This window comes from Siphateles boraxobius, unplaced genomic scaffold (assembly GCF_051911475.1).
Source record: "Siphateles boraxobius isolate OS27281-9 unplaced genomic scaffold, OSU_SipBor_1 13, whole genome shotgun sequence".
In the NCBI taxonomy this organism is placed as follows: domain Eukaryota; kingdom Metazoa; phylum Chordata; class Actinopteri; order Cypriniformes; family Leuciscidae; genus Siphateles; species Siphateles boraxobius.
The window spans coordinates 11,731,746-11,802,986 of record NW_027508733.1 but is presented as its reverse complement, the minus strand read 5'-3'; the positions used below and the strand labels follow the sequence as shown (position 1 = coordinate 11,802,986).

The window sequence follows — 71,241 nt, the reverse complement described above, 5'->3', positions numbered from 1 at the left end:
TTGTTATTTTATGTCCTATTGTGCTGAATATTATAAATGATTCTCTTTGCACTGGTGTAGTGCCAGAAACATTTAAAACTGCTGCTTTGACTCCTGTACCAAAAAAAAAAGACACAAACGTTGACAATCTAAATAATTTCCGTCCCATTTCCAATCTTCCCTTTCTTGCCAAAATTTTAGAGCGAATTGTTGCTATTCAATTGCACTCCCATTTAGCTGCAAATAATCTCTATGAGCCCCTTCAATCAGGATTCCGTAAACTACACAGCACTGAGACAGCATTAGTTAAGGTTACTAATGACTTGTTAATCGCTTCTGATTCCGGCAGTCTCTCTATTTTTATTCTTCTTGATCTTAGTGCCGCTTTCGACACTGTTGATCATAATATTTTACTTGCTCGGTTAGAATCTGTTTTTGGTGTTTCTGATACTGCACTAAGCTGGTTTAAGTCCTATCTTTCTAATAGAAAGCAGTTTGTTGCTATGGGTGGTTTCAGGTCTGCTATTGGTGTAGTGCATTCTGGTGTCCCTCAAGGTTCTATCCTGGGCCCTATACTTTTTAACATATACGTTTATCCTCTTGGTCAACTTTTAAAATCACTTGGACTCAGTTTTCACTTTTATGCAGATGATACCCAGGTTTATATACATTCAAAACCTGATGTAAGTGTGGCTGTGTCTCATCTTTCCTTTTGTATTTCTGAGATAAAAGAATGGATGTCTAGAAATTTTTTATGTCTAAACAGTGACAAGACGGAAGTAATGCTCATTGGTTCACCTCACCAGCTACGGAAGGCTGGTTCCCCCACTTTTAGTGTAGAAGGTTCTACACTTAAATTTCAGACTAAATTAAAAAATCTGGGGGTGATATTTGATAATAATTTGACTTTTGTTCCTCATGTTCAGAGTACTGTCAGGACATCATTTTTTCATCTCAAAAATATAGCCAGATTACGTCCCATGTTGTCACTCCCTGTGGCTGAAAAGCTAATTAACATTTTTGTATTTTCTCGTATCGATTACTGTAATGCTTTGTTGGCTGGGGTTTCAAAAGCTACCCTTAACAAACTTCAGTTGGTACAAAATTCTGCCGCTCGAATTCTGTCTGGAAACAGGTCAAGGGATCATATTACTCCGGTACTTGAATCTTTACACTGGCTCCCTGTCAGATTCCGTGTTGATTTTAAAATCTTAATGCTTACTTATAAGGCCTTGCATGGACTGACACCTCATTATCTAACTGAACTTTTAACACCCTACACACCAGCACGTGATCTCCGTTCTTTGGAAGCTGGCCTTTTAATTGTTCCGCATACCCGACTAAAATCCATGGGTGATAGGGCCTTTTCGTCGAATGCTCCAAAACTCTGGAATTCCCTGCCTATTGAGATTAGGCAAGCAGAAACTCTTAGTGTTTTTAAATCATCACTTAAAACTTATTTGTTTAGGGTAGCTTTTACATAATTGTTGAAAATTGTTGTATTATTATTATTACTCCTATATTTCATAATGTTTTTATTTTGTATTTTATTAAGTTTTTCTGTCAGTAATGCATTGTTTAATTGTTTGTTTTATTATGTTCTTGTGAAGCGCTTTGAGATACTTTTTAAAGGCGCTATATAAAATAAAGTTAAAAAAATATATATATATATATATATGAAGCGTCCGTAACGGTCACGTCCGTAACGCATTATTATGGTTGTTCAGAGCAAAGTAGTGAGATGAATTGTCTATCCTAATAAGCATAAACATAATTTAGCTTTGTAAATAAAGTTTCAAGTTATTTGCATTTATAATTGTCATATTAAATAAACTAAACCTTTAAAACGTTATGGACGTGACAGTGCACTGAAGCGTCAAGACCCCTTTATTATAGCCCTTATAAATTCAACAGGCAGTGCTATTATGACCAAATTAGTATATTTATTTCTCAGGCATGCCTCCATCTTTCTGCAAAATGCTTACTGTTAAAATAAAGTTTAAAAAGGGGGGTCTTTGATACCTTTTTTTGAAAGCATGAAATATGGCTGGTTGAAAATGTAATTTAAGCATTGTTGCTCAACTCATATCTGGTGGATAAACAAGGCAATTTTCTTAAAATTTTTGTTAAAGCACATTAATACAGTATATTACAGACCTAAATGGACAACTTAAAAAGGGTTTTGTTCTTTTGGTTAAAACTTTATTTTTTCATGGTAAAGATGACCTTTGCATGGAATTGCCCTGATGCAACAATTGTGACCGTCAGAGAGGAAAAGGGAACGATCGCATCCAGAAACGCACAGGTGGAATGACATCTTGAAAAAGACGCAAACGCACCCGTGTTGCTCTTTCAGAAAATAGGACCGTCACCAGTGCCGGAGCACACAGGGGAATGACCGCGGGTCCGCGGCAACACTGAACAGAGAACTGAAACAGTGAAGCACTCACTCTTCCGCCCTCTAACCAGCCGTCAACACACACAAACATTTAGAAATTTGTTGCTGTTAAAACAGCAGTTGAGAGCTCAAAGCTCGCGATCACCGCTGCACTCGCGCTGTAGAACACCAGCACTGGGAGAGTCTTCCTGAAGAACACCGACACACTCGCTAGTTGTAGACAACAGCACTCTCAGAGACATCAAACGATCGGCTCCGAAGCGAAAGGCAACTAGTGCGTGCATCCACTTCTGTATTTATACCCGCGCCGCGGGGGCGGAGTGTGTGATGCGAATCACGCACGCCAATTACATTGGCTCGTTCAATAGTAGCCTACTCGAAGAGGGTAGGCTCTCTGACGCAATCCCCATTCAGTCGACCGTCGACTACGTCTGGCGTTATCGACTGAAAGAGAACATGACGATGAGTAAAAGTCAGAATTTTACATTTAGCGATAGGCCTATATGACATGTCTGTGCAGAAACAGATTTGTTAATTAGTTATGTACTTCAGATTCATACATTTCGGTTTTGTTTATTATTATCTAAATTACCAATTTAAAAAGAGGCTGTTTCCTTTGTTTAAAGGGGTCATGACATGAGAAACCAAATTTGCCTTGATCTTTTGGTATATAAGAGATCTATGTACTATTAAAACTTCCTGCAAGTTTCATAGCTTAAGACGACCTCCCCATTATAAACGAAGCATTTATTTAATCAAGCTCTAAATACAGCTCGTTCTAGATCCATGGTATGAAGTGACGTCACGGTGCGAAGTGACGTACCAGTCGTTTGCATATGACCGCCTCCAGCGCAAGACAACTACGCCTCATTTCGCATCATCGCATGCGTTGTCGTGCAGCGAGCGAGTGGGTCTGTTTACAAGATGACTGCGATGCTACGCAGATGTGCTGTTCCTGTTTGAGTCTTTGAATACGCTGCCGAACGATCCAGACGTCAGGGAAAACAGTCGGATGCAGTTTATTTGCAGCATATGCAGCCCGCCAAAGCTTAATTTGAACGGTGAGTGATCAGATGAGTGTGACAGGGCATGTTACTGAAGAACGAGCAGAGAGAGAGAGAGAGAGAGAGAGCCCCGGCCGCGCGCGCGCCTTCAAACTCTCTCTCTCTCTCTCTCTCTCTCTCTCTCTCTCTCTCTCTCTCTCTCTCTCCCTCCCTCGCTTATTTGAATCAAAATCAATTGAGAATTGACACGATGGTAAAAGATCGCAAGACCGAAGTTTCACGTGGTGGAGCATTGTGTAGTCTACGTGTGATACAAAATGATAAAATGCATAAGCAGCACTGACGTTAGCCAATCATAACAGTGGGCGTTAACACTGAACTCTTAAAGGGGAAACACCTCCAAAACAGACTGTTTGAATCAGAGGTGAGAAACGGGGTGGGAAAAGGTCATAAATCACTATATTTTTAAAGTTTTTTTGTACAAAAAACCATAGTAATACTATAATTGCACCTAAGGGAACATAATAAAACAAAACAAAAAACCATGTCATGACCCCTTTAAAACATGATTTTTTTTTTAATGGTATTGTTGTCATATCTATTGAATTACGACTACCCATAACAAATATTGAAAATATATAAATTAACATTAGCCATCAATGCTTTGGAAGTTAAATCACGTTAATGAAAGATGCAACTTTAACACATGCAACGTTATTGCAAATTGTTACAGATCTTCTCAGTCCTTCATTGTCTCTGACGTGTTCATTATAATCTCCTCATTTCCTATATCTATGTGCAGCTGTGACAGATGAAGGCAAGATCTCTGAAGAACTTCTAAAATGTAAGTATTGCAGCTGTTAAGCAGCAGGAGAAAAATAATCTTTACTGTGTGACAATGGAGTATGAAAAATTATATGATTTTTCATAATAAATATGTATACATTATTTTACCAGAAGTGCTGCTTGTGCTCACATTAATGTTAACTTTAATGTTGTTAACACATTACTAAAAATTGTTACAGATCTGATTTGAACTAATTATTAGAAGGACATGTAAAGAATGTCAATATCTTCTCATTATGCCTGACATGCTCATCTTCATCATGTGAATCTGTTCATTCACTTATTCTCCTCATTTCTTTTTCTGTGTGTTGCTATTACATAAAGCGGAGATCTCTGAAAAATTAAGTCAAATATGTAAGTATTGCAGCTGTTACAGAAAGAGTAAAATGAGCTTTACTGTGCTACAGTACATCTTTTTGTTCATTAAGATGCATGACATTATACTGATAAATTAATTTCTGTCTGTTTAAAACAGTTTTGTTGTTGTTGTTGTTGTTGTTGTTGTTGTTAACCAAAACTCATTTTCAGTAAGTGAAATGAGCTGAAATAAAATATAAATTTTAGATGGAAAAACTGAAATGACAATTAGAAATGCTGCCTTGACGATTAACTTAACTGAAATAAGTTCAAGTACTAAAACTAAAAGAAAAGTTAATTAAATTAGAAATGTTTAAATTACTACTAATTAAGTTCCAATTAAAATCATAATTTTCACCAAAATAAAAAGGGGGTCAAGTATCAATCATATGTAGGTGCATGTAGTGTTTATTCATGTCATGTTGTTCTTTTGCTATTGGAACAGTAACCAGACAATGCTTTAATCATGCGATGAAGTATCTCAGACCAATCACAGAGAAAAAACAATTACAGTCTTTAATATAGGATAGGTATATGAGCAAAAAATAACATGATTTGATTATAATTAGTCTCTAATAATTGGTTCTTCATTTATGCAATAAATCAAGTTAAATGACAGTCTTATTTGAAGAGAAATATTAGAGGCCAAGTCCTGACTGTGGTCGAGAGGTGGAGCTGGGGATGGAGGAGGGTAATTAGTTAGTTATGAGTTCAAAAAGTAAATATTCAGTAGGAGTGAGTTATTTTTGGTTTCCAATGAAGGATCCAGCACATTATAGGCCATGGATAAAGGCTGCAATGAATCGTAAATAGGGCTAGGCGATTTATTGAATATAACATTTACCTTTATTAATTTAGCTGACGCTTTTATCCAAAGCGACTTACAATTGCTATATATATCAGAGGTCACACGCCTCTGGAGCAACTAGGGTTAAGTGTCTTGCTCAGGGACACATTGGTGTCTCACAGTGGATTCAAACCCGGGTCTCTCACACCACAGGCATGTGTCTTATCCATTGCGCCATCACCACCACCACTAAGTAATATCTCATCACTCAGCAGTGAAAAAAATTACCTGTGATATGCTGATCTAATGGCAACATTTACTGTGTTTTTCTTTGTTCAAAGTACAGACAGATGATGAGATCCTGTGGATGTTTGGAGCTCGAGAGACTCATATCGCTGAAATCAGAGAAGGAGTCAGAGAGATATAATGGTGATGATGGGAGATTCAGAGACAGACTGGAGCTGGACGAGAAGACTGGATCTCTGACCATCACAAACATCACAGCTGAACACATCGGAGTCTATAAACTACTGACCAGCAGCAGCAGAGGAACCTTGTATCAAAGATTCATTGTTACTGTCAGACGTAAGTATATCAGGTCTTTCAACAATGAAAATTAAAGTTCTTCTTAATTTTTCTACAGGTAATTCAACTCAAAGTGGTTAATGTTCAGACTCCAGTCAGAGTTAGTTCTGTAGATCCATTTTGTTTCAGCATCCTGTCTGTTGTTGAGTTTTATTTGTTTCCCTTTTCCTGTGTTGAGAGGAGACAATATCAAAGATGGAGGAAGAATCTGTCACTTTATACCCTGATACTGAAGTACAGAAAGATGATCTGATCCTGTGGATGTTTGGAAATCAAGACAATCTCATCGCACAAATGATAGGAAAGACCAGAGAGAAACATGACGTTGCTGATGGGAGATTCAGAGACAGACTGAAGCTGGACGAGAGGACTGGATCTCTGACCATCAGGAACACCAGGGGCCTCATTTATAACCATTGCGTACGCACAAAACAGGCCCTGAAAGAGGCGTACGCCACTTACGGCGCACAAGTTGTGATTTATAAAAACAAACTTGACGGGAAAATTTGCGCACCTGCACGCAAACTCAGACCCATGCGTACGAACATTTTGGAGATGGAGCAGTTTGGCGACACCGATGGTGAGCTGGAGTTAAATGTCTTTTTGGTCACTTTTAGACAGAAAATCTAAAGAAAATTATATACAGAAAGATAATACAAATATAATTTCACAAACCAAGCCTATCACATGAAGCAAACATCCATCTCTTCTTAAATGTCCGCGCCAGTGAGCGCGCTGGGCCGTTTAGTGAAACTGACGCATAGCATAACGCATCTAAATCCGTAATTCTTCATTATAAGTCCTAATCATAAATACAGTTCATGCTCACAATAACAGTTTAAATAAAACAATGATTTAAACTTTGTTTTACTTCTGTTGTAAAGATTTAGATTAAATATGCCATTCTGATTAATGCAGTTAAACACTTAAATTACATGAAATCATTACTGAGAAGTTACAACATTTTTTATATTCAATAAATAGAAATATTTGTTGTGGATGCAATGCTTTCGAACACTTTTCCTCTTGCATGCTGTGTTTTAATGTTTTAACTAAAGAGACAATTGCTTATCATGATAATAGCAGATTGTCTGAGAAAATGGTTTCGTGCAAATAATGCACAACAAGGTCTATCTGTTTCCATTAAAAACATAAATCAATTAAAAATACTCTTTGGCCAGTGGAAAAGATTAAGAAAAACTTTCTCCGAAATGTATTCTATGCTATTTGATTTATTTATTCAAAAACAAGGCAAGGATAGGCTACTAGTTTTTATTAATGTAACTAATGTGACAGCACAGCCGCATTTCATATTTTCCTAATGTCTTGTACCGTTAAACATGTTATCACGTGGATGAATAATCATATGCAAATGATATGCAGATGAGGATATGCATAGTAAAACTAGGCGCTATAAGCTCCATATATGGTTGTTTCGGGGAGGAGACGCATGTGCGCACAATCTTCTGCTGACTGGGATTTATAAAGTGAATTATGCGCAGGTTCTGGCGTACGCACGGTTTTATAAGTCTGAATATTTTTTTGAGTACGCCATTTTTAGCTTTCTGTCGCACGTACACTTTTAGTAAGGATCCTACGCACAGTTTTATAAATGAGGCCCCTGAACTGAACACTCTGGACCTTATAAACTACAGATCAGCAGCTGCAGAGGGACGGCATATAAGAAATTCAAAGTTGTAATCCATGGTGAGTAGGAGATCCTTTCATCACTCCAAACCTCGACAATGTTTTTTCATAGTTATTAGATATATTTTTTACCACAAGTCTGTGATTGATTTAGTGTGATAATTAATTAAGTTGCTGATTGGCTAAAATTGAGCTGCATGACATTACTATAATGATGAATCAATTAGTCTTTTTAACCGCGTTGTTAATGTTGACTAAAACAAAACTAAAAAAAAAAAGGTTTTGGTCATTGAAAATAAAGCTGAAATAAAATCAGATAAATATTTGATTCGAATCTAAAATTTGAAATGTTGCCATGGCAACTTAAGTTTGTTTAACCACTAAAATTGATTTACTCAAAAAATAATTTTAATAGTTAACACTGAATGTAGTAGTGTGTAATTGTAATTTGTCCTCAATTTATCCAATAGAGGGAATGCATTAACGTCACTTTCCCGCCGGAACACGCCCCCTCAGCCGGACTGAGTGGCAGAAGAGCAGCTGCGTGACTGGATTTAATAGGGGGAAACTGCGAAAACGCAAGTAAAACAAACGATTATCAGTTTAAACTAAAGATTGGACTCAATATAGTGTTCCTTACTACTTACTAAAGATCCAGTGATCCATGGATATTAACATGCAGCCAGGAATCGTGTTTCCTGACATTTATATGTGCCTGATTTTGACACCAGGGAAATACATACAGCAAATTTGCCTGTGAACGCTTTATATAAATACAATATAGGCAGGTCTAAATCCAGGTGATCACTTATATCAATGTTATATATCATCATATCGTCTAGACTTAAAACTTGTATAGTTTTTTGTCAGTGTTTATTTAAAAATGTCAAATTCAGAATATACAGTGGTAAATATTTGATTGATGAGTTGTCACTGCAATATATAACAATAAAATATATAGAGAATGATTTTACCACTAAATTCAGCATATTGACACAAAAATGATAACTGCAAATCCACCTTTCGCTGCCTGGAGTCCAGTTGTTTCTATGAATTGCAGCGATCTATTTGCTTCTCTGTTCTGTAGCTTTAGGTAGTCTGTAAAAATATTCCTCATATTTCTTGTCAAATCTAGTTGTACAGTCAGTCTCAAAGCTCTTTCCCGTTTTAGACGCGTTTTGTGTGTTTTTCGGCAGCATTCACGCTGAAAACCAATGCTGCCGCTCAGTCTTTTTGCCACTTGTGGGCGTAACCGCAGTCACTCCGGCCAACGGTGACGTCACGTGCATACCCTCTATATTATGCAGGACATTACTGCACAGAATCATAAATAATGTACATGTATAGTAGAAATATTGTATTTGTAAAAACTTAGCTTTACTGATTGTTATAATCTACTAATTTCTATGTGTTACTGTGACATGAAGTGAAGAAAGTGTCAGCGCTGGAGGGAGATGATGTCACCCTCAAGACTGATGATGAAAAACAGAAAAACTATCAGATACTGTTGATGTTTGAAGATGAAGACTCTCTCATAGCTGAACTCAGTGGAGGGACCAGAGAGATCATTACATATGATGTTGCTGATGGGAGATTCAGAGACAGATTGAAGCTGGACAAGAAGACTGGATCTCTGACCATCACAAACATCACAGCTGATCTTGCTGGACTTTATAAACTGAAGATTAACCACGGTAAAGAGGCCATAATCAAGAGATTCTTCATTTCTGTCAGAGGTGAGATGCTCTGGTCAAAGTAAGAATAATCACAGTTGTACCTCATCCATTCTGTTTCTGGAGATTATTCAGATCAATCTTCTTATCACCAACTGCTCAATGTGCAAACGTACAGCTTATTGTTAGTTAATGCATAACTTACATTAATTAATGGGATCTTACTAAGTGTTACCTGTCAAAAAACTTCATATGGATTACTTTTAAAATCTTATTTCTGTACGTTTTAATGCATGAAGGTTTTGCTTGTCTAGATTTTCAATGGATGGATAAAAATGAAGAGAGAATTTAAGAAATATCAGTAACACTTTACAATAAGATTCCATTAGTTAACATAAATTAAACACTTGTTTACATGAACTATGAATGAACAATACTTCTACAGCAGTTCATTTATTAATCTTAGTTAATGTTCATTTCAACATTTACTAATACGTTATTAAAAACATAAAGTTGTATTTGTTAACAATATTTAATGCACTATGAACCATCATGAACAATGAATCACTGTATTTTTATTAACTAATAAAGCCTAAACTAATACGTTATTAAAAACATAAAGTTGTATTTGTTAACAATATTTAATGCACTATGAACCATCATGAACAATGAATCACTGTATTTTTATTAACTAATAAAGCCTAATCAATTCTGTAACATATGCATTCTTCATTGTTAGTTAATATATGAACTAAAGTTAACATAGTGACCTTAATGGTTTCCAAAATATATTTTATACATAAATATAATTTGTGTTTTGATGATGAATGATGAGTGTGATGATTGATGACAGAATATTTATTTTTGGGGTGAACAAACCCTTTAATGTACAGACTACAGTCTTAAGATAATTTCAGTTTGTAGAAATCTATGATTGAAGATTAAAAATCTTTCACAGAAGTATATATTGAAATGTTCTGTTTGCTATTCCCTACAGCTTTAATTTAGATCCACACTGATTAAATAAAGCTAAATGTTACATGATTCAGCAAACTGAAACAGTAATATGAAGTTTCTGTGTAATTTGAAGATAAAATGTCCTTGTCAAACTGATAAATTGCCATCTGAATGATCTTTGTTGCAATTTCAAATCCAGATGTTTAAATTCACACAATTGTTCTAATGAAAACTCTCTTTGTGTTTCTCATGTTATATGTTGTGCTGTCACAAATGAAGCGAGGATGATTTTAGGGAAGGAGGAAAAGAATGTGACTCTAAATCCTGATACTGAAGTACAGAGAGATGATCTGATCCTGTGGATGTTTGGAGATCAAGACAATCTCATCGCTCGACCTGAGAGACCGGAGAGACGACATATGCATCAGACGAGAGATTCAGAGACAAACTGAAGCTGAACAAGAACACTGGATCTCTGAGCATCATGACATCACATCTGGACCTTATGATCTACAGATCATCAGCAGCAAGAGGACGTCATTCAGGAAATTCACAGTTTTCAAGCCTTGTGAGTCTTTCCGTTTCATTTGCTAATATAGATGAGGTCAATTCGCAATAATTCAGCATTGTCCCATCAGCCATTTTGACAGATTTGTGTGTTAAATAAATGCAAAAAGCATAGGTCCCGAGACAGTGTCAGTGATGGCGGGAGAATGTTTCGTTTTAATCACTGATTTTAAGGTAGAAAGAGATGAGAAAGTGGAGTGGAGATTTAAAGGTAAAATTCTCACAACTGGAATGAATGGAGACATCAGTAAGACTTTTTACGGTGGTGATGTGAGATTCAGAGGCAGACTGGATGGGGCAAGGGTGTAGAGTTACATTCAAGCTATTTTAAGGCATGAATAATTTTTTTCAAGGAAAAAACATTTAAATATGTAATTTTGATGATCAAAGATGAGTTTTAAGGGATACAATTATTGAATACACGGGGTCTTTAAGTTTGCATGTTCTGGAAGGTATGTGACTGAGTTCACAAATGTAATATATGTTCTTTTCTTACAAATGAACACGAAAAGTATCCAAATAAGGCTGAACCTGGTAATTGGTAATTTAATGGAACTTTGTTGACATTGCTTCAGACGTCTCTCTTTTTAATTTCTCTAATTGTCTCTGTTTTTCAGATTCCACTGGAAACGGACTGAATGAATCAGCAAGTATAGTGATGCCACAGATTCCTGAAGGAGAACACACACACACACACACACTCAAAAAATTAACTTTTGCCTCTTGTTAAATTTAATTAATTGAAATAAGCAAGAGTAACACAATTGTTTAATATTGTCACAACTTAATTTAATTGTGTTCAATCAACCTAATATATTTAAAACTGAAGTTTACTTAATTAATTTGTGAGAAAACTACATGAATCATTTTTGTTGACAACTAACTGGGCAGTGGATCTGTAGTTCCCAGCATGCTTTGCAAGGGACTGCATTAGGAGGGTAAATTTAGGGATTAAAGTGTAATTTTATGTGTTTTTCTGTAAATGGAAAGATGTTGTTAGTTAATGTTAATGTTTAATATTCAGTAATGTTAGAAACTTAGAAGACTTTCTGTAATGTTTTTGAATTTTGTGGTTATACCATTATACAGAAGAGTGGTGACTGTGTTTAGTTTAGGGCTGTGGGCGATCAATATACTCTATACATGCATTAAACCTCTTTTGCAGACCTGCATATGTAATATTTAATATTACTCTGTAAAAAAGTGGTTTTAATTAAACTGAAATTAAATTAGCCAAAATTATAATGTTGGTGATTATAGGCAGGGAAAAAATTAAATATAGTCAACCTGACAAAACTTTATCTAGCAGGAATGACTAAATTAATTTAAGTTCATATAACAAGATTACAACAAATAATTTCAAACAAATTAGATTTTGTTGGAAAAATCTAATTCATTTTCGTGGAAAAGCTTTCCTTAATTTAATTAAGTTCGTTCAACAGCTTATTTTTTTGAGTGCACACACACACACACACACACACACACACACACACACACACACACACACACACACACACACACACACACACACACACACACACACACACACACACACACACACACACACCCCTGTGTCAATCACTCTGACATCATCAACAATTGAGCTGCATCTTTTTTATCAGCCTTTAGAATCTGTCCATTGAAAGTGAGAAATGACCCATATGTGCTGTTGTTAAAAAGTGACGCCGAGGGGTCCTGACCAAGTGCCAATATGTGACGAGTTGGGAGTGAGAACGTGTTGGATTGTAAGTGGAAATGCTCTTGCTTTATATAATATCTTAGGTGCATGTCGGTTGTCGCATGTCATTTTTTATCAAGGAAAAATGGTTTGTTTCTTGTCAAAGCCTTCAGAACATTTGGAATATATGCAACGCGACCAATGAGATTATTGTATGGCATGTTTTCAGTCTTTTTTTAAAGACCCCCTTGTGGTGAAAATCCAGCTATTAATGTTGTTTATATGTCTATGTAGTGTTTTTTAATATGCTTTAAGATAAACCATGTGCAAATTCATAAGTGAAAAAAAGACAGTCTCAAAAACGCAGTTTGAAATCACCGTTTTTTCTGACGTCACAAACTAAATTATACAGTAAGCAATCAGGTCAACATGACGGCGGGATCTAGCAGGTTATCCTGGTATATTTTTCTGTTGAACCCTAACCCTACATTTACCAATATAGTGGGTGAATTATGTATACAATGTATAATTCACTCTTCCACTTCTTCTGAATCAGTTTCTGGTTCAAACATATATGCCTGAATTAAACCAGTATTTTCACTTGTCATTGTGCAGCGTTTACTACAGTAAAGTTGAGCGAGTGGATCTCAGTAAGTGGTATTCACTGTATAGAGTCAAATGACATCCAGCGATCTGAGCTGGTGTGAGTGAGTGGAGGCGGGGATAATTAGCATATTCATGAATCTGCATATACTAAATGAAGCAAGGGTGTAATTACATTCAAGCTATTTTAAGGCATGAGTTCATTTTTTTCACATGAAAAAAACATTGTATATGTCATTTTGGGGATCAACGATAAGTTTTGAGGGATAAAATGATTGACTACAGGGGGACTTTAAAGCTTGAAGAAGTTCATCTCAATTTAAATGGACAAAGGGACATTTTTTTTTATTTCTCCTTTTGTGTTCCGAAAAAAGAATGTAATATTTAGAACAACATCAGAGTGAGTAAATCACTGAATGTTCATTTTTGTGTGAACTATCCCATAGACAGTCACATAAAATAAGTTGTGAAGGAGTAAATAAAGTCCAAGTGAATGAAAGCTGTCATATGTAAATAATTATGAAATATGGCAGTGTTTTACATGAGTATTAGTTCATTTTATGTTTTTGAAATCATCTGAGTTTTCATGAATGTACACAGCAAAATCCCCAGTGTTAAATTAACACTGCTCAGTGTTTATATGAGTCCACACTCTCAGAGTGTTATAGTAACACTGAACCAGTGTTGAAGTTAATGAGATAATTAAGTGCTTAATTGAGTGATGATTGAGCATTATTGAAGACAATGATGTTAACAAGCAGAATCACTGAAGGAGAAAATTAATGTAAAATGGTCACCATTATGGTGATTGGTGTTTAGTTTAGTTGGCCTCTTGACCCTAACATTATTAACTTTAGATTTTGCTTGGCTGTTGTAATTCAGTTATAACAGCCAGATAAACAAAAAAGGTGTTCTGATGGTGTTGGTTGTGTTTTAGCATAATCATAATTTGACCTGAATCACTGAGAGCATAATTTCTGAGTTAAGTTTACCTTATGGATTATAGCAGCACTGTCGTTGTTGCGCGTACCATTTATAGCTTTTTCAAATCCAAAGGATCAAATCAGTTACAAAAAAAAAAAAACCTTCTTAAAAAATATTTCAGGTAGGCACACACAGATATCAAGAATTAGCGTATGAATCTCAGCAATGGTGACAAACAGATATTACCTCTGAACATAAGCTTATTATTTATTCATGCAACAATGCATGATGGGAGCCATGAATGAGTTTTGATTGGTGGCACCCAGAATGCACTGCAACATGCTTTATAATTGCCACCATTGTTGAGATTCACAGGCTGATTCTTGATGTCTGTCAATTTTTTTTATATATATATATATATATATATATGTGAACAACTTGAAGATATTATTTGGATTATGTTGTAAAAGTTAAAAATATTATGCTATACAAAGACAGAGCTGATATAATTAATAAAGTAAATCTTACTCAGAAATTGGGCTCTACATGAGTTCAGTGAATCAGGTCAAATGATTGTGAAATAATGATTATGTTAAAACACAACCAACACCATCATATCACATTTTCTCTATCTGACTGTTATAACTTGGGTACATCAGTCAAACAAAATCTAAACTTAATGACTTATGGGTCAAGAGCCCAACTAAAGCAAACACTGATCACCATAATGGTAACATAACAATTATCATTTTTTTCCTTCAGTGATTCTGCTTGTAAACATCAAGTATCTTCAATAATGCTCAATCACCACTCAATTAAGCACTTAATTATCTCATTAACTTCAACACTGGTTCAGTGTTACTATAACACTCTGAGAGTGTGGACTCATATAAACACTGAGCAGTGTTAATTTAACACTGGGGATTTTGCTGTGTAGCACAACTTTTTTATTCTCATTAAAGAAGCTGCCTTGTGGGATTGGATGATGTTATCTGAACTTTGAATTGACACCATTAGCCAACACAATTATTTTATCGTGTTTATTGGACTCACTGGAACACAGACCCATCTCCAAGCACAATTACAGTAATGTAAGGATTTTGTCTGCTATTCACTATTATGTTCTCAGTAGTAAAGATAAACAGTCCAGATGTTTCTCCTAATACAGACACTGTTGTGGCGCCATCTTGTGGCTGCCAGAATCCCATTGAACAACACTCACTGACCCCAATGTAACTGATGGAGCTGAACACGATTGCTGGAGTGTAGAGGATCAGATGAGGCTGCTGTCTCCCATCCTGGTCACAGCTGGTTTAGCAGACTGGTTTTAGAAAGGTTTTGAACTATTTTTTTTTTTTTTGCAACCAGCTGAACACCAGCTTAGCCAGACTGGAAACAAACCAAAACCTGCCAACCATCCCATACAGAAATGTAATATATGTCAATATATGTAAATTACATATATAATGTCAGTGCCCATGTATGTGCAGAATATATACATAATATATATATAAAACACATAGACATATATGAAACATATATTTCAAAATATAGCAAAAATGGCCGTTTTCATGTAAGTGCCATATATTTTCCCATATATGCACATAAATGTTAAAGGGACACTATGTAGTTTTTCAACCTTCATAATATATTTCCAAGACCCTTGAGATGGTACATCGACTTACAATATGTTGAATGACACGTCTGCCGTAGCCTGACAGTGTCTGTATCGCTTTTACTGGCACTATGTAACTTCGGGTAGGAACCCGAGCACAAAAAGAACTACAAAATTCGACTGCTTTACGGCATACGTCACTTCCCCCACTTCCTCAAATTCTGACGTGAGAGCCCAACTAGCGTTTGATACCCGTCTTGTGTTGTTGTCATGGACGAAGCAACAACTAAAAGGAAGAAGACAAAGTTTTGTCAGAGGAGACTAAAAGAAGAAAAAGGGAGAGTGAATAATTAAAAGGCCGGACGAGGATCAACGAGGGAGAGCAAGACAGTTTGAAGACGGTGAGAGGCTCTCTCTCTCTCTAACTTATCCTCGTTCTTTCGGTAACATGCACCCTGTCACAAGCGCAGCAGTCAGTCATCTATAAAGTGTTTATAAATTTATAAATAAATCAGGGAGTCAGGGAGCTGACTACCGCGCGAAAAGTAAAAGGCTGAATAACATGGCCTGGCCATGTTACGGAACCTATCTGGTCCTCCATTTATCTTCATGAATCAAGTAATGCTAGTAGAGTAGCGAATTATCAATCTGGTAGCTAGTAACGTTAAACACTAACATGCTAGTTTACGATGGTTATAATAAATAATCTTTTAGGTTAACTATCCTAATGTCTGCAGGCTGATAGTCATGTTTGTTTATTTATTTTTCTGGTGAAAGTGTCTTACCTCAGGCTATAATGCAAATCGATTTTCAAAATTGCAATAATCATGTCTAACGACATCATAACGGACATTGTTACGAAATAATGCGACGTAGGCCTACATGTAACTTTATTGATGTAATCTGGCATTTTGCAATGTTTACATTACACTCAAAATACACAAATGAAATTATACAGTAGGCCTAGGCTATTTGCTTCTGCGTACAGTAAATGCCCAACATTAAATGAAGAAATCAGTAAAGTCCAATGTGCAATCATGCGTCTTGACTGCAGTGTTTGCTCAGAGCGCTCATCATCAGTCTTTGCTAGTCTTGGTTCTTGCAGAAGAATAATACAGTCATCTGTATTAATATGTGTTCTACTGTTCTCTCTTCTAGTTGTCCAGCTGCTCTCCCAGTTAGCAGCAGTGAACTCTATTCTCTGTGTGCACGGTAGGGTTTTTCCTCATAGCCTATAAAAGAAGATCATGCAACAATGTAAACAGAAAGAATACAAATACATACATATTAAGATCACAAGCAATATTGACATTGAAAACTTTCAAAATTAGCCAGCCTAATTAGTAATCAGAAATTATGTAAAGACTAATTTATTGAAAGTATAAATATGATACCTTGTTATGAGTATCTTTTTTGTTTCTGTAATTTAAAACATATACTTAATCCATATTAATAACACAACTAGAGGCTAAATTATGTGAACAAACGTTGATGTTGGCTTGAGAAGCCTGAACCTCGAACCAGGACTGGAACTCAGGTCGCCGTGAGCACAGCTCCAGCATGGCACAGCGCTGCCCACGAGGCTATTGCTCTGACTTAACAGCGCTTATATTGTCTATGGATCGTTACATTTCTTACAGATTTCTGCTTGTTTTAAATCAGATACAGATAAAGTAACACTGCATTTGAATGTATTGGCGATAGAACTATTTCTAGAGTGAATTAATCATACCTGTAAGTGCAGCATCTCTTTGCTATTAGTGAAGCTGTACGTTTTAGTTACTTCAAAAGCAGAAAGAAATATATGCTAAGCTAGTTATTTTAAAGCTAGTTATTTTAGTCAATAAAGTTTTAAATATGGATATTTTTCTTACACAAACGCATCGCTTCGCTTTAGTGCTGGGCGGTTTGACCAAAAATTTATATCACGTTTTTTTTTCAAAATGATGCCAGTTTTCCGGTTTATGACGGTTTTTTTTTCTCATGCATAATCAGGTGTTCAAAGCATTTTCTACTGGTTGAGAGAGGAATTACTGCAGTAAATTGACTTAGGATGGTCTATTTTACTGTCATTAGTGAATATTGTAGAATAGAATAGCGCCCAGTATAACCTAAAATTGTTATTTCTTAACGTTCTAACAACGTTCTTGTAACCAGGAAATAACGTTAATACAACGTTTATATAACGGGAGAATTGAACGTTCTTATAATGTTTTGAATAAAGTTCTTATAATAACCAAGAAATAACGTTAATACAACGTCTAAAAAACTGGACGTTTTGAATGTTCCTATAACATTCAGAAATAACGTTTTTATAACTTAATGGGAACGTTATGAAAACTTTCTTATAACCTAAAATTGTCAGCTGGGGAAGAGGAGAGATTCGCAATTGCACTGAACACGTTTTAAGTGCAGGATTCTCTGAGCGAGTCCAGAGAAAATAGACCTATTCTAAAGTATGGTACACACCGGGACGAATATCGGCTCGCGTTATTCGTCAGCGTTTTTCAACGCGTTTTTTGTGTTCACACCCAAGCGATTTTCGCTGACGATGAGCCGAGTGAACATGCAAATTTATTCCCTGACATTAGATGACGCTTAATGTAAAACAGAAATACCCCGGTCCACAAAGTGCTTCTGACACACGCTTGTCACTCAGAAGAAGAGAGCAAGTTTGTCGCGTTTGTCATATAGTTCTTTATTCTCGTTGGTGTCTCTTTATAAAGACACCAACAAGACCAGCAGCTCTACATTCATCTGGCCTTGCATCTTCCTCGTCTTATTTCTTCCCGGCAGAGTGTAGTCAGAGAATGTCTAATAAGTCTAATAAATAATAATAATGTCTAATAAGAGAATGTCCGTAGACGGGCTTTGGTCATTAGACATTCTCTGCTTTGGTGTAGTAGACGCTGTATATCTTCTTCGCCATTACGTATGTGTGCTCAGCAAGACCGTTTTGTGTTTGAGCGCCCCCAAGTTGTGTTTTACTGTAACTTCAGAAGCTCCAGACACGTGAGCAAAAGCGCCAATCTCATTGGTCGGATAGTTTTTGACGCGGCGCGTCAAACCAAAAAAACGAACCCGAGGCGTTTTAAAAAAAATGACGCTTTTACGTGTGGCGTTTTACGCGTCGGTGTGCACACTCACATTGGCGCCCATTGTTTAGTCACGAGGCGTTAAACGCTGCCGAATATCGCACGCGAAATTCATCCCGGTGTGAACAGGCCTTTACGTGAGCAGCGTGTATCTGAGAGCGCGGCACATTATATTCCGCGCGTGAGCAGAGAGATTCGCGCTCGCGCATTATATTAATGTACTTTTGCGCTACAATAATGCGCTCTCGACATTTGACAGGAAAATAACGCCATAGTTCTGCAGCATCCATCTTCCCTGTAACGTAACACCAGAGCACTGCTGTTTACTCTCGCCTCGCAGTCGCTGCTTAGAAGTGCAACATTGTAAAGCGTCCGTCTGAAACAGTGTCGCGTGGCGTAATGTCGTTCCGAACGTTGTGTAATTAAATACATCGGTATGGCGGTATATTAAAAATTAATATCATAACAAAAATATACACCGGTTTTCGGTATGAACCGGTATACCGCCCAGCACTACTTCGCTTCAAAAGGCCTTTATAACCCCGCCAGAGCCGTGTGGATTACTTTTATCATGGATGGATGCACTTTTATAGACTTAAACAGAAACGGCCATTCACTGCCATTATAAAGCTCGGAAGAGCCAGGACATTTTTTAATATAACTCCGATTGTATTCGTCTGAAAGAAGAATGTCATATGCACCAAGGATGACTTGAGGGTGAGTAAATCATGGGCTAATTCTCATTTTTGGATGTCTTTTGGATGAGATCATTTATGGTCTGTGTTAGGTGCTTTTAGCACTAAAGCTCTAGGAGTTAAGAGTTGAAAATTTTTGTCTCAGAAAAATAATAATAATAATAATATTTAGTTCAAATAGGTTAACAATATGTTGGCTTTCTTAAACCAACATAATTATTTCCTAACATTTGAACAAGATTACTATAATCTGTATTATAATATAAAGGTAATTCTGTGAAGATTTACAACAAGTTACAAAACCACCTACCAGTTACAAGTCTCTTTAGCTCCCATATCCATTCACCTCTGCAGGTTTATGTTTGACAGATTGTGTCATTTACATTGACCATCAGCCCCAGAGTAATTACCTGAAATATTTTAAAACATGGTCTGTCAACATACAACGATATTACAAGCACATACAATATTTGCTAGAAACACAAAAGACTGAAAACGTTTTAGACTGAATGCTTTTTCCAATTTTCCCATTACCTCTTTATGAATTACTGAAATATTATTAACTTTTACTTTCAAAAGACAATAAGATTAACACTTTTAAGTTGCAAAAATAGAGTATTCATATACACAGAACACAATATTATAGTAGGCTACCTTTGTTGTAAATGGAGACTTTATTGCGTCATCGGTTTTATATTCATCTTCAAACAGGCAGTTTGGAGTCTGGATTAAAACATATCTAGCTGTTATTCAAAAGTAACATATACTCAGATTTAATGCGACTGTCATACAATTCTAAGAAAGTAAAATCTAACACTGAAAGACATATATCAAGGATAAGAGAAAGCTATATGTAAACTGAAAAATACACAAAAAAAAAACTTACAGTTGTGAAAGAGCTCTTCCGTTGACCAGGAGTTCTGTTGTTTGGCAATTTGTCAATTTAGACAACGGGCATTTTGCGCCGATTTCTTCAACAAAAACGTTACTTTTTTTGCGCTGTTTGTCGATTTCAAATGTTCTTACGTCATGAGAAAATCACGCTGTGATTGGTAGTTTTAAACGTCGATCCACAGTGACCCCCAATCAGCTTCTCGTCTCTTCTAAACACATTTCGCGCAACAGTTCAAACAGTTCAGAGTAATATCCTCAAAACACTTTACAAATGCTGTTTTGATAATCTCCTCTTTTAATATGGAACATTATGCCAATATTTTATAGGTTAAAATAATTCTACAATCTGTTACCTAAACAGCTTCCCTAAAATATCCTTAAAATGTTATGAGCTTTTGTTACTCATCATATTATGAGATTTTGTCATCTCAGGCCAATAATGTCCTCAAAACATTTGATGAATGTTGCTTTGATAATGTTCCTCCTTTGTTATTGTGCTAATTATTTATAAAAGATAACAACATCCCTAAAAAAATCCTCAAAATGTTTCATGCAAAATGTTAAAAAGTAAATTGAAAGGAATGTTTTATTAAAAACATTTTATCATCTCAGGACTAAATAATATCGTCAAAACATTTTACGAACGTTGATTTGATAATGTTCCTCTTTCATTATGGAACATTGTACCAATGTTTTATTGAGAACATTGTCTTATCTGTTATCTCAACAACATTCCCAAAACATCCTCAAAATGTTACAGTTGTAATGTTCTTGCTTTGTTAACACGTCACATTACAAGAACGTTTTATAAAAAACACTCCGTCATCTCAGGCCTCAATGATATCCTCAAAACATTTTGCGAACGTTGATATGATAATGTTCCTCCTCTGTTATTATGGAACATTGTACCAATGTTTTATTGAGAACATTGTATTATCTGTTATCTCAACAACATTCCCAAAACATCCTCAAAATTTTACAGTTATAATGTTCTTGCTTTGTTAACACTTACAATTACAAGAACGTTTTATAAAAAACACTGTCATCTCAGGCCTCATTGATATCCTCAAAACATTTTACGAACGTTAATTTGATAATGTTCCTCCTCTGTTATTATGGGACATTGTGTCAATGTTTTATAAAAGATGATTCTACAAACTTTTACCTCAACAACATCCTGAAAATGTTACATATAAAATGTTCTTGCTTTGTTAACACGTCACATTACAAGAACGTTTTATAAAAAACACTCCGTCATCTCAGGCCTCAATGATATCCTCAAAACATTTTGCGAACGTTGATATGATAATGTTCCTCCTCTGTTATTATGGAACATTGTATTATCTGTTATCTCAACAACATTCCCAAAACAACCTCAAAATTTTACATTTAAAACGTTCTTGCTTTGCTAACACATCACATTACAAGAACGTTTTATAAAAAACACTGTCATCTCAGGCCTCAATGATATCCTCAAAACATTTTGCGAACGTTGATAAGATAATGTTCCTCTCCTATTATTATGGAACATTGTGCCAATGTTTTATTGAGAACATTGTCTTATCTGTTATCTCAACAACATTCCCAAAACATCCTGAAAATGTTACAGTTATAATGTTCTTGCTTTGTTAACACATCACATTACAAGAACGTTTTATTAAAAACACTGTCATCTCAGGCCTCAGTGATATCCTCAAAACATTTTGCGAACGTTGATATGATAATGTTCCTCTCCTGTTATTATGGAACATTGTGCCAATGTTTTATTTTGAACATTGTATTATCTGTTATCTCAACAACATTCCCAAAACATCCTCAAAATGTTACATTTAAAACGTTCTTGCTTTGCTAACACATCACATTACAAGAACGTTTTATTAAAAACACTGTCATCTCAGGCCTCAATGATATCCTCAAAACATTTTGCGAACGTTGATAAGATAATGTTCCTCTCCTATTATTATGGAACATTGTGCCAATGTTTTATTGAGAACATTGTCTTATCTGTTATCTCAACAACATTACCAAAACATCCTCAAAATGTTACAGTTAAAACGTTATATCTTAGTTTACATTTAACCTTATAGGAACATTATTTGAAATGATAAAACATCCATAAAACATTCTTAGAACATTACATTCAAATGTTTTCTTTAAAACATTAACCAAACTTGTAGGGAATGTTAGCCAAAGTTCTGAGAACGTTCCCTGCTAGCTGGGTAGTCTTTGCATCTGTTTATTTGTGGTGTTTTTTCTCAGCTTTTGATTTTTGACACAATAAACACAATAATGATATTGGTCTATTAGAAGATATGCTTTCAAAGCTAGCCTGCTATTTCTAGCCTCTCCTATAGCCTACTCTACCTTTAACCAGACCACTTTATATACATATTTTTCATATGAATTAAAAAACTTCAAAATGACTCACTGGAACACAGACCCATTTCCAAGCACAATTACAGTAATGCAAGGATTTTGTCTCCTATTCACTATTATGTTGTCAGTAGTAAAGATAAACAGTCCAGATGTTTCTCCTAATACAGACACTGTTGTGGCGCCATCTTGTGGAATAACACTCACTGACCCCAATGTAACTGATGGAGCTGAACACGATTGCTGGAGTGTGGAGGATCAGATGAGGCTGCTGTCTCCCATCCTGATCACAGCTGGTTTAGCAGACTGGTTTTAGAAAGGTTTTGAACTTTTTTTTATTTTTTTATTTTTTATTTTTTTGCAATCAGCTGAACACCGGCTTAGCCAGACTGGAAACAAACCAAGACCTGCCAACCATCTTAAGCTGGTTTTAGCGTTTTGTTTTGTGTGTGTTTTTGTCCACAGCAAGATACTGATAAATAATTTCACTCACATCACTTGAAGAAATGCATCCTGTATTAAATATCCGTGTTAAAAGAGTGCATTAAAATGATTGCTGTAGGCCTATGTGCAACTTAACCATCTTAACAAGCTGTACTAATAGTTGCTTGAAATATAATACAGGCCTATTGAAATATTTGCAGTTTTATATGTTGCTAAAAAATACTTTTATTTTATCAGATTACACGTCTGAATGGCCTTCAAAGAAGGAAGATGCTTTGTGTTCCCATAAGTGTAGTTACAATATCTACCAGCAGGGGCGAACAGGCCGTTCTATACTAACCAGAAGAGAAAACAATACACACCATGAGCCACTTGTTTTGTGTGTTTCATATACTATGAAAATTCTCAAAAATGTTAAAAGTGTTATGAATATACTTGTAATTTAAAAGCACATTGTCACTGTGAGGAGACCATTTCACGAATCTCTGGAAACAAAAAGGATTGCAATCACCTTCAATATGATAAACATTAAAAACATTTAATCTAGAGTTCAGTGAGGAAATTGAGCTGCTGTATAATAAAGTTTGTTGATATTTCCTGATTAAACACACTGAAGATCACTGAATAATATACAGACAGTTTTTACAGGAGCTTCTAGTGATGATGATCAGATTGAATCTGAATTAATATCAGAAACAGGATTAGGCAATGATCACATATTGTAACATAAACATGTTGAATAGTGAAGGTACACTTTCAAAAAAACCTAAAGTTTCCATATCAGTTTTAAGGCCTTTAACACTGTAAAATAACATGTTGTTTTCCATGTTCAGTCACTAGTTGGTGCTCCAGCAGGGTCTTTAGGAGAGACGTACTGTCTGTACATCATTAAACTGAGTTCAAATGACTGAATCTGAAGTTTAAAAATGATTCTGTCTCATGTATATTGGTCATAACTGATGATAAATATGAAATGTCCCATGATGATCAGCTCTCTCTGTGATGTTTTTAGTCTAATTAGCCTTTAGTCTAAATCACTCACACAGTGACATCCAGGATCACAATAAACACAGCTATGTTCTATATTATTTAATGTTTTATATGTCAACATACTGTATTATGACTATGATATATTAAACAGATCTGAATGTAAATGTTCAGAATTAAAAACAAAGTTTCCACTGCACTGGTCAGTTTCTGCTGTTGTTTTCACACTTCATCTCTCACTCATACGTTCACATGCACAAAAGCAGAAGTGACGGCATTTTTTTAACACTTTTAGCTCCTGACAGCTTCAGTTTCATGTGACTCTGTTTATTAATGTTTGTTTTATCAGAAACGCTTTTAACCACAGCGTTTACGGTTAAAGTGTCTCTACACGTCACCTTTATTTATATAGTGCTTTTTACAATACAGATTGTTTCAAAGCAGCTTTGAAACAATAAAATAACAGGGGTATTTTAAAATCCCTATAATAATATAAACAATAATTCAACAGAGATAACAGTTAAATTATTAATACAATAACAGAGTTAATAATAATAATAATAATAATGATAAAATAACATTATTACAACAAATAATGTTGGGGGGGGGTGCTATGAATATGATTTAGGCAGCATTATAGATCAGATTGGATCAGAACTTACCCAATATTAGTCCAGTTCATCTGGTTGGGATCGGAGCCATCACGCCGGTATGGAGACGGGTTTGTTGAGGTGTCCATGAGGCCTTCACAGTGTTGATGAGGCTGGCACTTCAGGGATACGTTGTCGTCGTGTCCATGCGATGGTCCTTCATCAGATCTGGATACGGCCTGGATACGGCGGACTGCAGTAAACCTCGGGATAAACAGAGAGACTAATATTAGCGTAGACGCCATCCTTCTTATGATGTACCAAGTACATCAGGATTTATGGAAATTCACGAGTTCACACTTACGAATGATAAGAGAGTAAATGGTTATGCGTATTTGGCGTGCTGTCCGGGGGGAGGGCTCCGAGCTCGGAAATTGGGCCCGAGCCCAGAGTACTCCCCTCGTATCTCCGGTTAGGAATTGTTGAGGAAAACTGAAAACTGTCGAGGAATATGGGTCGACTGCGTATATTTATAGGCTTTACTCATGCTGATTGAGTGGACCTGTTGATTACTGATTGCTGACAGCTGGTTGGAATGACTGATTGTTTGATCATTAAAACGTGTTCCTCCCGAACCTTGTTAATAATACATCATGTGTTCCCGGTTCCGGCTGATATAAACTTTGCAGCCTAACATTGAATTATAGAAGTCTATAATGTGTTATGTGTATGCTAAGCCAAAGAGATGTGTTTTTAGTCTAGATTTGAACTGACAGACTGTGTCTGCTTCCCGGACAATGTTAGGAAGATTGTTCCAAAGTTTTGGTGCTAAATAGGAAAAGGATCTACCGCCAGCAGTCGATTTTGATATTCCAGGTATTATCAACTGGCCGGAACTTTGAGATCGCAATAGACGTGACGGGACTATAATGAGTTAAAGGGATCGTTCACCCACAAATGAAAATTCTGTCAGTAACTACTGACCCTCATGTTGTTCCAACCCCGTAAGACCTTCGTTCATCTTCGGAACACGAATTAAGATATTTTTGACTAAACATGACCAGCGTCGGCCAATAGTGAGCCTACGTGTGACGTACAACACAGAAGCGCTACACTATTACACTACTTGAACTCACTCGAGGCCCACAGAGAAGCAAACTAATAGTTGAAATAAAGTTGTTATTTTTGTGTTTTTTTTTTTTAATTTAATTAAAAATATCTTAATTCGTGTTCCGAAGATAAATGAAGGTCTTATGGGGTTTGGAACAACATGAGGGTGAGTAAATACTCACAGAATTTTCATTTTTGGTGAACTAACCCTTAAAGAGCTCACTCAAGTACTGGGGAGCTAAACCATTTAGTGCTTTGTAAGAAATCAGCAATATTTTAAAGTTTTTACATGTTTAATAGGGAGCCTATGTAATGTTGACAGAACCGGGCTAATATGGTCATACTTCCTGGTTCTGGTAAGAACTCTAGCGGCTGCGTTTTGTACTAGCTGTAGTTTGTTTATTAAGCGTGCAGGGCAACCACCCAGTAGAGCATTACAATAATCTAGCCTTGATGTCATAAACGCATTAACTTATTTGTTCTGCATTTTTTAATTGAGAGCATATGATGTAATTTATATATATTTTTTAAGATGAAAAAATGCAATTTTACAGATACTAGACACATTACTTTCAAATGAAAGATTGGTAACAAAGAGCACACCCAGTTTCCTAACCGATGATGAAGACTTAACAGAGCAGCCATCAAGTGTTAGACATTGGTATATTACGTGAGGAAGTTTTTTGTCCAATAATTAGAATCTCTGGGTTTTTTTTTCCAGAATTAAGTAGTAGGAAATTACTAGTCATCCAGTTTTTTTATATCAGCTATGCATTCCGTTAATTTTGTGAATTGCTAAATTTCGTTAGGGCGTGAAAAAATATAGAGCTGAGTATCATCGTTATAACAGTGAAAACTAACACACCTGCAGTTCTTATCTCTCATTTGCTATCAGTTGGTCACTTGCTTTTATATTTGCACAGAAACGCATGTTTTGTTGATGTAAATCATTTGAAATGCTGTATTGAGCTCATCTGATTCACTGTAAAGCTGTGGTGAGTCAGTTGGCGATGCAGCTGATGCCCGGGGTTTAGTTGAGTGTGGTTTGTGTGGACAGATCTCAACCCAAAGACACAACTGAATCTGATTCTAACAGCTGATGAAAAGACTGTGGAGACACTTGATCAGGCCAAACATCTGTGGATCGGGGTTCAACAGACGTGTGCCAAAATGTGCTAAAATAGTGATGATGAGAGATAAAGATCAAGCTAAGAGCAGAGTGGAAAATAAACTGAAGGTCTGACTAATGTTCACACTTCTCTTTTTTTGCGACCATGCGATTGTGGTCAGATTTTTTCTTCTTCTCAGCTTCATAGCTTCACACTCGTTGTTTTTTCCACTTCAGTGGTCAACATCTTCGTAGAACTGTTTCACATGGTGTTTTCAACAGAAACACACGCAGCCATGATGAGATTAATGTTTGTCACCTTTTAAAAGACATAAAGTTTAATATGAATTCACTGAATATTACACTCATTATTTTTTATTGAATAGTTTTTCTTAATTGCATTGTTATTTTAAGTTTCTGAATGAATAAATGTAAATAAATGCAGAATCCAGAATAAATATGAAGTGATCATGTTTTATAACATTGATGTTATTGTCAGTGGGATATTGTTATAGATCTGCTATTCTCAATTGTTATAGTCTTGTTTGGAGCTCATGGGAAAGCTACATAAAGACACATGATCTCAATCAGGTTTTGACAGTTTTTACATGTATTTATATTTCAAGACTAACAGAATAAAGATGTATAATCAATTAAACAAAGAGTTGAGCTGCATTTGTTGTGATGTCTGCAAAGTTCAAGAATGAGGCCGAAGAATTTAAAGGATATATTAAAGCATGTTTATTTAATATCGTACAAAAGGAGGCATACAGTTATAACAAATATGAAATATAGATATATCCTTTTATGTGTTTGTGGAATTTTTCACTATAAAACGTGACACTGAGAGAGAGCTGTTGGTGAAATAACATGTTCATCCAGCAGGAGGAGCTTCAGCAGAGTCACTGTATCAGCAAAGACACACAGGACTGACAGTAATATTGAAAACAATACAAACAAATAAAACTAAAACACTGCTCAACAGCTATGACATTAAATCCATTAATGTCACTTAATATTTAATATAATAAACTAATTATGTAACGTGGTATTAACAATCACACAAAGAGGATCAGGAAACAGGATATTATAATAATCAGAACTCAGGAACCACAAAAACACACTATACATCAACGAGAACGGATGAAGAATGAGGGAGAACACAGGGTATAAATACAAGGGCAAACAAAGGAACATAATGAAGTGATTAACAGGACACAGGTGAATGAAATGATTGATTTAACAGACTGGGGAAAACTAGGTCACAGGACATAAACCAAAACCACAGTGAAGGGGGAAACACACATACATGTAACACTAATGTTATAAGTTCAAAGTAGAATTTTAGTCCCAGTCCAGCCCTGTCTACACTCTTAAAAATAAAGATTATTTGGCATCGATGGTTCCATGAAGAATATTTAACATCCATGGAATCTTTCCATTTCACGAAAGGTTCTTTATAATGGAAAAATGTTCTGTACAATATTAAAATGTTCTACAAAATAAGAAAAATGGTTATTTTAAGAACTGTTTACAGAGGTTTGGGTCACCAAAAACGTTTCTTCTCTCTCAGGTTTCCTTAAATCCGGCCTTTGAGGCCCACTGCCCTGCAGAGTTTAGATCAAACACACCTAAGCAAGCAAATCAAGGTTTTCAGAGTTACTAGAAAATTCCAGATATATGAGTTTGATCAGGGTTGAAGCTAAACTGACATTGTCCCTCCAGGACCGGATTTGAGGAGCCCTGTTCTGTAGTATGACTGAGAAAAAAACCCTTTTGAAACCTTTATTTTTAAGGGTGTATGTATAACTATACCATGAGATTCAATGTGCGCATACATATATATATATATATATATATATATATGTGTGTATTCACATGTAAATCCTTCTCCTGCGCTGTAATTCAAGAGTTGATCAACGTCTCGTGACTCCTGCGTACACCACAGCATCAGTCTCTGTAGCTCTCTGAAAGAAAACACAAGTACATGGTCCAACGTATTTATCAAGAACTTTCTTTACGCTTTTTTTTTTCTAAAATCCATCTTTTCCCTATAATATGGTATTTTCACATTTTGGGGAGATAAAAGCATATCTGATGACATATAAGAGTTTGGGACAATAATGTAATGGGGGAGAGCGAGGCACAACCTAAGGCGGGCTAGTTGTAACACTGTTGTTTTTTAAAATACTTCCACACATGCTAGCATAATGAAATTTTGTACATTTACTAGTTGCCATATCAACACTATATAGAGAAAAAATTGTGCCAAAATGAAAAAATCTTTGGAAGATAGAGGAACACGGGGCACAACCTAACGCGGGGTTAAATGTAACATGGACCTTTTACATAGTTAGTCAGGATCAAGCAGGTTGTGTTTCCGCTCTTTTTCTCTCGCTGCCAAGACTCCCGCAGATTTGTGGAAAGTTTTGATAAGATTTCGTGAAGATTCTGGACAAAGACTGTTTTGACACCATGTGTCAGGGTGCGTGCAGGCAGAAGATGACAAGGAAGGCTGAAGGTTCAAATCCAAAACTATTTTAATCACAATTACTCACAGAGACATAAGCAGGCAGGTCACACAACAACGTTACACCGACGAGAACAGACCAAGACTTCTTCTTCTTCTTCTTTTCAATTTTACGGCGGTTGGCATCCAGCTTTTTGGTGCATTACCGCCCCCTCTACTCCGGAGTGTGGATCAGATACAATAATTACAAAACATCATTGTCCATTCTCTTTCCTACTCTTACATAACCTTAATTCTCTTCATATAAACACTCACATACACAACAAACTTTATTTATCAATTAAATCCTATTGAAAACTCCCGCCTCCCTTAAAAAAGACATCAATATTCTATTCTGCGTCCCATTTACTGCTCTTAATAACCCTTTTAATGTAATCTCTTGCACCCCAATCTGCCTCGACTTATTCTTCATCACCTGCCTCTGCATTTCATATCTCCTACACCTCATAATTATGTGCTCCACTGTCTCATCTTCTTGACATCCCTCACACAACCCTGTCGGGTGCTTCCCTATCATCTTTAGTGTTTTATTCAGCGAACAGTGTCCCAACCTTAACCTCGTCATCACAGCCTCTTCTCTCCTATTCCCACTTCCCACCCTATCCTCTTTAACATTTCTCTGAATTTGGTATAAGTGCCTCCCTTTCTTCTCTCTATCCCACCTCTCTTGCCACCTTTTATTTATTTTCTCCCAAATTATGCTTTTAACCTCTGCTTTACTAATATTAACCTGCATTTCTACATTCCCTTTTGTTAGCGCCCTTTTAGCCAGCCTATCTGCTATCTCATTACCTGTAATACCAACATGTGCTGGAACCCACATAAATTTAACCTGACATCCCATATGACTTAATCTTGTATTTAATTGAAGTACTTCATACAGGATATCTTGCCGAGCTTTTGAATGGAATGACCTTAAACTTGCCAAGACTGATAAAGAATCAGAGCATATTAAAACCTTTCCCTGTCTTACCTTTTCCACCCATTGCAAAGCACTTAAAATTGCCAACATCTCTACAGAATATACCCCTAAATTATTAGATGTTTTTATACTCATTTCTACTTCTTTCCCTGGAATTGCCACCCCAAACCCTGTTTCTTCCGTCTCTGGTTTTTTAGCACCATCCGTATAAATCTGCATAAATTCACTATAGTTTCCACCTACTCTGTTATTAAATATACTTTTCAGATTAACTTCTTCCTTTCCCTTCCTTTTTTCCTCAAGCACATACCAGTCTACTTCAGGCCATGTCATCTTCCAAGGGGCAATCTCTGGAAAAACTACCGTAGGGCTTATTCTAAGATTAAATACTTCTAACTCTTTTGCTACATTATTTCCAATCCGACCAAAGTTTTCCTTTAACTTTCTTCCATTTTCCCAGCAATCCTGCAATACTGCTTTCGTGGGATGCGAGTCATTATGGCCCTGCAATCCAGCCCAGTAATTAGCCATCAATTGAATCCTTCTTAATTCCAGTGGCAGTTCTCCCATTTCCACTTGTATGGCAGGTACTGAAGACGTTTTAAAAGCACCACAGCAAATTCTTAAAGCTTGATTCTGAATAACCTCCAGCCTCATTAAAAGAGACTTAGCTGCAGACCCAACCACTATACTACCATAATCCAACACTGATCTTATTAGAGCCACATATATACTCTTAAGCGATGACCGACTGGCTCCCCACTCTCTTCCTGTCAAACATCTCATCACATTAATTACTTTTTTGCACTTGTCTTCCATTTTCTTTATATGTTCTGCAAACGTCAACCTTGCATCTAAAATCACTCCCAAAAACTTAATGGAACTTACCCTCTCCAACTCTCTCCCATACATCATTAGCTTAACTTCTTCCTGAATTCTTTTCCTGGTAAAAAAGACTGTCTGAGTCTTTTCTATTGAGAACCTAAATCCCCAGTCATAAGCCCACTCTACCACTTTATCAATTGCTTTCTGTACCTTCCTAATTGTGTACTGTATGTTCCTTCCTCTTTTCCACATTGCCCCATCATCTGCAAACAATGATGTTCCAATATCTTCTGAAACATTTGCAAAGACATCATTTATCATTATAATAAATAACAAAGGACTTATCACACTTCCTTGAGGTGTCCCATTCCCAACCTCATATTGACTTGACACTTCTGCCCCTATTCTAACTTGAATTTTCCTACCAAACAGAAAATCTTTTATCCAGTTAAACAAATTCCCACCTATCCCTATTTTATCCAACCTGATTAATAGCCCCTCCTTCCACAACATATCATAAGCCTTTTCAATATCAAAAAATACTGCAACTACAGTCTCTTTAATTGCTTGTGCCCTTCTTATTTCAGTCTCTAATCTCACTACTGAATCCATTGTATTCCTTCCCTTCCTAAAACCACTCTGACAACTTACCAGTAATCCTCTTTTCTCCATTTCATACGACAATCTCTCTGTTATCATCCTCTCCATTATCTTACACAAGTTAGATGTTAAAGCAATTGGTCTATAACTTATGGGTTTACTTGGATCTTTGCCAGGTTTCCTAATTGGAACCACTACTGCTTCTTTCCATGCAACTGGCAGTTTTCCCTCCTTCCATATCTTGTTAAAAAGTTCCAGTAACTTAAATAGTGATCTTTCCCCAAGGTGTTTTAACATTACATAACATACCTGATCCTTTCCTGGAGAGGTAGGCTTTGCTCTTTTAATCGCTCTAACCAATTCCGCCAGAGAAAAAGGCTCATCAATGTCACTACCAGTCTCTTCCTTCCTATTTAACGCATGCATATTTTGATTTAAAGTTACTGACCTTCTCCTTCTCTCTTCTTCTGATAAATTTTCTGAACTGTGTATCTTTGTAAACGACTTTGCCAATATTTCTGCCTTTTCTAGATTGGTGACACCTATCTCCTCCTCTAATGTCAATACTGGGTACTCCCACTGTCTCCTATCTCCACCCATCCTCTTTATCATAGACCATACCTTACCCACCGGTGTTGACCTTCCAATTTCACCACAAAATTTACTCCAACTTGCCCTCTTTGCCTGCCGAATAGTTCTTCTCACTTCTGCCTGTGCTTTTTTATACTGAATTAATGACTGCATGTTGTGATCCCTCTTTACTAGTTTAAACGCTTTATTTCTTTTCCTCACTGCCTTTTGACACTCTTCATTCCACCAAGGCACCAATTTCCGATTACCTCTGTTTTTCCCTTTAGGAATAGCTTCTTCCGCTGCCATTATGATTGCTGACGTAACTTGGTTACTTATCTCCTCTATACTTCCTGCTGTTTCAATCCTAGTCATTATTTCTTCACTCACCCTCTTGAATTGATCCCAGTCTGCTTTTCCAAATATCCACTTTGGGATCCTTTCTTCTACCCTTATTTCTTGCCTCCCACCTACTCTGCATAAAACTGGGTAGTGATCACTACCCAGTGTAGTTGTTAGCCATACCTCCCATCTAGTATTTCCAGCCAAAGTGTTAGACACTAATGTTAAGTCTAATGCAGATTCCATTCCTGTTACTAAATTTACCCTAGTTCCCCTTCCATCATTCAGACTAACCAATTCTCTTTCATCCATCAATTCTTCAATTATCTTACCATTTGCATCTGTTTGTTCTCCCCCCCCACACAGGGCTATGAGCATTAAAGTCTGCACACCAAATTACTTTTTGTCTATCCTGACCTTGAATACTTAATAAATTATCAATCATCAGCCTTTTACACGGGTTATAGTAGTTAATAACACTTATCCCCTCCCCTCTTTCCCACACCTCCACCGCTATATATTCCTGCTCATCTCCCATTTCTATTAACCTATAAGTCAATCCAAGCTTTATAAATGTTGCACACCCACCTCCTCCTCCATCAATCCTATCTTTCCTTAACACAGTGTATCCATGAATTACAAAATCAAGACTTGGTTTCAGCCAAGTTTCCTGTATACACATCACATCTGGTTTCTCTTCCAATTCATTTATGAAATGCTTAAATTCTTGACCATTCGCCATTAAGCTTCTAGCATTCCATTGTAAAAGAATTACCATTAAAATGATTAACCAACCCATGACGCTTCTTGACTTGACTGAATAGTAAGGTTCTCTCTTACTTCTTCCCACGTCAGTCCTACCAGTCCTAAATGATTAACTGCAGCTTTAACTATCAACTGGATTTTTTCATTTTTTGATTTAACTTCTGCAGTGCTATTAATCACCCCTGCTATGAATGTAACTAGATCTCTTTTTTCCACATACATTCTTTCATTGGTTCTTTGATGTTGTACTTGTTCTTCCACAACTTCTGGTTCTCTCATTACATATACCCTCTCTTTTGACACTCATACAGCTTCAGCATAGGATATCCTTTTCTCCACTATTATCTTTTGAATATTAGTCTCCCGTCTCATAATTTCACAACCTCCATATGCTACATTGTGGGCACCTCCACAACTGCAACATTTTGGTGGAATCCCTGTACCACACTTCCCATATTCATGATCTCCTCCACATCTAGCACACCTTCTCTCCCTATTACAATTCTTTGCTGTGTGCCCAAATCTCTGGCAGTTAAAGCACCTCATCGGTTTTGGTACAAACATCCTGACTGGATAACTCATAAAACCCAAGAATACTTTCTTTGGAACATGTTCTCCTTCAAATTCTACTGACACCGATTCACTATCTCTCATCACTCCTTCCTTTGCTGATTTCAATCTTTGTACATTAAGTACTTTCCCTCCTTTAATATTCCTTTTTAATTCTTCCATGCTAACACTTATTGGCACCCCCGTTATCACTCCTATGTTTCCACCTCCCATCCGAGCTCCTACCCTTCCCGTATTTTCCACCTTGCATTTTCCTATCTCTTTAACTTTTAGCGCTTTTTCCATTTGCACTGCATCAGCACATCTCACCAATAAATTGCCATCATTTAGAACCTTTGCATATTCGATATCCCCTATCTTGTTTGCCAGAGTTGTTGTTAGCACTAGTGGGCTAACTTTCTTCATGCTCCCCTGGTTCTTTTCATTAAATCTTATTATGACTACATAATTTTCCTCTCTTCCTTTTTGAACCATACCTTGCCCCTCTTCTTCACTTTCTGTATCATTATCTTTCTCATTTCTGACTCTTTTATTCCCTTTGGTTCTCTTGTCACTCATCCGTCCCCTACTTTCTTCCCTTTCTTCATCTTCTCCTTCATCATAATCCATATTATTCCAGCCACCTACCTCTGATCCATTCACGGAGCAGTCGTGCTCAACCGCCTTTTCAAAAAAAAAAAAAAAAAAAAAAAAAAAAAAAAAACACTGTAATGTCAGATTTACACACAGCAGGTGTATCTCCTTTCAAATGTTTAACCAAACACTCAGTCTTCTTCGTGGCCACCCCTCATAGACCTCTATGCTTGTCCTGCTAAAGTACCACTGGAATCCCTTCCTTCTTCCAGACCAAGACTGACTGAACAGAGGGAACTAAATACAGACACTGATGAACATAAACGAGGTGACACAGATGAAGATAATTAATAAGACAGGTGATGAAGATGGACTAATGACGGTAGGCATGGTAACAGATTAGTGGCGGAGAAAAAACAAAAGACATGTGACTAATACTGAAAACAAACAGAAGAACTAAACAGAACAGAATCAGACAGACAGACACAAACTTGACACCATGCAAGTACATTTTTTCATCATACTTTTTTTTTCGGTTTCTGAGTAGGGTGTGTACGTCACCAAATCTAACTTTATATTACCTTAATCACTGTCTTGTTGGCTAAAACATTGCACCATTTTGAAACATGTCAGCAACTCCTAGCAAATGTTAGCTAGGGTTTAAATATGTTTTACACAGTGTTACAGCCGCCAAGTGTACAACGATAATGAAATGAAAACAGGGAAACAAAATGAAAACTTTTCAGGTTTGAGTGTTTATTTATATTTATATTTATTTTGCCACATTTAACTTTGTTGGACTTTCACAAGCAATGTTGGAATTTAAATGTCAAAGTATGATTTTTTTTCACATTTGTTTACTATGCATTGAGCACTTGTTTATTTATTAAGAATATAGCCCAGTTTTTAATGCAATAAAACCTTTAAAATGTGATTTTAAGCTCGTTTTTATTATTATTACTGTTATTATTATTAATAATAACATTTTTACATGCAGCTTCCACACACAAATATAATTCAACTGCAATTACAATATTTGATATTTGCAAAACTGTGCAGCCCTTTCCTATCTCTATCCATGATATTGATCCATAATAGAAGGATGATTGGATGAGGGAGGGATGTATGGATATCTATCTATACAGATGCACAAACAATATCAAACTATACAGATAAAATAGTACTGAATTATGTGTGTTACACACAAGTGTTACAACTAACCACTCTATCTGTTACTGTCAACCCCGCATATGTAACATTTGCACTTCTGTCATTTTCAGTGCAACTGTACGAAAATGGTCCTAGACAAAAAACTTTAAATGTTCATTTGTAGCAGAGATGTATATGTTGCTTGTATATAAAAAAAGATGAATCTAACTGAATTATTTTTTAAATAATTGAGCCAAAACCAAAATGTGTTAGGTTGTGCCCCGCTCTCCCCTATCACTGAACATTTATTTTACCATAGCAAAAGTAAAATTCTTGTTTAAGTTATTTATCTCATCTCTGTATTTGTGTTTATTTAAAGGACAATTCCGGACAAAAATTAACCTAGGGCTAAATAACACATGGGTACCGAGTCCACCACGAACCACGAACGCTGTGCTACGTGAGCTGAACTGTGACTATCGACCAGGACGTAGCACGGCGTTCGAGACAGGTTTTCCAAAGATGGCTCCTGCCTATATACGTGAAGTGTACTGTCTTTATAAAGTATCTTCTTATTAAACTGTCTGTACACTCACAAAGTTCTCAATGCTTCGGTTTGCAGGTAGAGACATTATGCTAACGTGCTAGTGTGGGGCTATTTTGAGCCTTGTTAGTGGTATTAACTAGCGATTTTTATTTTTACTTATTCTATGCCTCATACACTAGCGTTATAAGCTACTAAAATTAAAATTAATGTTAAAACTGAGTACATTCGATTATCATAAAAACGCATCCCAGAGAACGGTCGACTCGGTACCCATGTGTTATTTAGCCCTAGGTTCTTTTTTGGCCGGAATTGTCCTTTAATTAGACAAATCTGATATTATTTTAAACGTATATGTTTTTTAACAGTTGAGCTATAGTTCTTTAATGCTGATCTAATCACGAGAATACACTAAACTGTGTAACGCTGTGTTAAAACTTGCCCCGCTATGCTATTCCACACAGCAGGAGTGTCCAATCCTGCTCTTGGAGGGCCACTGTCCTGCAGAGTTTAGTTTTAACCTCAATTAAACCCACCTGAAGCTAATCAAGCTCTACTAGCATACTAGAAACTTCCAGACTGTGTTGAGGCAAACTAGAGCTAAACTCTCCAGGGCTTTGGACACCCCTGCCATACAGTTACCCACGCTATTTGTCTCCTGTTCTGAGATGCTCTGTGTGGAAGGAGGGGAATGTTGTGTTCAGCTCTGTGTGTTTATCAATGTTTTTTTTTTTTCATCTATTTGCCTGCATTGTTTTGACATATGCTGTATAGATGTTTTGTAGTGTGTTCATTGTCATGCTCCAAAATAATTAAATTTCTTAAGAAATGCTATTATTTTATATAAAAAAAAGAATAATTGTCTTTTATTGACAAAATATTTCAGTTTGTGTTGGATAATTTTTTTATTAGATCAGATAACATTTTAATCTGTCATATGGTCATGTGGACGGTTGCAATGTGTCCCTTACATGTTACAACATGTCCCACCTATGGGGTATGTTGTCACATTTCACTTCAATTCTTTAAGCGTAAATAATGAAAGAAGTACAAGACAACATATTTGTACCAGAGATATGTGAAATTAATTAGAAAAAAAAAAAATAATAATAATATTGAACTACTGAACCCTAAGTAGATTTACACAAACGGAGAAAGTCAAAAATAGGTTGTGCCCCGCTCTCCCCTAATTCTAAATCATGGCCTTCTGTGACTCTACAAAATACACGGATCAGAGCAGGAGACAAAGGGACACTAAGATACATCTACTACTTTTATAAATATCTGTCTAGACTCGCTGCTACAATAATTCAGACACACCATACATAGAAATAAATTATCTTACCGATTTATGTCTTTTGTAGAATGTCGGATCAGCGTAAGTGATCTCTCTATCCTGGGTCTGAACTGTTTCATAATTACAGAAACAAAACACTCAATGAAATGATGTTTGAGCACTGCTTTACATTATTTTTATTATATATATACTTGCCTTCTCTGTTTGTTTTTCTGTGTTTCCTGCAGATGCAGAAGATCCCGACTGCAGCAACAATCATCAGAGATCCAGCAACAGCAGCAGAGATCAACACTATCAGAGACACTGAGTCTAGAGGACCTGAAGGACAGAGTTATTAGTGTGAGTGAATGTGTACATAAACACAAAATATCAAAACAGAAGTACCTGAACATGGCCCACAGAGTTCAGTGTTGAGATGTGTGGTCTGGTTGCTGATGGTATTGTTGAGCACACAGCTGTAGGAATCATCCAGACACTGAATCTCCAGATGTAGAGAGAGACTGATGCTGAGATCACACACACTGATGCTGGACAATACACTGATTCCTGCGTACCAGGAGAGAGTCACATCACTCACATTCAACACTGAACACACCAGTGAACAATTTGATAATGAAGATGGTGATTTTTTTGAAGAATGGCTGATGACAGGAACAGGCAGATGAGCTTGAAAAAGGAAAATAAATATAATTAGCACTTAGTAAGAGAGATGTTTTATTTGTCAAACCCCTCTCTCAACATTAATAAAGGATTCATGTTTAAAATGCCATTGAAGTATTAGTGTCACGCAAAAATTATTACATTAAAATGTATTGTAATATTGTGTGAAATATAATTTCCTTTACAAGATCAAGCACAATTTATAATTTTAGATGTGGTGGAAATCATCATGACTTTCAGAAAACAGATAAAAATGACAATTCTCTTGCGATGATGTGTACTGTTGTGCAGTTTTATAAAACTATTTTTATTTTCAAGAACAAATACAAGTCTTTGTACAAAGACAGACTAGATTTTCATTGGATATTGTTAGTATAGTAATTATGTGTTTTAACTCACCATAGACGGTAAGATTGAATGTGTTGAGCGGTGTCTTTGATCTGCTGCTGATTACTCTATAAAGTCCAGAGTCTGTGGTTCTGATGTTCATGATGGTCAGAGATCCAGTCTTCTCATCCAGCTTCAGTCTGTCTCTGAACCTCTCATCAGGAAAATCTGGCTTATAGTTATTTTCTTTGATTTTAGCTATGAGACTGTTGTTCTGTACAGTTCTCCAGGTTATCATATCATCTGTCTGTATTTCAGTATCAGAGTTTAGATTGACAGATTCTCCCTCAGTCGCTGATACTGACTTCACTTCATCAACACCAAACACTCCTGAACAACAAACAGAAATATTCACTCACTAAAAGTTTTTACATAAAAAAAAAAAAAAACTTCTCTCTGCACTAATTTCAATGTATACTCATTGAAAGGGACCGCAGCATGAACACAAAAGTATTTTAGTAAATTATTTTGATACAACTGGAAAATATAGGAGGCAAAATTAAATAATAAATGGAAATAATAAATAACTGAATTATATTTGTCAACAAATGACAATATAAACAGAAGTGAAGACATAAAAATACTTACCAGTCAGACTCCAGCACAAAAAGATGAAAATAAACATTTTCTTCAACTGTTCCCAAAACAGTTTCACAGAATAACCGGGTACTGACACGGGTCTTAAAAATGTTGAACGCTTTGTAACAAAGCGAATGAAGCTGCTGGACTAGTGAAGAGGTTTAATGGAACTGTCAGTGTGAATAAACTCCTCCCTTCAGAAAGTATTTATGACTTCTCAATGACACTGTTTGATCTACAATAAGAAGAATGTGAAGAACAGAGAACTCATAAAAAAACTATATATATATATATATATATATATATATATATATATATATATATATATATATATATATATAAATTATAAATAATTCATTTTGCTTTTGAAAGTTAATCCATAGTGCTTTAATTTTGTTGGAAAAGTGCAAGGAGACGTTTAAGCTTCCCCTTTGATGAAAACTGATTTTCAGAAATAAAGTTTGTGTGGAATAGCATTTGCTGTGGTTCTGCTGTTGCTTGTTTTGAGCTATTTTCATTGAAGGAGTAAAAACAGACAATATGTGTCTACAAAGTTTGATTAAGGCTACTATTAACTTATCAATCTGTTATAAAATCAAAATCACGTAAAATTTACAATCATGCTGATAATCAGACAAAATAGTGCTTTTCTTTTAATCAGCATAAAATCATAAAACTCATTTTTTGGGGATTTTTGCCCCCATAAATTTAATTTAATGTTTCAAGCAAGAAACAAGAGAATGAATGAAATAATAGATTAATTCCATTTTGAGAAAGAAAATGATGTAAAATTATTTAAAAGTCGGCAGGACATAAATCAGTATCAACTGTTCTTAAATAATTACTGAAAAATGTCCGTCTGTGAGGGCGGTGCTACTGGAGGAGTTTATTCACACTGACTGCAGTTTCACTAAACCACTTTACAACAGACCGGCAACACGTTTGACTTTTTCAAGAGTGCCAGGACTGATTATTATCATTTCTGTTGTGTAAAACCATTAAAAGAACTATACTGAAGAAAATGTTTGATTTGTTTAGTTTCTTCTGTTTGTTCTCCTGGAGTCTGGCTGGTAAGTATTTTTATGCCTTCAGTTCTCTTTATCGTTTGTTTGCCTGCACATTATTCTGCACATTATTCATTTTGCGTATTTAATATATAATATTTTTAAAATGTATCAGAATAAACCTACTCAACTACTACTATGCAGAATTAAGAAAATTGTTTCAAAATGAAAAAAATCTGTTAAACCTCCAAATTCTGAGTGAATATTTCTGTTTGTTGTTCAGGAGTGTTTGGTGTTGATGAAGTGAAGTCAGTATCAGTGACTGAGGGAGAATCTGTCACTCTAAACTCTGATACTGAAATACAGACAGATGATATGATAACCTGGAGAACTGTACAGAACAACAATCTCATAGCTAAAATCAAAGAAAACAACAACAAGACAGATTTTCCTGATGAGAGATTCAGAGACAGACTGAAGCTGGATGAGAAGACTGGATCTCTGACCATCATGAACATCAGAACCACAGACTCTGGACTTTATAGAGTAATCAGCAGCAGATCAAAGACACCGCTCTACACATTCAATCTTACCGTCTATGGTGAGTAGAGAATTACCCTGTTTATATACTGTATACGTTGTATATATATATATATATATATATATATATATATATATATATATGTATGTGTGTGTTATGAATGTTGTATTATATTATTATTAATATATTTTATTCTAATTTATACAGAGAAGGCTGCGCTGTTTTATATTTAATTACTTTATTCAGTTTCTGTATATTTCCTACCTGAATATTACTGTTATACCTACCTGAAAAACAGCACTGTTTACATTACGTAGGTCAAAAATAACAAAAATAATATGATACTGTAATGTTGAATGGCTAAAAATGAGGCAAAAACTTACAGTAAGTATAAGTAGAGACAAAAGTAGGCCTAGTATTGGTAGTCTGGCTTTCATAATACATGGCAAAAAGATGCCATTAAACAAATTTTTTAAACAAATTTTTTCAGAGGCCATGGATTATTTTTTCTTTTCTTTTTTTTCTCGTGATCTAAAGATAACAAAAGTTGTTTTCTTAGGACGTAACCTAACTGTATCATGAGGAAATCTCGCGCCTTCTGAATGTGCCTGGTGTAGGCCTATTTCATGCTATGGTCTTTGAAATCTCAGAAATTTACCAATTGCTCAGCAGAGATGGACGAAGATTGTGGCTGTGTCCCAATGTGAAGGCTGCATCCTTCGAAGTCCACGGCCTTCGTAGGATGCAGCCTTCACACTGGGACACAGCTAGTGAGTCAACCAGATTAGACTATTCACAAGCGCATGCAGAGGCGGCGCGGCAGCGCATCACAGGAACAGAGCAGAAGCGACAGTGCCGCGATCCTTTCTGCGCCTATCAATAGGCTTGTTTGAGAAGGGCGTTGTCAAGATGGCTTTGGTGTAGGTGACGTTTTCTCAGCTTTCCCTGAATTTTGTGCAAAACTGGATTCCTATGGACGAAGGAAGCCTGGAACAAGCTATGGCCTTTGGTGGAGAAAGCCGGAAAGGAGAGTCACTGTGCTGGCTTCAGGGGTCCAATTGCTATGAATGAATGGAAGAAGGATTTCTGTGGACAATGTCTGATTTTTGTAGGACGCTGGAGGTTAAACGCTTTATGCCAGGGGTGTTCACTGCCATTTTGACTGAAGAACTTTTGATTTGCGAAATAATTGTACTGACATTGGCAAAAAGCTATGCAATCTGCATTTTATAGGTAAGCTAAAGGAGGGGAGACAACAGATATAGCCTAAACCATTATAGAGGGGTATGGATAAGTTTCAAGTTTTGCACTTTACTTGGAAGGCTTTATTTATTTATTTTTTGGGCACAGAAAAAATATGTTTATCTTTTTCAAGAAACACATTCATGTTTTAAAGATGAAACCTTTCAGCGCAATAATGGGGAGGTAAGGTCTTATTTTGTCGTGGTACTAGAATCACTCACTCGCTGGAGTTTTGATTTTATTTGATCGTAATTTTAGCGTCTCCATTCTGCAGTCTTTTTCTTCTGCCGATGGTAGATGGATTGCTGTCATTCTTCTGGGGTTTTTTTTTTCTTTATCTTGGTTATGGTTATTTTAATAATCATACACAAAATAGCTTACTTTTTCAGGATCTGTCTTCTGAAATTCTTGATTCAAAATGTAAATAGCCTATCCATCTGCTGCAGTATAGTTATTTTAATGAAGCTCCTGAACTATGTCTGGATAGATTTCCCCTACACTATAATTTTGTTTCCAGTTTTAATTCACGGCTCTATTCTTCTTCATTTAAATCACAGACAGTTTGCTGTTTGCTTTTTTGAGAGGGTTCAAGCATTCACACTTATTTTAAGTGATGGAAATCGGTCGTCTTGTGAGATTGATTTGACTTTGGAAGAGTTGGATGTGATTATGCAGAAAGTCCAGATGGACTGCCTTTTGAATTCTTTATAGGAAGTTTATAGGAAGTTTTTAAAGACTGTGTGAAAGGTGAATTGACTTAGTCCATGAAGCAGGGCTTGATGACTTGAATCCCAAAACCTAACAAAGATTCTTCATATTTAGATAATTGGCGCCCAATTACTTTTCTTAATTCCGATTATTAAGTGTTAGCTTTCCTTCACGCAAATAGATTAAAAGCCATGCTTAGAAGAACTTGTCTCAGTTTCCCAATCTGGCTTTATGAAAGGTAAGGCATATAGCAAATAATATTCGGCTTGTTTTAGATATTTTAGATTATAAGGAATTGATCAACGATAATGCAATCATTTTATTTTTAGACTTTTATAAGGCCTTTGATATGGTTGAGCATGAGTTTATGTTTGCATCTTTGTGTAGATTTGGTTTTGTCTCTTCCTTTATTTAGACTTGTTGCAAAAATTTTAACAGCAATGTATCTTTGGTGAATGGTGAATGGTGAATCAGCTTTGTCCTTATATATCAACCCGAAAAACCTGCTATTGTTGAAGATTTTATTATTTAGAAACTAAGTAATTTAGCTATGTAAGAATACACAATTATTTCTTGTATGAGTTTCCTCTCTGTCTAGGTGACTTTGAAAGCTGCAAGACCTTCTGTAAAAAGACCCTGAATGTCAATTCTATTCTGAGAAGTCACATGGTATGAGATATTTACCCAAAACTATCTATAGGGTGTGTTACCTTCTTTGGAAGAAGATGTATGTATATAACTCTGAACAAAAATCTACTCGGGAGCGCGCTGGGAGGCCGGAGGGCCAGAGCGTTAGAGCGCCGTTCTATGGAACGGAATGGCGTTCGAAAATAAAGTCTAATTATTTCTGGCATCAAAGATCTCTGCGAAGTTATTTCCACAAAGATTGAAAACCACTTCACTATCTATCGACTAGTTTTATACATACTATTTAAATTCTTGTGGAAAAATAAAACTTGTTGTCATAAACTGTTATTGTGATTGTCAACTGTCATTGTCAACTGTTACTGTCAATGTCAACTTAGTATGTTACGTGAGTCAACTGTTACTGTGATTGTCAACTGTTACTTGACAATATGTTAAAAGGAAGACTAATCAGAAATACTTTGGAGGGAGGTGTGAATGCTTTGGACTTCAGTATTCTCAATTAGGTTTTCAAGATCAGCTGGATTAAATGCTGCCTGAATGCTGATCCTAATTTTTTTTATGCTTTTACATACTCAAATTCATCTTTGAAAGATGTGGGGGATTACATTTTTTATTGTCTTGCGATTTTAAATGCAACAAACACCGGTTAAGGTTGCAAATTTTCATAAGCAAGCCTTGGAGGCCTGTAAGCTTGCCTTTGGCCACAATTTTCCCCCTCATAGGTGTATTATATGGAACAATCAGAATGTCCTGCGTGGAAACTAAATAATAATCTTTATTAAGAATTGGGTTGACAAAGGTGTAATTTTTGTTTGGGATTTTAAAGAAACATGGCAGCTTTTATTCCTATACTGAATTTATTGACATCGTTGGAGTGTATTCTAAAGTTTATGTCTGGGTTATTAATTATATTTCACCTAAACTTTTGCATGTGGTTAGGTTACTGCATACTGCAGTTACAGAGTATCAGTCTGTGAAATGCCCCAATTATCCATTGGAGGATTGGAGCTTTCCAATGTCAAATGTACATTTTTTTGGATTAGAAGATTCCTTATTAGAAAAATCAGCTGTCCGCACCGTTAGCATCTCTCTAAAAAAATGACCAAAGAGTTTCGATATTTCTTTGAATATTAAGCAAGAATGAGAGTATAGTTCCTAGGCATATTGGCCTAGAAAATCACAACTTTTAATTTTACGTTGGTCTTAGTACACGATGTAAGTACAGAAGAGTCAAGTTTTAAATAGGAAAAATATCTAAACTCTTTGGTCATTTTTTTGAGAGAGATGCTAACGGCCTAATTAGATTCAATGATCTATGCTAAGCTATGCTAAAAGTGCTACCGCCAGACCCAGAGATCGGTAAAACGGTAAAACTCAACTGTTTAACTCTAGGGGAGTTGGAAAATGAGCCTATTTCCAAAAAAAGTGCAGTGTTCCTTTAAAGTGGTGTGCTTTCACCATTTTCATGCAACCTACTGTAGCGAATTAGCTCTATGAAATATTAATAACCAATCATAACTTGTTATAATTGATTATGAATATTTGTGTCAGTTAATCGGGTTAACTTGATGTAGCTACATTAACATTAAAACCAATTACTCAGTTCATTCTGTGAACCTTCAATATTGGTTATTAATGAATTAATAGAAATGTACACTTCCGGGGCATGGGAAATGTTTTTCTTACGAAGTACTTCTAGAGCAAATAGTCAAGATCGATATGATTATTGACTTCCAGATATGACCTTGAGACACGGACAACTTTACCTGTGATATGAACAAGACTTTATTAACTAGACTAAACATTTAAACTACTCTAACATACACATACATACATGCATACAGTTTCCCAAGGGAAAGAGAGCCGAAGCAGAATACAGGAAAGCAAGAAGTTATAGCATTGTTTGAAATTCAGCAGATCAACAGCCTTGAGCAAACCATCAGTTTAGTTCTAACACACCCTTCTTTAAAAGGCGTAAGGATACTTAATGTATCGAATAATGAGACTAAGTTTGATACTTGCATGTCTCGCCCATTTGAATTAAACTGTCCTGATGCAATTTGTTGAGGCTCCAGTTGATCTTTGCTGATGTTGTCTTGATGAGAGAGAGAACCAGTTGGAGTCAGAGGATCTTTGGTGAATGGAAAGACAAGGCCGCAGCCTGGCATAAGCTTGGGGGTCCTTAGAACACTTAGTTTAGCATCATCTTCACATCAGGATTTCTCAGGAAGGACCAAGAAAAAGTCAACGGGGGCTCAGAGAGCCAAGAGCGTCAAGAGAGTCCAAAAAGAGGGGGCACATAAAGGGTTAAATAGTAGTTCCGTTTAGCCCCCTACAGTCACCTATATAACAACTTAGTTATTCTGTCATTATACACAGATTCGTTTGAGCATTGTTGCATTCTTGCAATTCTTTAATAATAGACATTTGAAATCAATGTTCAGCAAAAACAAATATCACAGAACTCTTATTTACTGAATTTAATTTATTCTCCAATATTTTCCAGCTCGTCTGCCAGTTCCTGTCATCAGTAGAGACTGTTCCGTTCTCAGACTGTACCAGAATTGTTCACTGGTGTGTTCAGTGTTGAATGTGAGTGATGTGACTCTCTCCTGGTATGCAGGAATGAGTGTATTATCCAGCATCAGTGTGTGTGATCTCAGCATCAGTCTCTCTCTACCTCTGGAGGTGGAATATCAGGATAAAAACACCTACAGCTGTGTGCTGAACAATCCCATCAGCAACCAGACCACACATCTGGACATCACTCAACTCTGCAAGACATGTTCAGGTTTGTCAGCTGACGTATATATTTTTTTTCTACAAACTAAGTGAATCATATTTCTGTTATTAAAGAAAAGTTCTTTATTTCTTCTCTCTGAAGACTATATCCACTGCTGCGGTTTTACTGAAGCTGTGATCCGATTGGCTCTCTCTGCTCTGGTGGGCGTGGCTACTGTTGCTGTTCTGGTTTATGACGTCAGATCCAGAAGTCTTCAACAGAAGAAGAGAGAGCAAACGCCATCAAACTCTGATTAATCAGATACTCAGGAAAGTGGAGATGTTCTTAAATGACTGTAGGCAATATATTAAAAGAAATCCTTTGAGGAAGTTGCATTCATGAATTAATGTAATTTAAGTGATTATGAATACATTTTATCATCTGTAAATGCTCCTATAAAAAAATACAGTGTATATTTTAGTTTTTATTTTTTCACTTCTATTATGTTCGTGTAGGATTGAAAATAATCCAAGATATTTCAAGTGAACAAAGACATTTGCTTCACTGTTTTCCACCCCCTCTTTCCCCAATGACCATTTGGAGTTCCTAAAGGCACAGAGGGGCTGATAGTGATCAAGGCCTGTAGGCCAAGATGTGTGCACTACGGGGGTCTATTAATTGTCACACCTTTAGTACAATGGGGGAAGTTGTAATTATCTGATTATTATTAAAAGTATTATTGGGTTTTAGTCACATGGTCAGGGAAAGGATAAAAGAAGATGGGGTGGTGATGGCGCAGTGGATAAGACACTTGCATTTGGTGTGAGAGATTCGGGTTTGAATCCACTGTGAGACAGCAATGTGTCCCTGAGCAAGACACTTAACCCCTAGTTGCTCCAGAGACGTGCGACCTCTGACATATATAGCAAAATTGTAGGTCGCTTTGGATAAAAGCGTCAGATAAATGTAAATGTAAGATTGTAACAGTTGATCTGTCTCTTTTTTAGGCTCAGGCTCTCCTTTCATTCTCTGGGTACCTTTCTTGGGGTTCTCTCTTTTTACCTCCTCTTTTCGTTCTCTCTCTCTCTCTCTCTCTCTCTCTCTCTCTCTCTCTCTCTCTCTCTCTCTCTCTCTCTCACTCAGGTAACATTTTACATGTATGCTGGGTACAATTAATGATATAAGTTATCATCTCATACATCTATTTTGTAATAGGTGTGCGACTAAGTGTAACCATAACCATATTTTGTCATTAAAACTTTTCAATAACAAATAATGTGCTAACTAGTTTTGATTTGGTATTGACTTTGAAGTGCTACCTATTGCAATACAATATTGTCACTCTACATAGCAACGCTCTCCCACATATTAAGCTATTGTAACTGCGCTTATTTCCGTCGTTAAAGGGTTAGTTCACCCAAAAATGAAAATTAAGTCATTAATTACTCACCCCCATGCTGTACCAACCCCGTAAGACCTTTGTTCATCTTCGGAACACAAATTAAGATATTTTTCATTAAATCTGAGAGCTGGATCACTGCTACATATCTGTATCTCGTTCTGAGACAGTGCTTATGATTTATTGAATTGTAAAAAAAAACACTGGGTGGATTTTTATCATTCTCGGGTGGTTTTGCTCACACACTGCCAACACACATTTATGTTCAAACACCATGTAAAAGTGAATTTTGCATAATAGGTGCCCTTTAAGCAAAACAAACAAACACAAACTACAAATAAAACTCCCTCGTGGGGGAAAACGAGAATGATAACAGGCAGGATCTGGAAACACTAGGAACATGGATAACATGGACAACGAACCAGCACAGGACTGCAAACACAGGGAGATTAAATAGGGGAACAAACATAAAAGGGTAACGGGGCAGGCAGGAGGGGAAAATTAAACAATAACGAGATAACAAGACGGGCGGGGTTTTGACAATGACACACATGGCACAAGGAAATAACATGACAGCCATGTGCTCACAACACAACAGACCAGACTAAACACAAAAACATGACAAATCGGGAGTGTCACAGCTCTGTCACTAAACCAAGAGAAAACCCAGACAAGAGTGACAGAACTGTGACATTTTGTCCATGTAAGCGTGAATGCGACCGATCTCAGGTATATAGCAATTACCTCTGTTTGATGACCAAAACTGGCGAGATTGTGACCGTGAGACCCGTGGAAGACGCGAGGACCTCTGAGCGATATAGCTTCCTAATCTGAGCGGGTAAAACATAATTAAAGAGTTAAAAAAGAATAATCAAATATTCACTCACTTTTAAATGAACACTATGTAGTTTTTCAACCTTCATAATATATTTCCAAGACCCTTGAGATGGTACATCGACTTACAATAGATTAAATGACACGTCTGCCATAGCCTGACGTGGTCTGTATCGCTTTTACTGGCACTATGTAACTTCGGGTTTCGGGTAGTAACCGGAGCACAAAAAAAACTACAAAATTCGACTCTTTTACAGCATACCTCACTTCCCCCACCACCACCCACTTCGGAGCCCGACCGATGCTGAGCCTGGCCGTCATGCTTTTGGACTAGTAAATATATTGCTTGCATACTATCTCTATTTTTTCGAATTTGTTGTCTGCCTGGCCATGTTACGGAATCTATCTGGTCCTCCATTTATCTTCATGATAGTCATGTTTGTTTATTTATTTTTCTGGTGAAAGTGTCTTGCCTCAGGCTATAATGCAAATCGATTTTTCAAATTTGCAGATTCATCTGGTAGCTTGATATTATAATATTGACTCTGTCACAATCCCGGACTCCGCAACCTCCCTCCCTGGCCAGCAGAGGGAGCCCTCACCCGAATATTGACTCTCATACTCGCACTACATTTCCCATAAGCCTAATCACTGACTCTGATCACCATGCCCAACTGCAGCCCATCTACCGGGCTATTTAACTGCACCATGCACAGCTCTCAGTGCGAAGTTTTGTTTTGCTTTTGTGAACACTACCGAGCATTATTACCCAGTGACTGCCTGACTGTTTATCGACCCCTTTTGTCTTGGATTTCTCCTTGCCTGCTGCCTGCCCACGTTACCACTGCCTGGTTCACGGACTCTGCCTGTTTTCTGCCTGCCCTGATCTTCTGCCTGGTAATTCGACCTCGATTAAGCCTTGTCTCCAGTGCTGTGTTTGCTGTCTTTGACCCCTGCCTGTCTGACTAATCTGTTATTAAACTTTACGCTGCAAATGGATCTCTCTGAGTCTGGTGATTCACAACAGAAAACTTCGCCACAACCAGATCCAGCAGCAATGTCAACCTTGTCTGCCGCCTATTCAGCCCAAGCTGACCAAATCGCTGCCCACCATCATCAGCTAAGTCATCTCACCTCACTGATGGATGAGCTGGTCAAAGCTGTTCGAGGCCTCCAAGCCTCGTCACCAGTGCCACCACCCACACAAGCCGTTGCCGCTGCTGTCAGCCCCGCACTGGCCCCGCCCACCGCGACTCCTCGTCTAGCGCTCCCAGAAAAGTTTGACGGGGATCCCGACAAATGTAAGGGCTTTATTCTCCAATGCTCACTGTACATCGAGCAACAACCAGCGCTGTATTCGAACGATGCAGGGAAGATTGCCTTCATGTGTTCGTTACTGACGGGGAGGGCGTTGGAATGGATGACGGCCGTATGGAGAGTCGATGGTTCAGCATTTCCGTCCTTTCCAGTGTTTCTTCAACGCCTCAGGGAGGTCTTCGAGCACTCCAGGGAGGGAAAGAGCGCGGGCGATCGCTTACTGGAGCTCATGCAGGGAAAATTAACCGCTGCCGAATATGCTCTCACGCATCGCACCCTGGCCGCACAAACTTCCTGGAATGACGACACGCTCAAGGTAATCTTCAGAAGAGGCCTGAACCATGATCTGCAGTCTGAATTAGCCTGTCGTGATGAGGGCAGGAACCTCGACCAGTTCATAAATCTCACGATCCAGATCGACAATCTCATGCGATCTCGCAGAGCGAGTCACCGCGCCATCCCTGCTCATCGCACTGTTCAAGCCACTCGGGCCGCGACCCCCGTTCGCGCTGATGAACCCGAACCTATGCAGATCAACGCCTACCATCTGCCCACGGAGGAGAGAGACCGAAGAGTCCGGCTTCACCTGTGTCTATACTGTGGCGAGGCTGGTCACCTCCGCATCTCCTGTCCATCCAGACCTCGTTCCACCGCTTCTCGACCGGTGAGTCCAGACCTCGAAGCACTACACCCCACCTCGTCTGTGTTTGTGCCCATTGTGATCATGACGAACGGCAAGCGGGTTCCCACCAGAGCTCTGGTAGACTCTGGTGCCGCCGGGAACTTTATTTCTGCAGATTTTGCCCGACAACACAACGTTCCACTAATCCGTTGCCCTTCTTCTCTTGCAGTCGAAGCCATCGACGGAAGGCCATTAGGCTCCGGTCACATTTCCCATCTCACCCAAGAGCTCCAGCTGCAGACAGGGGCGCTCCACTTCGAGGTTATTCAGTTCTATGTCTTCCACGGTCCTCGCACCCCTGTGATCCTAGGCCTGCCATGGCTCCGTAAACACAATCCTCAGATCCATTGGAGAACCAACCAGATTGTCCGTTGGGGCGCACACTGTCACTCTAAGTGCCTCGCTCCTGTTGCTCCTTCTTCCATCCAAGTCATCTCTGTGCCCGTGGAGAGGGCTAACCTGAACGACCTCCCTTCCGAATACCACGATCTGGCAGAGGCCTTTAGTAAAGCAGGAGCCTCACAGCTCCCACCTCATCGTGACAGTGACTGTGCCATCGATCTGCTACCCGGATCCGTACCTCCCAAGGGTCGTATCTTTCCTCTCTCCCAACCAGAGTCCGAAGCTATGAGGAGATACATTGAGGAGGAGCTTGCAAAGGGCTTCATTCGATCTTCCACGTCTCCGGCATCCGCCGGTTTCTTCTTTGTCCAGAAGAAGGATGGAGGCCTCCGACCCTGCATTGACTACCGTGCCCTGAATGACATCACTGTAAAGTTTCGCTATCCGCTCCCGCTGGTACCAGCCGCCTTGGAATTACTCCGTACGGCCAAGTACTACACCAAGCTCGATCTACGTTGTGCGTACAATCTCATCCGCATCACGGAGGGGGACGAGTGGAAGACGGCCTTCTCAACCAACACAGGGCACTACGAGTACTTGGTCATGCCGTTTGGCCTGGCGAACAGTCCGTCCGTCTTCCAGTCATTCATCAACAACGTCTTCAGAGACATGCTCCACCGTACAGTAATAATGTATATCGATGACATCCTGATTTACTCTGACACCTTCACAAACCATGTGCAGCACGTTCGGGCCGTCCTTCAGAGACTCATTCACCACCATCTGTACGCCAAACTGGAGAAGTGTGAGTTCCACCAGACCTCCGTTTCGTTCTTGGGGTATGTCATCAGCCCGGACGGAGTTGCTATGGACGAGGGCAAGGTCAGGGCAGTCCGTGATTGGCCACGACCCGCAACCCTGAAAGAGCTGCAACGCTTTCTAGGGTTTGCCAACTTCTACCGACGGTTCATAAGGAACTTCAGTGCCGTGGCAAATCCACTCACCTCTCTGGTGAAGAAAGGAACACATCGTCTTCCGTGGAATGAGCCTGCCACCCAGGCATTTAACCAGCTCAAACAACGCTTTACCACAGCACCCATCCTGCACCATCCTGACCCCGGTCTACCGTTCATAGTCGAGGTGGACGCCTCAAACACCGCTCTAGGGGCCATCCTTTCACAATGCCAAGGTTCGCCACCCAAGTTGCACCCCTGTGCATACTACTCCCGTAAGTTGAATGCCGCCGAAAGAAATTATGATGTGGGTGATCGGGAACTCCTGGCCATGAAGGCAGCCTTCGAAGAGTGGCGGCATTGGCTCGAGGGTGCTGTCCATCCGTTCATCGTTCTCACCGACCATAAGAACCCGGAGTATCTACGTACCGCTAAGAGGCTAAATCCTAGGCAAGCTCGTTGGTCGCTCTTCTTCACCCGTTTCCACTTCACTGTCACTTATCGTCCAGGCTCCAAGAATACCAAGGCAGATGCCTTGTCACGCCAAGACGACCTAGAATTCACACCACAAGACCCCAAGACAGTACTGGCTCCCAACCTCATTGTCGCTCCCATCCAGTGGGACATTGAGACCTAGATTGAACAGATCAACTCCCGTGCTGATATCCCATCTGGCTGTCCGCCCAACCAAGTCTTTGTCCCCGAGTCCCTCCGGAACCAGGTCCTGGAACTCGTTCATGCTCTACCTAGCTCGGGGCATCCAGGAATCACGGCCACCATCCAGCTACTCCAAAACCGTTATTGGTGGCCCTCCTTAGCCTCCGATACCACAACCCACGTCCAACGCTGCAGGATCTGTAATACCCAGAAGTCGTCACGTCAACTACCTGCCGGTCTGTTACAACCGCTTCCCATTCCACAGCGCCCATGGTCGCACATTGCCATCGACTTCATTACCGATCTCCCTGTTTCCGAAGGTCACACCACCATCCTCACCGTTATCGACCGGTTCTCTAAGGCCTGTCGCCTAATTCCCCTCGCAAAACTCCCCACAGCGCTGCAGACCGCCGAACACCTCTGCAATCAAGTGTTCCGATTCTACGGCCTGCCAGAAGACATAGTCTCCGATCGAGGACCCCAGTTCACATCTCAAGTTTGGTCAGCCTTCTTCACGACCCTTCAGGTCAACATCAGTCTAACGTCTGGGTATCATCCTCAATCCAACGGGCAGGCCGAACGCATGAACCAGGAGGTAATCCGATTCCTGCGCTCCTATTGCCATCAGCACCAACAGGATTGGAGTCGTTACCTGTTCTGGGCAGAGTACGCCCAAAATTCTATCCGGAAGCACTCCTCCGGCCTTACACCCTTTCAGTGTGTCCTGGGTTTTCAACCACCACTCTTCCCGTGGTCAGGAGAACCCACAAATGTTCCAGCCGTGAACGATTGGCTACAGCGCAGCGAGGAGACCTGGAACCAAGCCCATACCCATCTCCAACGAGCGGTTCGCCGTCAGAGGGAACAGGCTAACCGTCGTCGTCGGCCGGGGCCGGAATACCACCCGGGCCAGTGGGTCTGGCTGTCGACCCGAGATCTCCGCCTGCGACTCCCCTGCAAAAAACTCAGTCCCAGGTATGTGGGTCCATTTAAGATCACACAGCAGATCACACCAGTCTCTTTCCGTCTCGACTTGCCTAATCACTATCGTCTCGCTCCTACCTTCCATGTATCTCTACTCAAACCCGCTGATGGGCCCAACGAGAGGGAGGAGGGGAGATCCCGAGACCAGAGCCCCCAGCCCATCCAAGTGGAGGGCGATGAGGTCTATCAAGTTCAGGAGCTCGTGGATTCCAGACGTCGGGGCAGTTCCCTGCAGTACCTGGTTCATTGGGAAGGATATGGCCCTGAGGAACGTTCGTGGGTAGACGCCACAGACATCCTGGACCCCAGCCTGATTACAGACTTCCACCAGGCCCATCCCACCAAACCGGCTCCACGACCACGTGGAAGACCCCGACGTCGTCAGGCGCCTCACGCCAGGAGTCGCTCGCAGGGAGGGGGCTCTGTCACAATCCCGGACTCCGCAACCTCCCTCCCTGGCCAGCAGAGGGAGCCCTCACCCGAATATTGACTCTCATACTCGCACTACATTTCCCATAAGCCTAATCACTGACTCTGATCACCATGCCCAGCTGCAGCCCATCTACCGGGCTATTTAACTGCACCATGCACAGCTCTCAGTGCGAAGTTTTGTTTTGCTTTTGTGAACACTACCGAGCATTATTACCCAGTGACTGCCTGACTGTTTATCGGCCCCTTTTGTCTTGGATTTCTCCTTGCCTGCTGCCTGCCCACGTTACCACTGCCTGGTTCACGGACTCTGCCTGTTTTCTGCCTGCCCTGATCTTCTGCCTGGTAATTCGACCTCGATTAAGCCTTGTCTCCAGTGCTGTGTTTGCTGTCTTTGACCCCTGCCTGTCTGACTAATCTGTTATTAAACTTTAAGCTGCAAATGGATCTCTCTGAGTCTGGTGATTCACAACAGACGATATATGGCTATTACCTACCACACAAACATTGAATTGAATTAGCATATCCATTATGTAAAACAGTAGCCAATAGGCTACTATAATGACGCTGGCTTGTAAACGTGAGCTACGCGATCTTTTGGCGTTAAAAAAAATAAAAACCATGAAATTATATTCATATGACCAGAGGTGGAAAGAGTAATAAAATATTCTACTCAAGTAAAAGTACTACTACTTCAATGAAATTTTACTTAAGTACAAGTAAAATTACCGGTCTAAAAATCTACTCAAGTAAAAGTAAAAAGTAGCTTATTTAAAATTTACTCAAGTAAAAGTTACTGAGTTACTTTTTTAACAGTGGGGGGTGGGTGAACAGTGGGTGGGGGGATTCTCCCGTGTAGGGTTGTAATGGTATGAGATTACAGTATGATAACGTCTCAGAAAATATCACAGTTTACAGTATTAATCAATTATTAAATAAACGGTATTATTAAATTATGGTTATTATTATTATTATCATCAGTTAAAATGACAGTTAAATTAAAGAAAACAGGTTTTTTTGGGGTTGAACAAATGCTTTTATTATAACAAACTTGAAACCATTTGTTTGTTTTGTTTATTAAAATTTCAATAGAACATGTCTAATTAATTAAATTCAATAATTGATAATGAATTAGATTAACAACTCATTTTTAACATTAATAATTTATTAAGTTTTTTAAGAATAATATAGTCCTATGAAATGTATTTTATTCAGAAAATGTATGTTTCTTTTTATGATTTAATCCAAATATATTATCAAAAACGGTGGCAATCAAATGAAAATTTAAACTTGTGTCCTTTTATTTTTTGGGGAAGAGCTGCAAAAAACAGATTTACTAAATTAAACCATGGACAAAAAATATATGCCTTAATTAATGTTTAAATAAATTGTATTATTATTGTTGTTGTTATTATTATTATTTTGATAAGTACGTTCTATTGTATGCCTACACTAGTAATATATTTCTGTCATAATTGCTCCTAGTTAAACGGGTTGTAGTGAAGACCTGTTTCAAAGTGTAAGCCTATTTGACACTGGTTTTTCTCAAATAAAATGATGAAAATGCTCATTAGGCGTTCTCTCAGAGCAGCTCTGGAAATGTTCATGTATTCATCATGTACTCAAATTGTTTGTGAGACGCTGAAAACACCACGCGTAAGTTACTTGAGTATGTAGTAGACAAAGCGGAGCAGCTCATTCACACCGATTCACAGAAACGCAGAACAAGCAGGTTATATATTTACATAGCAGTATTTTTGCGCTTAAATATTCACAGATCATGTCGCGATTGGATTTATTGCACAGTTCTACTTTCCATGTATTCATCCATCCATCATTTTGCGTGTTTTACGTGACATCTTCTGCGTTATGTAAATTCCATTTTCATGACTGGATTCCGGGATTCCCTCTGCATCACGTAAATAATTCGGCCATACGTTATAATCGGGACATACCTTTATCTGCAGGGGGGATGTTGTCCTATGTATCCTCCTTTTGCAGCCACTTTGTGTCCACATTTTTTGCAAATTGGATATCTATCCCCGAGGACAACCACACTTTTGTTTACATCCAAAGTATTGCCATAGGGGGGGCATAATTCGCTTCATAAAAATTCGAGGGCGCTTCGCTTTCAGCCTCAGCTGGGTCTGCGCCACCTTTTTTGCTTGTTTGTTCTCCCGCCCTTCAATCAATGCAGTAGTTTCCGGAGTGTGATTTTTTTTTTCCGGAGTGTATTATTATTTTTTACTCAGCAACGGATATGATTTCAAATGTAGCGAAGTACAATACTTCAAACAAAACGTACTTAAGTAAAAGTAAAATTACAGATTTTAAAAACTACTTAAAAAAGTAGAAGTACACAAAAAAACGACTCAATTACGTAACGCGAGTAAATGTAATTCGTTACTTTCCACCTCTGCATATGACATTCTGAAATATATGCCAATGTACCTGGGATGAAGACATTTCACATGCAACGCTGGCAGTCTGCCCAAGACGTGAGAACTCGCGAGAACTCAAGATGGTATCGGCTTCTCAACAAATGCACGTGTATCCCCTGGTGTAACCATGACAGATTTTACAACTGTAGTAGAAGACAATACTGTTTCCCAACTGTAGGGGGACCCCGAGAGCAAAAACTACATAGTGCTGCTTTAAATGTTATTTTCCTTGATTGCATTTACACTCACAGTTAAGACACTTTTGATTGCATTTCCATTAAGTGCCCACAATGAATGTAGCAAAATCAATGTGCAATTTGAAAATGCATTCTGAGCCGATCATGTGCCCGTCCCGTCTCGTAATAAATTTTTTAAAATTTAAATACAGAAATGCATTGCCATTTAACATATTGCATTGTCATTTTGCATATTACATTTCAAATTGAATATTGCTACCCATATGCTTCCATATTATGAAGGTATTAATGGTTGTCGAGTAACAGAAAGGCAAACAAAGATTAACCTAAAACAAAAACGTAACACATAACATTGATTCACCCCACGTGATCCTATTGTACCGATAACCCCTCCCCCTCTATTTACTTCTTGTGGTGTTAACCAAGCGTGCCACACAAGCCCTGAAAAGTGAAGCCAAAGCGTCTCGATCGGCCCCGGTTGACTGGTCTAGTATAGGTCATAAACCCCGCCTCCCCATGTTATTCAATGGGACCAACTAAACAATTAAATTACACTTCACATATCTTTTTTCCAAAGATAGTTTCTGTCATTTACTGTATAGTTTTTATCACGCTGGTGTAATTTCAAGTGTTTGTTCTTAAAATAAGTTTGTTTTTAGTTAGTTATTTGATGCTATAAAAACGGTGCTGTGACGTCATGATTGACAGGTTCTCTGAGCGAAGTATATCATTTAATTTCTTGTACGCATTAACAATGTAAAAAAAATAAACATCCCGTCCAGGGCATGTTTGATCCGTAAGAGATTCTGTTTATAGTCTACAAATTACTTGCCATCTATGTGTTACATGTAGTTTTCAACTTCTTCTGGGCTGTTCAATGTGTTGGAAACTTTTTCTTCTAAAGTGTAGGCAACTCGGAAGCAAAGACCAGGAGCCTCGGGCGTATTTTTTAAGAAGGTTTCTTTATTGAGAACGTCCTGGTTGCGTATGCAACCCACCGTTCCCTGAAGGAGGGAACGGAGGACGTAGTCGACGTGACTGAAATGGGATCACGCTAGGGAGCCTATCATCTTCGAGTACTATTGAACGAGCCAATGTAATTGGCGTGCGTGATTCGCATCACACACTCCGCCCCCGCGGCGCGGGTATAAATACGGAAGTGGATGCACGCACTAGTTGCTTTTCGCTGAGGAGCCGAGAGTAACCCGGGGTCAGCGGTGGTCCAGCGGTAGTGGCAAGGGGACTACGTCCTCCGTTCCCTCCTTCAGGGAACGGTGGGTTGCATACGCAACCAGGACGTTCCCTTTCAGTCGATAACGTCGGACGTAGTCGACGCGACTGAAATGGGATCAACCATTGAACACGCCACTAACGCTGCCACCTTCCAGTGCCTAAACCAAAGCCTCCTGATGCCCCCGCAAACTTAAGGCGGGGAAGGACAGGGCTTAGGCCAGGGAAGTCACTGCTGTTCCTACAGGACCACTGGGAAAGCGTTCCCCGTACGTTGGAAGGAAGGGACGCTGCGGAAGCCACATCCAACCCGAGGGAGGAAATGTGGAGAATACACATATGAACTGGGCGGAAACCGGGCAGTCTAACATATGGAATGTCACTGGGGTGGCTCCAGCCTAAGACGGGGGGAGACACACCGGACAGTGACGGCAGAGAGACTCTGCCGAGGGAAGACACGGGCTCACCGCAGGGAGCCGTATCGTGGAAGAATACACATATGGGGTCACCGAAGGGACCGCAACATATGGACCCAGCCTAACACAGGTTCCACACTGCTTACGAGTGGTAGGCCTAACACCAGACGTTCCGCACATCCGACGTCGGAGGGGTGTGGAGGAACTCAACAGGGTTCAATTTTAAGGGAACTCAACTGGGGTAGAAAGGCGCACGTATCCAGTCCATAGGAGGGGAATGGCGCAGCAAGCCGACACTTGAACCGGGCTCACGGTGAAACTGGCTTCATGAGAAGGGAGCCCACGGGAAGCAGCGGTTCAACTAGGTGTCGTCCAGCCCCCAACTCTAGAATCTGTTTAGCAAAGTATATCGTCAACGCCCAGGCGGAGCACTTTACACTCATCATAGAGGAGCTCAACACCTAAGTAGACATGTTGCATCTCGGATCTTTGCCGAAATGAAGGCAAGCACTAAGTGCAACTTCGCATGGAAACAGCCTTCCCTCTCTGCTGAATTCCAACAGATACTTGAAGAGCTGGTCTGAGGTCTATGACTTGCATTCTGTACACGTCCAAGCGACGGACAGAGAAGCCAGGGCTGGATCTGCCTCCTCCAGGGCAGCGCTTGCAGGCTCACCACCTGCTCCTATTACGGGAGAGGTAGGAACCTTGGGCACAATCCGAGCCGGGGTCTCAGCTTGTGAGAGTTAGCCGGCCCAGACTCCAGGCACAATACGTTGACCGAAAGCGCGCAAGTCCCTACCCTCTAGTAGAGACCATGCGAGCAGGAGAACTGATATAACAGAATTTTTAACTCACTGCCTGCAGTGGCTCAGGGGCGGTCTCTGCAGTGCAGTCGCACCAGGGACAAGGCCCAAGAGGATAAAGAGGGACACAAGGATTTACAAGACCTTGCTCCTCAGGAACCTGACGATCAGAACGTGCTTCTGCATACTTCTGCAACACGATGAGCGTCGTTTAAACACCGAGGCAACATCATATTGAGGGTGATTTAGGAAAACAGCCTACTGCAACCCATTTTGCAGGAAAGAGAGCACTGAAGTGATCGAAAGCTTTCAGGATCTCCTCAGGGGAGAAGACGCACTCAACGACTAGGTTCCACTTCTAAAGGCGTAAGCACGCTACCCAATTCTAGGGGGTGCTCGCAGAAGTGATGGTAACTATCACATGTTCTTGTGATAGCCACCTGAACCTCCGCGTTCAGATGTAAGACCGCCCGGAATCTCCGGGGGAAGAACGCGTGTGCCATCGTGCCCCGTCCCCGAAAGAGTTTCCAGGGGAAGTCAGGAAGGCTGTTGAAGGGAACCAGGTCTAGTTGGGCCAATAAGGGGCAACTATGAAGACCTGTTCCTCTCCTGACATGGCACGTAGGTGCAAGTGACGGGCGCAAAAGACAGGAGCATTGCTCAACACAACATGTGAAGATCACTGGGCTTCAGGAGCATTTTCTGCTCAGCACTTGGGGGTGACAAGTTCACTGAGCTTCAGGAGCATTCCTGCTCAACACCTGAGTGTGATAAACTCACCGAGCTTCAGGAGCATTTCTGCTCAACACCTGAGTACGAAGAACCTCACTGAGCGACAGGAGCATTTCTGCTCAGCACTTGAGTGTGACAAGTTCACTGAACTTCAGGAGCATTCCCTCACTGAGCTTCAGGAGCATTTCTGCTCAACACTTGAGTGCGAAGAATTTCACTGAACGACAGGAGCATTTCTGCTCAGCACTTGAGTGTGACAAGTTCACTGAGCTTCAGGAGCATTACTGCTCAACACCTGAGTGTGATAAACTCACTGAGCTTCAGGAGCATTACTGCTCAACACTTGAGTGCGAGGAACTTCACTGAGCACCAGGAGCATTTCTGCTCAGCACTGCGTGTGATGAATTCACTGCGCTACCTGTGATGGACTCACTGAGCTACAGGAGCATTGCTGCTCAACACCTGAGTGCGATGAACTTCACTGAGTTTCAGGAGCAACTCTGCTCAACATGAAGTGTGATGATCTCACTGACTTGAGTAGCGCAAGGCGACCCTGAGTCGCCGTCACTTCTTAGAAGGCTCACTGGGGTTAAACGTATTCTGCGGGCCCCTGGGACAGCTGGGACCCAGTGTTTGTCCAAGGGTAGTCCGCTCGGTTTAGCCAAACACTGGCGGAAAAATAAAACCGGGGGGGGCAATTGAGCGGCCCCGGAATGGTCAAGACCCAGCGGACCCAGGGGATGGAGTCTCCACTTGCCCTGGCTATAACTGTCGTGAGGCTCGATGGCGGCACGATTGAGTAAGCGGGAAGGGTGGAACAAGGCGCCCTCAGAAGCGTCTGACTCCAAGGAGGAGGTGACGGGAGAGTTTGTGACACCCGCAATGTCTAACAACTCGAGGCACGAATGCCCGTGTAGTCGGGGGTCGCCCAGGCCCCCGTTAAAACACGCCCTTTGTACATGGCCCCTCTGCTGAGGAGGGTTTGGCAGCAGACCGGGATGAACTATAGTCACACAGGGTGAGCTGCTCTGCCACGGTCACCTCGGGACTCGATCGTAAAGCTAGCGCTGAAGCGGTCACATACGGAGGAAGCCAACTTAGGCTGCGCTATCGTATACCCCAGGAGCCTCTGAACCTTTTCAGTGGGACCCTTTCTCACTTCAACACCAGCTGAACACATTCTCACTGGAGAGACGTGTTGGACCGAGTACCTCTCCAAAACTGAAAAAGAGATACTCAGCCCGTGGGCGAGATTACTCTCTTCCAGTTGACCTGAAGACCCAACGGGCTCTGGAGCACTCGAGGGGAAGGACACCACGTGTCCTTCAGGTCAAAGCTGCAGACCAATCTTGGGCCAAGATGGTCACGACCCACCACCTAGTAGCACGAAGAACGAGTTTACAACTGGCCTTCGTACCGGCTGGAGGAGCGGCTATATCAAATCCTTCGCCAGCAGGATAAGATAAGCACGCACAAGTCAGGAGCACTGCTCAACACTTGGTGTGAAGAATATCACTGAATTTTCAGGAGCACGTCTGCTCAACACCTAATGTGATGACTATCACTGACTTGAGCGGGGTAGCCGAGCCTGAGGTGGGGCAGCAAAGTAGAGAGAGTGGTGTTAGTGTGCTGTGCAACACTTACCTGTCTCCACAAGCGGCAGAGGGCGCGTGAGAAGGCGGATGACCGGGTCCTCGAACGCACCAAGCTGCCTGCTGGCGACCAAGGGGGAGCTGAGGGGTGTAAGGCTATACAGGGTCACACCCGCCAGACTGGCCCTCTTGGGACCCAGGAACAGATGAAATTGCTCTCTCTTTGAAGTGTGGGTACCGCTTGCTCCGCTTTTTTTTTTTTTTTTTTTTTAGGGAGCCAGCGGCGGAACAGACACACACACAAACAAAGGCTCCACCCGGCCCTCACCCGGGGGGAGGGAGTGATCGTGCCACTCCAAGAGCATCTCATCCATTCCTGGGCGGCCCGCTCCGGAATGCTTTCGCTGTCGCTTGCCACCTGGCTTGGCAGCGCCTGGAGCGGGCTGGGCGTCTCAACTGCGGCCGGCTCCATGCTGAGGCCTGGGTGGAGGCTGCTGCGGAGGGCCAGCAGGAGCGGCGGCCGGAGAACGCCCACGGCGACGAGCAGGCGGAGGAGCTGCCACCTGCGGCGTTTGGAAGCAGCAGCTGGCCACCGGGGCAGACCTCCGTCTGCGCTTGAGCGGCAGAGAACTGTTTGATGCAGTTCTCCCCCGCGTCGCCGACCAGCCCAACCTGGGAAATTGGGGAGACCAGGAACCGAACCTTGTCCGCATCCCCCATACCAACCAGGCTGAGCCAACGAAGGCGCTACTGGACCACCAAGGTGGACATCGCCAGACCGATCACGCACGCTACGACACCCGTACCCCGGAGGGTGAGGTCGGATGCAGTGCGGTGCTCACCTATGAGCGCACGGTCTGGATTACCCTCTTGCATGCCATGGGTGCCCTAGCCTGCAGCAACGCCATGGCACGCAAGAGGAAGGGGCTTGCCCATAGGCCTTGTAAGCTCTGCCCGTCGGAGCAGACAAAACTCACAGGCCTTAGGGGGGAGACGAGGATCCCCCCAAAAGGCAGCGGCCGCCGGACACAGGTGCACCTGTGTCGACAGACCGCTCCAATGGAGGGACACCTCGCAACCCTTCACCGTTCCTCCATCAAGGGTAATGAGGGGGAAAAGCTAGTCAGGCAGTTTCTGGCAGAGAAAGATGCTGTTCACCACCTGACAAGCTCTACATGCATTTCGGGAAAGAAAGGCACTGGGGCGGCGAGCTGAGAACCAGCGCGGCCCGCCCCAAGATACCAAACTCCAGATTCCAACCGAGACTGAACGGGACACGGTGGAGGTTCCACTCGAGCCCGGCAGCCTCGGCGGCCCGTTTCAGCATAGCTGATAATTCTGGATCCGGCTCGGGCAACATTGAACTCCCGGAGGGAGACAATGCAGCCGAGTCATCATCTCTAGAAGTCAGCTCACCCTCCGATGCTGCAATCGGCGTCCTGTCCTCCAGGGGAGCCCCGAGTGAAACCGCTGGCCCACCCATTACAGATGGACCAGCAGACAACACAGGAGGCTCCAGTGGTTGCAGTGGAAGGGAGGAGTGAGGAGCCCACAGGGAATGGTTTCCGGGCGGGACATCCAACACTATCCTCCGGTCACCCATCCCACACAGCACCCGAGGGTGGGGCATGGTAATGGGGACTCGCTCTCCGCGAACGAAGGCGAGTCTCGCCCTCAACACTGCGACAGTCATGTTCCCACAGTGAAAACATGAGCTGTCCACAAAAGCTGTCTCAGCGTGCTGTAAGCCAAACACGTGACACAACAGTTGTGACCATCAGAGAGAGACAGGGAACGACCGCACCCAGAAACGCACGGGCGGAATGACATCTTGAAAAAGACGCAAACGCACCCGTGTTGCTCTTTCAGAAAATAGGACCGTCACCAGTGCCGGAGCACACAGGGGAATGACCGCGGCAACACTGAACAGAGAACTGAAACAGTGAAGCACTCACTTTTCCGCCCTCTAACCAGCCATCAACACACACAAACATTTAGAAATTTGTTGCTGTTAAAACAGCAGTTGAGAGCTCAAAGCTCGCGATCACCGCTGCACTCGCGCTGTAGAACACCAGCACTGGGAGAGTCTTCCTGAAGAAAACACCGACACACTCGCTCGTTGTAGACAACAGCACTCTCAGAGACATCAAACGATCGGCTCCGAAGCGAAAGGCAACTAGTGCGTGCATCCACTTCCGTATTTATACCCGCGCCGCGGGGGCGGAGTGTGTGATGCGAATCACGCACGCCAATTACATTGGCTCGTTCAATAGTACTCGAAGATGATAGGCTCCCTAGCGTGATCCCATTTCAGTCGCGTCGACTACGTCCGACGTTATCGACTGAAAGGGAACTCGAGCTGTGCGTCGCTGTAGTCTTCCAAGCTCGTCTCGAGTCTGACTAAGGGAAACGTTCCCTTGCAATTTATATACATTTAGGGGCAGGGCTTAACATTGTGATGAACAAAGCATGTAAATGATGTATACAGGTTTAGGAACCGGCCCTACTGAGAGTGTTAGCAATTCCAATCCAATCAGACTAGAGAACAGGAATGGCAGGACTCTCCCGCTGAGACAAAAGCTCCCAAGAGTTTCAGTAATCTGATTCATTTAACTTACAATAGAGAGAAACAGGATTAGCAGGTTCGATAGAGAGCAGTAATCCGACAAATATAGAAAACAGGATTTGCCGGACTCTCTTGCTGGAAACTGTTTCACAGCAAATATCATCACCATCATAACCTTAAATGCTAAATTCAGTATACGAAACTGTCTCAGTTTATATACTATTGTATTGGAACCTAAATTAAAACATTTAATAAATTTGTAACACTACAAATGTCACGGTACAGACAGTCTCTATGCGTAAGAAGCAGCTGAGCTGGAAAAATTATTCTATGTCGGCTTATTCCCTTGTCACGTAACTTTTTTACGAACTGCATCGTAGCTTCTTTGCTTTCTGTGAACCTCAGCAGCCAAGTCAGGGAAAAAACAGAGGTTGTGCTCTTTATACTGGAATAGTAAGGACTAGAAGTGAGGAGACGGGGTGGTGGAGGGATGCTGATAAACTGTCAATGAACAGAGGGAAGTCTGCTGTATATATAGGCTACCTCTTAATGTTAAGTGAGTTGATTAAATGAATGATAATTAGGTAAATAATCTGAACGTGCTCCTAACGAACTTAGTTCACATTTTGCTATTAATATGTTTATAAGCAACTGAAAAAAGCACACATGTCGGGGCATGTCAAAACTTCTCCAGAGCACTCAAAACCTCCTCAGACCCGAAAGGGTTAATCATCATATAAATCAAAGATTTTTAATATTACAGAATGAAATGTTGAGCCCATGAAGAGATGTAAGACTGTGTATGCTCTTGGGGTGTTTATTAACATGATTGGCGCAATTTATGTTTTGAAAATCTTTCTGAATATGATCCAAATGCAGTCTTTGATAATGCAATTTTCTCAGTTTTTTTTTAATGAAACTTATCCACATACAAGTTTTGATAAACAAGGAATGCATTAGGTAGAATAATAATAATAAATTAAAAGCAGAGCCTCTTTATCTTTATTTTTGTACATTGTATGTTGAAATATTCATACACCAAATTATTCTGGGGTCATGAAAGTTTTCTGACAATCACCAAAAATGCTGCTCATGGCTGGCAAAAAAAAAAGAGGGGCAAAGAGTTGAATATTGACATGTATATTTGTCATAAATCTCAATAAGAATCAATTAAGTATCCAAGATGATCAACTCTCTGTGTGACGTTTGACCTTTAGTAATTCAGGGTGAAATTCAGGATCACAATAAACACATCAAAAATCAGTTACAAGTGATCAACTTGTGATCAACAATCCCATCAGCAACCAGACCACACGTGTCCTCACGTTCACATGTAAAAAAGCAGAAGTAACTGCAGCTTGTTGACACGTTTAGCTCCTGACAGCTTCATTTTCGTGAAGAACTGCTTATCAGCATTTATTTTAGCAGAAGTGCATTAAATCACAGTGTGTTTAGAGGTTAAAGTGTCTCTGCACTTACAGCTCTTCTCTCATCTGCTCTCAATTGATCACTTACACAAAACTACATTTTTTGTTGATGTAAAATATTCAGATTGTCATGTTAAACTCATCTCTTGCTGATAAGCGTTTCATGTGGAGATTCAGTGACTGATGCAGCTGATGTTGCTCTGTGGAGTTTCATTATGGTTTGTGGAGAGCAGAGAAACTTAAAACAAAATCGAACAAAATCAAAAAGTGATTTTAACTGCTGAAATGACACACTTGATAATGCAAAATCTGTGGATCATGGGGTTAAACAGAAATGCATGCAACAAAATGTGCTAAAATAGTCATGGTGTGAGATAAAGATCAAACTAAGAGCAGAGTTGAGAAAAAACTGAAGAACTGACTAAAGTTCACATTTATCTTTGCAACTGTGAGTGGCTGTGGAGAATTTAAAGGGTTAGTTCACCCAAAAATGAAAATTAAGTCATTAATTACTCACCCCCATGCTGTACCAACCCCGTAAGACCTTCGTTCATCTTCGAAACACAAATGAAGATATTTTTGATTAAATCTGAGAGGTGGATCACTGCTACATAGGCTGCCAGAGGGAATGAAACTTGACGGCCCAGAAAGTCATTAAAGAACATGTTTAAATATTCCATGTGCCTACAGTGGCTCAACTATAAGTTTATCAAGCGACGAGAATACTTTTTTTCCGAAAAAAAAAAACATAAATAACGACTTTATTCGACTACTCCTTTTCTTCCTTGTGGGCCTGAGACGAGAGTTCAAGAGATTTCCACAACGCATGCGCGAGAACTGAACAAGAAGTATTAGAAGAAGAACGTCCTCTTCTCAGTTCTCGCGCATGCGACGTGGAAATCTCTTGAACTCTCGTCTCAGGCCCACAAGGAAGAAAAGGAATAGTCGAATAAAGTCGTTATTTATGGGGTTTTTTTTCGGGAAAAAGTAGTCTCGTCGCTTGATAAACTTATAGTTGAGCCACTGTAGGCACATGGAATATTTAAACATGTTCTTTAATGACTTTCTGGGCCGTCAAGTTTCATTCCCTCTGGCAGCCTATGTAGCAGTGATCCACCTCTCAGATTTAATCAAAAATATCTTCATTTGTGTTTCGAAGATGAACAAAGGTCTTACGGGGTTGGTACAGCATGGGGGTGAGTAATTAATGACTTAATTTTCATTTTTGGGTGAACTAACCCTTTAATTGTTTTCTAAGGTTTTCATTTTCCACTATAGTGATCAACATCTTCTAAGAACTGTGTTTTCAACTTTGACTGTTTTCATTTTCATGCTTTTCTTCATTTATATATATATTTCTTATATAAAAAGTAATATGTTTATATATGCTTATATCAATTTTATGTAAAGGTACAATCCAAATAAATATGTGACCAAAAGAAAGATCTTAGGTCCTATTTTAAGGATCTAAGCACATGGTCTAAAACAAGTGCACTTAAATCGTGTCCGAATCAACTTTTGCAAGTTTAAAGGGATAGTTCACCCAAAAATGAAAATTCTGTCAGTATTTACTCACCCTCATGTTGTTCCAACCTCGTAAGACTGAAAATATTTTTGATTAAATCTGAGAGCTGGATCACTCCTCCATAGACTTCTAAGGGATTGAAATTTGTTCTCTGAAAAGTTATTAAAGACATCGTTAATATAGTCCAAGTGACTACAGTGGGTCAATCTTAAGTTTATCAAGCGACGAGAATGCTTTTTGTGCGCAAAAACAAACAAAAATAACAACTTTATTTCAACTATTCATTTCCTTCTCTGTGGGCCCCGAGTGAGTTCACTTAGTGTGATTGCGTAAGCTTCTGTTGTTATACGTCACATGCATCACACACACATGACGTACAACACAGAAGCACTGTTACACTACGTGAACTCACTCGAGGCCCACAGAGAAGGAAATTAATAGTTGAAATAAAGTCGTTACTTTTGGGGGGTTTTGCGAATACACAAAAAGTATTCTAATCGCTTGATAAACTTAAGATTGAGCCACTGTAGTCACTTGGACTATTTTAATGATGTCTTTAACAACTTTTCGGGGCCGTCAAGTTTGAATCCCTTAGAAGCCTATGGAGGAGTGATCCAGCTCTCAGATTTAATCAAAAATATCTTCATTTGTGTTCCGATTTGTGTGATGAACGAAGGTCTTACAGGGTTGGAACAACATGAGGGTGAGTAATTAGTGACAGAATTTTCATTTTTGGGTGAACTATCCCTTTAACGACGGGAAAAATGGCCAAAAAGCGGACCATCTACCATTTGGGTTCTAGAAAGTTGGCATGCAGCCTCTCAACAGAATCCCAGTTTGATCAAGAGTTTGATCAGTGTCTCATGGCGACTCCTGCATACACCACATCTTCCTCCTCTTGAACTCTCTAAAAGAAAACACAAACACAAATTCACATCACAGATGTAGTTATCAAGAACATTACTGACCAATTTTTTAAAGTTCTTTTCACACTTAAAGGGCCATGAAACCCCAAAATAATTTGAGGTTTGAACAGATATGTACAGGCTGCACATAATTGAAAACACTAAACATACTCCAAAAAAGTAAAAAATAAAGTTAATCCATAAATGGAAATGAGTTATTTTTGCATTATTTATAGCAATTTCATACTTCCGGTTTGAAAACCAAAGTCGAAGTAACATCACAGATTCTGACGTCAATGCATAATACCAACAAGTTCCGGAGTGTTGATTGGCTGCCAGGCCTCCAGAAAGGGCTGGACGAACGAGCTGACGTTAACAGTTTCTGCATTTATTCATGACAAAGAGCTCATTCAATCCAATTACTGAGCATCAATTGCACATCGTATCAATTGTATCACGTTATTAGATTTTGCTGTATTTGGCCGAGCGATTGTTTGGGTGGCTCGCCAATGTATTAGATTTATTTATGTAATACATAAAATAGTTAAGTTTTACCAGAGTTCGTGTGGGGAGAAAAATTTATTGAAGGTTTGTAGTGTAGCAGTTCCCTTTCAGTCGATAACGTCGGACGTAGTCGACGCGACTGAAATGGGATCACGCTAGGGAGCCTATCATCTTCGAGTACTATTGAACGAGCCAATGTAATTGGCGTGCGTGATTCGCATCACACACTCCGCCCCCGCGGCGCGGGTATAAATACGGAAGTGGATGCACGCACTAGTTGCCTTTCGCTTCGGAGCCGATCGTTTGATGTCTCTGAGAGTGCTGTTGTCTACAACGAGCGAGTGTGTCGGTGTTCTTCAGGAAGACTCTCCCAGTGCTGGTGTTCTACAGCGCGAGTGCAGCGGTGATCGCGAGCTTTGAGCTCTCAACTGCTGTTTTAACAGCAACAAATTTCTAAATGTTTGTGTGTGTTGATGGCTGGTTAGAGGGCGGAAGAGTGAGTGCTTCACTGTTTCAGTTCTCTGTTCAGTGTTGCCGCGGTCATTCCCCTGTGTGCTCCGGCACTGGTGACGGTCCTATTTTCTGAAAGAGCAACACGGGTGCGTTTGCGTCTTTTTCAAGATGTCATTCCGCCCGTGCGTTTCTGGGTGCGGTCGTTCCCTGTCTCTCTCTGATGGTCACAACTGTTGTGTCACGTGTTTGGCTTACAGCACGCTGAGACAGCTTTTGTGGACAGCTCATGTTTTCACTGTGGGAACATGACTGTCGCAGTGTTGAGGGCGAGACTCGCCTTCGTTCGCGGAGAGCGAGTCCCCATTACCATGCCCCACCCTCGGGTGCTGTGTGGGATGGGTGACCGGAGGATAGTGTTGGATGTCCCGCCCGGTAACCATTCCCTGTGGGCTCCTCACTCCTCCCTTCCACTGCAACCACTGGAGCCTCCTGTGTTGTCTGCTGGTCCATCTGTAATGGGTGGGCCAGCGGTTTCACTCGGGGCTCCCCTGGAGGACAGGACGCCGATTGCAGCATCGGAGGGTGAGCTGACTTCTAGAGATGATGACTCGGCTGCATTGTCTCCCTCCGGGAGTTCAATGTTGCCCGAGCCGGATCCAGAATTATCAGCTATGCTGAAACGGGCCGCCGAGGCTGCCGGGCTCGAGTGGAACCTCCACCGTGTCCCGTTCAGTCTCGGTTGGAATCTGGAGTTTGGTATCTTGGGGCGGGCCGCGCTGGTTCTCAGCTCGCCGCCCCAGTGCCTTTCTTTCCCGAAATGCATGGAGAGCTTATCAGGTGGTGAACAGCATCTTTCTCTGCCAGAAACTGCCTGAATAGCTTTTCCCCCTCATTACCCTTGATGGAGGAACGGTGAAGGGTTGCGAGGTGTCCCTCCATTGGAGCGGTCTGTCGACACAGGTGCACCTGTGTCCGGCGGCCGCTGCCTTTTGGGGGGATCCTCGTCTCCTCCCTAAGGCCTGTGAGTTTCGTCCGTTCCGACGGGCAGAGCTTACAAAGCCTGTGGGCAAGCCCCTTCCTCTTGCGTGCCATGGCGTTGCTGCAGGCTAGGGCACCCATGGCATGCACGAGGGTAATCCAGACCGTGCGCTCATAGGTGAGCACCGCACTGCATCCGACCTCACCCTCCGGGGTACGGGTGTCGTAGCGTGCGTGATCGGTCTGGCGATGTCCACCTTGGTGGTCCAGTAGCGCCTTCGTTGGCTCAGCCTGGTTGGTATGGCGGATGCGGACAAGGTTCGGTTCCTGGTCTCCCCAATTTCCCAGGTTGGGCTGGTCGGCGACGCGGTGGAGAACTGCATCAAACAGTTCTCTGCCGCTCAAGCGCAGACGGAGGTCATCCGGCACATCCTGCCCCGGTGGCCAGCTGCTGCCTCCACCCGCCGCCGGTGGCAGCTCCTCCGCCTGCTCGTCGCCGTGGGCGTTCTCCGGCCGCCGCTCCTGCTGGCCCTCCGCAGCAGCCTCCACCCAGGCCTCAGCAGGGAGCCGGCCGCAGTAGAGACGCCCAGCCCGCTCCAGGCGCTGCCAAGCCAGGTGGCAAGCGACAGCGAAAGCATTCCGGAGCGGGCCGCCCAGGAATGGATGAGATGCTCTTGGAGTGGCACGATCACTCCCTCCCCCCGGGTGAGGGCCGGGTGGAGCCTTTGTTTGTGTGTGTGTCTGTTCCGCCGCTGGCTCCCTAAAAAAAAAAAAAAAAAAAAGCGGAGCAAGCGGTACCCACACTTCAAAGAGAGAGCAATTTCATCTGTTCCTGGGTCCCAAGAGGGCCAGTCTGGCGGGTGTGACCCTGTATAGCCTTACACCCCTCAGCTCCCCCTTGGTCGCCAGCAGGCAGCTTGGTGCGTTCGAGGACCCGGTCGTCCGCCTTCTCACGCGCCCCCTGCCGCTTGTGGAGACAGGTAAGTGTTGCACAGCACACTAACACCACTCTCTCTACTTTGCTGCCCCACCTCAGGCTCGGCTACCCCGCTCAAGTCAGTGATAGTCATCACATTAGGTGTTGAGCAGACGTGCTCCTGAAAATTCAGTGATATTCATCACACCGAGTGTTGAGCAGTGCTCCTGACTTGTGCGTGCTTATCTTATCCTGCTGGCGAAGGATTTGATATAGCCGCTCCTCCAGCCGGTACGAAGGCCAGTTGTAAACTCGTTCTTCGTGCTACTAGGTGGTGGGTCGTGACCATCTTGGCCCAAGATTGGTCTGCAGCTTTGACCTGAAAGACATGTGCTTCAGATCTCTACCTCCCGCACCGCAGGCCATCCTGTGTGTTGCGTCTAAGGGTGGAGTATCGGTACAGTGTCCTTCCCCTCGAGTGCTCCAGAGCCCGTTGGGTCTTCAGGTCAACTGGAAGAGAGTAATCTCGCCCACGGGCTGAGTATCTCTTTTCTAGTTTTGGAGAGGTACTCGGTCCAACATGTCTCTCCAATGAGAATGTGTTCAGCTGGTGTTGAAGTGAGAAAGGGTCCCACTGAAAGAACTTTCAGAGGCTCCTGGGGTATATGGTAGTCGCAGCCTTTGGCTCCCTCCATATGTGACCGCTTCAGCGCTAGCTTCACGATCGAGTCCCGAGGTGACTGTGGCAGAGCAGCTCACCCTGTGTGACTATAGTTCATCCCGGTCTGCTGCCAAACCCTCTTCAACAGAGCGGCCATGTACAAAGGGCGTGTTTTAACGGGGGCCTGGGCGACCCCCGACT

At 40.2% G+C, this 71,241-nt stretch overlaps 1 protein-coding gene and 2 long non-coding RNA genes across 3 annotated transcripts; 1 reads left to right on the top strand and 2 right to left on the bottom strand.

Annotated features, from left to right (window-relative positions):
* Positions 1–19,739: 19,739 nt before the first annotated feature.
* LOC143735511 (uncharacterized) lies at positions 19,740–20,392 on the bottom strand. The gene is made up of 3 exons (XR_013203202.1): positions 20,297–20,392; positions 20,065–20,133; positions 19,740–19,820 (listed from the first exon to the last, which is right to left on the bottom strand). It is a non-coding gene; the product is annotated as an uncharacterized LOC143735511 (long non-coding RNA).
* Positions 20,393–28,461: 8,069 nt separating this feature from the next.
* On the bottom strand, positions 28,462–39,275 carry LOC143735510 (uncharacterized). The gene is made up of 4 exons (XR_013203201.1): positions 39,239–39,275; positions 38,670–38,980; positions 28,795–28,881; positions 28,462–28,547 (listed from the first exon to the last, which is right to left on the bottom strand). It is a non-coding gene; the product is annotated as an uncharacterized LOC143735510 (long non-coding RNA).
* Positions 39,276–39,393: 118 nt separating this feature from the next.
* LOC143735519 (SLAM family member 5-like) lies at positions 39,394–46,460 on the top strand. The gene is made up of 5 exons (XM_077225707.1): positions 39,394–39,401; positions 40,235–40,299; positions 40,517–40,834; positions 45,879–46,163; positions 46,257–46,460. The coding sequence occupies exons 1-5, from the start codon at positions 39,394–39,396 to the stop codon at positions 46,409–46,411; spliced, it is 831 nt and encodes a 276-aa protein (XP_077081822.1). The 3' UTR covers positions 46,412–46,460.
* Positions 46,461–71,241: the final 24,781 nt, after the last annotated feature.

What these genes read in the sequence shown, in the direction of transcription:
- LOC143735519 (XM_077225707.1), top strand. An exon ending in ATTCAATCTTACCGTCTATG is followed by an intron (nt 40,835 to 45,878) that starts GTGAGTAGAGAA and finishes AATATTTTCCAG; the next exon opens with CTCGTCTGCCAGTTCCTGTC. An exon ending in ACTCTGCAAGACATGTTCAG is followed by an intron (nt 46,164 to 46,256) that starts GTTTGTCAGCTG and finishes TTCTCTCTGAAG; the next exon opens with ACTATATCCACTGCTGCGGT.